This window comes from Fistularia commersonii, chromosome 28, assembly GCF_037954325.1.
Source record: "Fistularia commersonii isolate RoL2024-O1a breed Wild chromosome 28, RoL_Fcom_v1.0, whole genome shotgun sequence".
Taxonomy (NCBI): Eukaryota; Metazoa; Chordata; class Actinopteri; order Syngnathiformes; family Fistulariidae; genus Fistularia; species Fistularia commersonii.
In genome coordinates, this window is record NC_141311.1 from 12488773 (window position 1) to 12554739 (window position 65967).

At 38.1% G+C, this 65967-nt stretch overlaps 2 protein-coding genes across 7 annotated transcripts; both read right to left on the minus strand.

The window, feature by feature from the left end:
* Window positions 1–1340: 1340 nt before the first annotated feature.
* Window positions 1341–19338, minus strand: slc71a1-2 (solute carrier family 71 member 1-2). The gene is made up of 12 exons (XM_086175902.1): window positions 19114–19338; window positions 15877–15972; window positions 14023–14085; window positions 13336–13463; window positions 12601–12715; window positions 11279–11497; window positions 9369–9482; window positions 8351–8422; window positions 7901–8013; window positions 6739–6836; window positions 6297–6454; window positions 1341–4841 (listed from the first exon to the last, which is right to left on the minus strand). Exons 1-12 carry the CDS (start codon window positions 19195–19197, stop codon window positions 4629–4631), a joined length of 1473 nt encoding a protein of 490 aa, XP_086032028.1. The 5' UTR covers window positions 19198–19338; the 3' UTR covers window positions 1341–4628.
* A 2446-nt stretch (window positions 19339–21784) lies between these two features.
* myo9b (myosin IXb) lies at window positions 21785–52950 on the minus strand. Of its 6 annotated transcripts, XM_086175703.1 has the most exons (42): window positions 52936–52950; window positions 52548–52659; window positions 51582–52385; window positions 42768–42862; window positions 42564–42626; window positions 42295–42394; window positions 41818–41918; window positions 40848–40971; window positions 40371–40460; window positions 38950–39066; window positions 38707–38841; window positions 38226–38347; window positions 37695–37836; window positions 37158–37347; window positions 36839–36914; window positions 35214–35306; window positions 35087–35126; window positions 34849–34971; window positions 34295–34375; window positions 34053–34163; window positions 33812–33934; window positions 33457–33606; window positions 33004–33146; window positions 31862–32221; window positions 31164–31245; window positions 30124–30321; window positions 29095–29204; window positions 28860–28939; window positions 28356–28540; window positions 27387–27494; window positions 27063–27233; window positions 26925–26966; window positions 26724–26835; window positions 26562–26635; window positions 26243–26435; window positions 24635–24763; window positions 24376–24481; window positions 24052–24183; window positions 23779–23902; window positions 23212–23312; window positions 23000–23121; window positions 21785–22580 (listed from the first exon to the last, which is right to left on the minus strand). In XM_086175703.1, exons 3-42 carry the CDS (start codon window positions 52329–52331, stop codon window positions 22495–22497), a joined length of 5484 nt encoding a protein of 1827 aa, XP_086031829.1. In that variant the 5' UTR covers window positions 52332–52385; window positions 52548–52659; window positions 52936–52950; the 3' UTR covers window positions 21785–22494. The 6 variants fall into 6 exon arrangements, with proteins under 6 accessions (XP_086031829.1, XP_086031833.1, XP_086031831.1 ...); XM_086175707.1 differs by lacking the exon at window positions 52936–52950 and having other exon boundaries at window positions 22988–23121; window positions 29095–29201; window positions 52548–52844; XM_086175705.1 differs by lacking the exon at window positions 52936–52950 and having other exon boundaries at window positions 29095–29201; window positions 52548–52843.
* Between the last annotated feature and the right edge of the window lie 13017 nt (window positions 52951–65967).

A 65967-nucleotide genomic window follows, 5' to 3' on the forward strand; every position in this document is an offset into this window, starting at 1 on the left:
TTGGAACAACTTCCTGCTGACTTGAACAAATCTGTAGTCTTTTGAATAGCTGCTTAAACTATCCTTACACACATGCCCTTGAATATTTATATACATCTCTGATTCTTTGGTTTTACTCAGTTAATGTCTTCCAAACTTTGCATATTCGAAATATCTTGTCAAAATAAACCCGCACTGACATTACTGAGTAAACTAGACAATTTTTCAACATATATGCATGTGGATAGCACCATGAAAGTCAGGGTTCCAGCTGATAATCAAAGGGCTGACCCACTGTCATCTTAAAACAATGGCCTTCCGGGGTTATTTATGTGCATTCACGGTCCAAGGGGGAAACCATATAGAACAGAGGTACCACATGATATTTTAAACCAATACATTTGTTGAACGTGTGGATGAAAAAAACATCCCAGAGTGAAGAAAATATGATCTACTTGAGAAACACTTGTACCTATGGAATGCATTTATGTCTCTGACACATGGATGAATGGTCTTTTATCTTTGTCCGATCAGTATTATTTTCCCCTGTTGTGTGTGTTGTTTTAACAAATTACACAAACAAGTACTCAGAGGCCCAGGGAAAGTGGTAAGGTTCAGCGACAAACTCAAGTTCACACAGTCCTGTTTGACTGACAGAACAATTAGGTTCACACATGATTCATCCCTGGCCTCTTCCTTGATGTCAGCACTGTGTGCTTCTCCATCACAGGAAAAGATGGTGCTATGTATCAGAGCTGACTGGAGCATTTACCAGCGGGCCCACTTCCCCTTCCTTGTGCGTCTGCAGGGGCTTGAGGTTGTATCTCCAAAGAAAGATTTCTTCCTGCTGCCACTACCAGAGTTTGCACAGACAATACATTGGCTTCTATGGCAGGGTTTGATGGATGCACTGCCTCTCTGGGGTTAATGGACACACTTTTTTAGTACCAATGTTGTAGACTGGCCTCTCACTGATCCCAGTTTCAGAACATGTATGCGGTACACTCTATGGGCCTCAATCAGGTGCATTAGAGTAAATGTGCTACAGCAGCAATTCTGCATTACAATACATTCCAGCCGCTCTCCAACCAGTTACATAACCCCCTTTCATCCCCAACCCAAGCACAAATAAATAACAGGGAAACTAGAGGGGTTTTTGCACACATACTTATGCTTTGGAAGTGATCTGAGCCGCAACCTAGCCAAAGTGCTCAGTAAAGTTGCTCTGTTAAAACATGCCTGATCCTTTCCCTGTCAGAGTGCTGCTAATCCTGACAAGGCTGTGTGCCCCTAATACCTAGAAAGCTGGAACCTGCCGTTTGTTAAGGAGTACCATAGGAACAAGCACAGGACACTGCAACTTCCAAGTCTTCCTCTTCTTTTATTGCTGTTTTTTTTTTGCATAGATGTCTCATTGTGTCAAGCAAAGTAACAAAAGTATTCTACAAAACCTGTCATTTTGTTTGCCACTGGTTTAAAAAGCCCATAACAAATGACTCCATTGTGCTGATCAGTCCATCATAACTAGATCCACCTCAGTGCCCAGCGATGTTAGAGAGCTTGCCAGAAACAATGGGCATGGATTATGGTTAAGAGTCTTATTATTATCTCTTCTATCCCAGGTTAACACCACATAACACCTGCTGCTCCACATGGACATTTTGCCTACATCATCATAATGCAGCAAGAGGAAACAGCAGTGTTAACTCCTAAAGCATGTTCAGTTTATACTTTAAATGCATCCCGCTACCCAGAAAGTGCTTGACATGTCCAGTTTATCTTGAGCGCAAAGGCGATGTGAAAGCATTTGAAGTCTATAATATCCACAAAGTAATAATTCAGGGCTTTGGGACAATAATTCAAAATTAAGAATTTAGAATTTCTCTCATTTAAATAAGTGAACAGAAATAAATTTAAAAGGCTTTCCCCATTTGAGATGTACACACACACAAGCCCAGTCTGTGCATTCATATTAGTGAAGAAGAAACAATGAAATCAGGCACTAAAATGACAGAATGGTAACTAAGTGTTGCTGGGGCATAATTTGATTTAGCAGTTGTTAGTCAAAAATGTTCATTCAGACCTTGACCACCCACTCAACTTTGGCAGTAAACAACAAAAAATGTAGAGACCAATCCTGACAGAGGCAAACATTTCATTGTACAATAAACCTTTAATAAATAGTTTGCCATTAGTTTCCCATATTTACATAATAACCACCATTTACTTATGTTGCCATATTCATTTCTTGGCTAATTTTTAGGCACACAGAGAAGGTTCAGGCCACAAACCACATCTTACTAAAACAGGAGTGGCTAGCAGGTACGTCTTGAGAAATGTATAGTTGCACCAAATATATTTAGAGGTGGGCATTTTCATGAGCAACACATCAACATTTGCTGTATGTTTTGGTAGTGATGTACAGTCATCTGCTAAGAGGCTGCACATGGGGCTGGTGCAGAATCTTACCAATATACAGTATGGGGCATCTCAATGTATGGGTTTACCTATGTTTTGGTCCAATAAATGATAAAATAAGTAAAACGATATTTAGAGACTGTCCTCTGACAGTCTCTTCCATGTTATATCCCTTATGAATGAGCTCAGTGAAATAATTGAAGGTTTAGAGTGGTCAACATCAACATGGCCAGTTATGTTTAGAGATTTCACTGACTTAATACCTGACAAGTTTGGAAAATTATGCATGAAAAAAAAAAAAAAAAAAATCAAACTAACCCATTGTGAAATGCTTGTTATATGAGAACCGTGACTGGAAATCGATGGACACTTGATAATTTAACAACTACGATGTTCACAATGTTGAAAAGATTCCTAAAAATGATTTAAGTCTTTTAAAGCTATATAAAATCGCTTGAACTTAAACCTCAAAAAATTAAGACAAGAGAATGTGACAAAATAATTTCACTCAAGTACACATACACAGTACAAACAAAAAATTGGCACAAGTATCTGTTGTACATTTATGTTAGAGATAGATGTCAACCTGTATGAGACACACCATTAGCTAATGATCCTTATCAGGTGGAAATTTGGTTATTTAAATGCACTTGAGACATTTAACAATGCAACCTTTCAAAATCATGGGGGAAAGGGGGCTTTAATTTAACAGCTGCCAGTACTGAATGTGATCAAGGGAACACAGGGTCACTGATACAAAGCACCGAAATCAGCCATCAAGGTCCTTCCTTTAGGTGGCAATGCAGGCTGCCTCTGTGGAGAATCTGCATTCTGAACTAGAAGCCAGGTCCATGACAGGGTTTCACATCTGAATTTTTTCCTGCCAATTATTAGAATCTAGACTCAACGTGTTGCAACTGTGAAAGAATTAGCATGGCAGCATCAATCTGTGAATAGGTTTCCAGTTACTGCGGTAGAATCTTTGCCCAAAGAGCCACATCACACTCTATATTCAGTTTTATACTGCAGCATGAGTGACATTCTGTTTCATCTAATGATATTAATTCATGCTAACAGCAACTCTAGTGTCAAGTGATCCAGAGGCTTTTAAAATAAAAACATGGTTTTCTAAGCCTAAACCCTGATGATGATGAATGCAAGGAAACCTGCAACAGGAAGGGCATGAAAAAAATGGAATAAAAACTATGTAACAGCTCCGATGGGAGCAATAGCCTAAGATTACAGAGCCTTCTCAGACCTTGGTCTTCATACAGGTTACGTAATGTCAGTATATATATATAACTATATATATTTATCTTAAGTCACTTCAAGGCAAGATTTGTTTCTTGAATAAAAACTTGAAGCACAACTAGCTTTCAAACTGACGAAGAAAAAGATACAACCCAAACTGTACTACTGGTCAGGAGAATGGCATGTAAACATAGAAAAACAGTTTCAGATAATAAAGTGGTCTCTCTTGCACACTTCTTTCATAAAAAGTGTGTGACTTAGAGTGGTCTAATGAAGCATTCAGACCAATGTCCAATTTTTACTTTGCTTCAATCTGATCCGGTTAACCCTTCTTCACCTATATTAGGCAGCACATCTCCAAGACTGGCTTGCAGAGACTCCTCCCATAGGGCTAAAGTTGCTGTGCATTCAGAGGAAGAACTGTGTTCCCTTCTCAGATGTGTTACAGAGCTGTTGTCTCAATGCAGAGCATTGGAACAGGAGTTAGCTTGTAGAAACAATGTTGGGCAAGTGTTCAACTGTTTGCTACACTCTTGTTGGACAAACCAACAGTTGTTACTTGACTGGCTACAGAGAAATATGAAGAATCACACAGCGATTTTAGTAACAATTGAGATACAACCCACTCACACTCTGAACCAAATCACTTCTAGTTCCACTGCACCGGGGGGGTGTGGGGGTGGGTGGGGGGGGGGGGGCAGTTATTGTATGTAATTAACACACACCACGGATCAGTCCAACACAGCCAATGTTGCAGCCTAAAAGCAGTCCTCGCTAAACCCTGGTTTCAAGAGAAAGGGGCTGGTTTGAAAAAAGTGCCCATGTTTGAAGTTTTTGATGTAGACACAACCACCTCTTCATGGCTTACAAGTCTGATGTGTGCCAGAGGTGCAGGTGTGTTCATGTGGTCAAATGTATGTGTCCGTCTGTGTGCAGGAATTCTATGTTGGAGCGTGGGTGTCTGCCCCCCTAAGCTGATGTTATACACTGCTGTCCTCCAACAGTGGCTCCTTGCCCTCAGCCCCGCTGCCTTGAGGGCTGTGAGAGTGACTCTGTGCTCCGTTGCTGTGCTTTTTATAGGCGCCAGGCCTCATGCCGGGTCCTGTGTGCTCAGGAATGAACAGGGCAACCAGCAGGGACAGTAGCACTGAACATGCACCAAACAGGAAGGGAGGTCCTGGAATGATGGCACTCTATAGAGGACAGAACAAAAAAAACAAAACAAAAGAGTGCGTCACATATGGAACAATAGCTGGCTAAAAAGATAAAACATTCAAGACCTTCATTAGAAAATAGTCAGTTATTTCTATATCTTCTGAGGTATGGAAAATATTGTGCCCGTTACACAATACATATGTTCAATGTGTCCCCACTGTAATGTATAGTTCAATTCCATGTTAACATATAAAAAGAGAGTTAGGCGCAGGGGGTTATAGCGGTCGTCCTTGGTAATTTCCGTAATTTTTAATTACCATAATTTCCTGGTTCGATTCCCAGTCCCTCTTAGCCTGCCAAAGTGTTGTTGAGCTAAACACTGAATCCCAAACTGCTCCCCTGGCGCTGTTCCTTAGCTGCCTGCTGCTCATGGTACACCCATGATGAGTTAAATGCAGTGGTCAATTTTTGCTTATGTTATGCTCTATGTATAGCTGTATGTGACAATACAGGCATTTCTTCTTCTAATAGAAAAGTGAAATTTTATGGGAATTTTTTTTAAAACAGCTGACTTTAAGACAATGGTTCTTTAATATTTTTCACTCATGGCAAAAGGCAGGTATTCTTCAAAAAGTTGAATTTACTCCTCACATGTTGACACATTTCAAGGAATCAACATTCCAAGGAATGCGCAAAACAAAAACCAAGATATCCAATAAATGTTAACATCTTCTAAATATTCTCAGGTACCTTATTTTTCAGATTATAACAGACTATACAGATTACAAGCTGCAGGCAGTGAAAAAATGCATCTGAAAACGGTAATCGAGCAGCATAAAGAAGCTGGAAGTGAAGAAGAAACTAGTGAGGGACTGGCAAAAAGCGGAGGATACTCTAAGTGCAATGAAGAAAACGAAAAAAAAAGGCTAATCGCAGGCTAAAAGCTAGATGGCAACAGCTATAGGAACAAATTCACAAATGTGTGTTTGAACAATGTGCTGCCGGGAGAGGCTTGTCAATGGTGCAGTTACGTCTCCATGCCCAGGTAGTTACCAAGGCGATGACTATAAATGACTTTATGGGAGGACCTTCTTGGTGCTACCGCTTCATGCAACGCAACAGCCTCTCTATCAGAGCACGGACAACCATTTCCCAAAACAACCACACAGAAGAGGAAGCAGTGCACTGTCTACCACGCGGGTTGGCTGAGTTGCTCAGAAGGGAAACAGAGGATGAAAAATTCAATGGATTTAGTGATTTGAAGTGAGATCGAGCATTTGGTACATTTGTTATGCTATGTTGTTCATGCAATAGTCCTCTGAATAGCTGCTAATATGTTACATTAACAAAACTTATAGTTTAAAGAGGATACTTGAAAAATCTATGACGGATAGAGTTTTTTCCCTCTATATTGATTTGAAGCTTAAGTTATGGTAAATATAGTGAGTTAATATAGCTTGGCATAAATGGCTTCAATAGTTGTTGACTCTCACCTCATCGGTGGGGTTGGCCATGTTGAGTTTGGCACCTTTCTCAGAGCCGTCTGTGTCAGTCAACTCCACGTGGAACAAATAGAACACAAAACCATAGAGCGCAGGGCCCAAACCGTTACAGAGCCCTCGAATGCCTGTGATCATCCCCTGGACCACACCTGCAAAAATCCCGACATGCCAAATGGGTCACATCTGATACTGTATTAAGTTACTATCAGTATATTTGATAAGTCCGTACTTACAAAGCAACATTTTTAAAACCTAAACCGGTTTCAAATTAGACAACTTCACCCATGAAGTTTGGGTTTTAATATGTGAAGCTTCTGTGTATTTGTTTTTAAAATTCCAAAAGAGTATTTAAAGAGTATTTTATGTCCAGAGGACATTTGTATGCAAATGTATGAAGTGTATTGTGTCAATAGATAGTTAGGAACCAACTAACCTTGTTGATCTGGGTCTGCGTTCCGTGACACAATGGCGCTTATGGCAGGAAAAGTGATGCTGGACATGGCTGCAACTGCTCCAGCAGCCCACATCATCCTTAAAAAAATAAATATTTTTTTAGTTAAAAACTTACCAGGAAAGCAAGTATAAAATTAAGTATTATTCATCAATCTTTCCACAATTTTGCCCAAAACAGTATGTAAAGAAAAGAAAACAGCTAATGAACACTATCTTCAACAATTGATAGACAACATTGGGAAGATTTCTTCACTCCTGAGCTTTTCAATGATTCAAGACTTGATTTCAACACAAAAAGCTCTTTTATTAAAATAATATTATGTAAAACCTTAAAAGTTACAAATATTGTAATGACTGTACTTATACTGTCACACTATATTAGTTTAATAAATCTTATTTGCAATACCTTATGGTTCCTCCTCCATTGGATCACTATGCTATTGGGATTACACAGTAAGGACTATGGCTCCCTCTGCTAGGCAAAAGCAGTACTACAACATCATTGGACAAAAACATGGGGTTTAACTAATGCTAGGTTTTCTTGTCTAACAGATAAAATAAAATAATTTTAATAAATGCCAATTCACCTACAGCTATGGCTTGAAAAACTTAATGACTTGATAGCATCTGAGAACTATTGAAATTACAGAATCTACAGGAAGTGAATCCTGCCTGAGCACCGCGATTTTATTACTTGAATAGTTTAGAAGGTAAGTGCAACTTTATTTTTTTCATCTAACCTCAGTGAGGTCTTTAAAAAGTGCTATGCATACCATGTTACTAATACTTATGCATGAAAAAAGGGTTAAGACAGCCCTCTGGATAGAATGTTAAATTGGAATAAAACATTGTTCTTTATATGCTCTTTAAAATGGTGAAATAAATATACAAGAAGCTGAAATATATAAGCCATAATGATACTATTTTGATCTTGATCCCATGCTATTTGTCTTTTCTTTTTCAATATTCACTACTGCCAAACCAAATGATGAACTTCCCCTATCAAAGTCTGCTATTCAGTTGAGAAGTTTGGGATAACTAAAATAACCATGCCATAATGCTTTTGACAACACTTTTAACAACAAATGTATTCTGATGAAAATAGGGAATATCAAATAAAGAAAAATGTGAGTATTACTAACCAGGGCTGAGAACCGAAGCCGTACCAGGCCAGCTGGAGAATCTGGAAACCGAGGCCAAGCAGGATTGTGTTCTTATTTCCAATAGAGCGCATCAAGATCCCCAGCACAACAGTCTGGACAAACACAGGACATAGGTCATGCAAGGGAAGAGCTGAGTTAATCATTTACCCCTTCATCAAGTTCCAGCTTTTTAAAACGTGACAGGTTACTGTTTTTTGGGAAAATGTAATAAAAGCATGTAGTAGTTGAGGCTTTTTTTAAATTTTCTAATTGGACAAGAGTCAGTTCTAACAAAAATTGTCTAATGGCCTTATAAATCACTGATGATATAAATTTACTGGATGGCTGATTTACTGGACAATTGATAAAGGTCACAAAACCACAATTAAAAACATGTAAAACTCGAAAAAGGGTGGATGTTTTGATAAGTAATGTTTTTTTCCCAATTACCTGAGCTAATATTGAGAGGATCCCCACTACAGCAATAAAGGCTGCCACTGTCTCAGATGAGAATCCTATAACCTGAGGCAGAGAAAGAATTAAGGCATCAGAAGTTAAGACAGACAAACACAATTAAAGCAAGACAATAAAACTGAGGAATGGACCTTCTGTAACTATATCCTGTTTACTCCTGCCTCTCGGAACAAAAGAAAGCACTTCACTGTTGAAAATAGTTTATCTTTTCAGCTATATTCAGGTGACACATTAGCCCATTATCTTATTCAGTATGGGCAGTGACTTCAGCTGTGCAGAAGTGTATGAACTTCATCAAAATAAAAGAAAAGATGGATAAAGCAAGGGAAAAAACACGTGGTGAATAATCGTATAGTAAGTCTCATGAAGTTTAAGAAAGTTGTGGATTGGATGAGAGTGTTGCCTGGCTGGTTTAACCTGATGTGATTGCACAAACAAAGCAACTACTGAGTAAAGGTATTTAGAAAAGGGATACCTCAATTGTTGTCATTTCATCTTGAAGCAGCACGCTGCTTCCTGATGCATTACAACCGTGACAATGCCAAAGTTGTGCATTTCTGTTTTAAAATGCAGTGATATGCTGTTCTGCCATTTTGCAGAGACATAATTAATTCTAATTCACATACCAAACAAGAGCTCAGAAAACATGCTGATCAAATAATGAAACTGAGTCAAAGTGTGTAGTCTGCAAATTTCAAACAATTGTAATGAAACAGGACTCTGGGCTTTTCCACTGGCAGTTCAAATAGACCAGACAACTTGCTGACATGAATTACAATTTATATCTTATTTAATATTAACATCCAATACAAAATAAATCCCAGAAAAAACACCCCACCCATTTTACACTTCACAAAAAAAGCATGTAAAGTAATTCAGAAAATTCAGTGTTAATTTTTGGATGCGAAGACAATTGTGTCATTAAATGGCCTATAGGATATTCATGTTAAGTCACTTTGCTATAAGCAAATTTTGCCTTTGCAAGCATGCTTACCTGTCTGAGATACAGGAAGAAGCTAGAGTACTGGCCAGCCTCGGGGAGGTAAGAGAGAAACACGGTGATGCAGATAAGGAGCACTGTCGAGTCCTGACCCACTTTACGCAGCGACTGGCAAAGAAAATTTGAGAAAATGTTAATTACTTGTTGCATACCTTAACCACATTGGTTTATCTGTTGATAAGATGATCACGTCCTGAGTATATTTGCCAAAATTGCAGTAATTTAGCTGCTATTCTGATGGGATTACATGTATAAAAGCTTTTATATGTAATATGTTTACAACAATTTACATGTTTTTATATGGTACACATAATAAGAAGATTTATGGACGTAGTGAGAGAGGATATGAAGGTAGTTGGTGTGAGAAAGGAAGATACAGAGAATAGGGTTAGATGGAGAAAGTTGACTCGCTGTGGCGACCCCTGACGGGAAAAGCCAAAAGAAGAAGATATGGTACACATGCCAACAGTATAAAGTTGATACACAACTTTGATCATCACAAATAAATGAATTATTTCTTGTTATTATGAAGCTTTATCTGGCATAGATTAACAGTGACCTGACAGGAGTGAAGAGCCGGCCTTCAAAAAGATGGGCACCTTTCTACCTTTCACCTTCACCTTTCTAAGGTTAAGAATTTTCTTGGGTGGTCAAAAGTTCAATTTTTTTTTTTTTTTTTATCAAAGCTTTGAGTACCAAAAGCAATCATAATTAATCAGAAACTTATTCAATATTTTCTATTCAATATGCTGCCTATGGAGAAAATTTTAGGTGTATACACCTGGCTCAGGGGCTTAGAGCGGAGTACTATTTCCAGGCTCCTCCTAGCCTGTCAGTGTTGTTGTTGTGCCCTAACTGTTACCAAGGCACTGCTAAGTGGCTGCCTACTGCCCATGGCTCATCAATGATTGGTTAAATTTCACTGATGTTGTGCTGTAGGTATAACTGAATGTGACCCTTCATGTGAATGAAGGGCTTTCTTCTTCTTAAAAACAATAATTGGGATAGGGGTCTTTATTGAGGAACACACCATGGAAATGTCCCAAGGCAAAAAAGAATCTCTGTTCATGTTGATTCTTTTACTGTTAGGGCTGTAACATAATTGATTCTCCAAATACATGGTTCATGAATCATAAATAATTTATATATATGAGTTGTATTTATGCACTGGTAAATTTGATTTTAAGATAAAAGGTAAACCAATAAAAATATGCTGCCAAAGTCATTTGTTACAACAGAAAATCAGTTATCAAATTCTGATTTGTGATGTTTTTCAACGAACTAATGTTCTGAAATTAACATCCGCACCTTTACAGATAAATGGGATCACAGGTCCCATTGGCCCCTTGTGCAGTTAGAGTTTGAACTGCTCACATCTGTGTGTGTGTGTGTGTGTGTGTGTGTGTGTGTGTGTGTGTGTGTGTGGGCAGAGTCCAAAATGCACACCAAATAGTGAGGTCACACCTAACAGGTAAATAATTTGGAATACTAGCTTAGCACCGTAATTTCCACAATGTTTATGCCTTTAAAATTGACAGGACGTGACCGCAGTAGTAAATTTCTTGTTTCGTCCCTCCTTGTATCTTGTAGAAATTCCATTAAGCAAAAATCACATCACTTTTGATGTGATTCCAATTTAATTTGGAGACAGTTTAAAAGAAACAAGCCTTTAAAAATTCTAGTGCAATGAATTTTAAAATCAATTAAATATTCTATCATAAATCAGTTATACAGTGAAGAAGGAACATCAAAAAGGTCTAGTTTTCAATAACAGACATTTTGCTGATTTTCATGAACAAACAGTACAAGAAACTGATGTTAAGTTGGATACTCAGCACAAAGTATAACAGGGTGGGTGTACACCACTGAAATTCGTTTGAAAAGTGAAAAGTTTTTTTACTGACAGCGAAGGGATCTGCCTGTTCCCAGGATATGGGCGCTCCCCATGATGCTGGCCTCATCTTCTCTGGCAGCGACTCAGGTACAGCCAGTAAAATAAAGCAAATGTCAAGAAGGGCAATGGCTGTGGCCAGGATTACCACTAAGGTGTCACTGTAGGCCACAGAAAGATAGGCTCCAATGGCTGGACTGGTGACGAGACTGGCTGCAAAGGTAGCAGATACCTGAAAGGTAAAGAAAAACTCAGATGATCGAAACCAGAAGTTAAGTTTTTCTGCAGTCTTCAGTTAGGCGTTAGTAGCTAAGAAAGTCTTCTAAAACTCAGTTCATCTCTCTTACTTTACACTACTCAGACTGAGGAAAATAATGAAGCCATTGAACTATTCTTAGAACACTTTTACTAAGAAACCTCATGTGATTAAAAATGAGGCAAACACATAATTTGCCAAATTCACACAGGGTAAGTGAAACTTGACTCAAAATTGACCATTTTACAACATGATGCCAAAATAAACGCAGGTCAGAGTTTTACAGACTTAGTTTCTGACATGTAAACTATAGAATATTAGGCGGTTAGACTACTCCTTTGAGAAAGTAATATGATGATCATCCAGGCTTTGATTTGTCCTTGGCTTGACTGCAATAGTCTGTACTTGGCATCAGCTGGTAAACCACTGATCAATTACAGCTGATGTAAAATTGCTGCTGCCATGCTTTAGGTTCTTTGCATGGAAAGACTAGTGTCCAATCCATTTTCAAGGAGTGTTAAGATTAATTTGAAACTTTAGTAGCCATGAATGTTATCAGCCTTCAGTTATTTCAGATTTTCCCTATCTGCCCGACTACCACTTCAGATTATACACAAGGCCCTACTAATGATTCTAAAAGCACCACTTGACATAGAAGGTGACCGGCTGTGTACTTTTGTGGCGTGAGCTCCACTCTAGTTGAATCTGACCTTGATTGTTGCTTATGCATTGTCACTTGTGACTGTTGCATTATTTTATGTTTTCAATATTGAGATTTTATTTTTATTTTTAATTTTCTTTTTAATGTGACTGATTTTGAAAAGTAGCTTTTGGACATGTGCCATTCTTATTTCTCTTAATACAGTTGTCTCAAATGGTTGTAAATTACGTTGCATTTTGATAAAATAAAGAAAAAAGTTGACAAATGTGTTTGTAAGTGTTCTCTCTGGCTTTGGCTTTTCAACTTTCAACAAGTATGGAAGAACAGAGACATTTCCATCCACCTTAACTTCTTTCTTCCTCAAATTAGATCATTACTGCAGTTGTGTTTCATACATATAGTTCAGCAATCTCCTTACCAAGCCATATGCTGTGCTCCTCTCATGCTCCTGTGTGATGTCTGCCACGTAGGCAAATATTACAGAAAAAGTGACCGCAAAGACACCAGACATAGAGATGACAGCAAAGTACCACCTGAAACAAAAATCAGGAATGTCTGATTATAAAAATATCTAAGTCACATTGGCCTTCAAAAATGTTATGGTTTTACCTCGACAAACATAAAAAGCATGGATTAAAAAAATGTCATAATGCACACTACAATTCTTGGCTTGAAGCAAAGTGATGCTTCTACACTGGATGAGTGAAGTTACTAATTACTTGAAAAATGATGCAAAGCACATGATCGCTGTGACCTCTTCACATGATGCTGTTGCACAGATCATTCAGGTCAAGGGAATTACTCATGGTGAAAACTAGGTTGGACAAATGTAGTTTGTGTGTCACTTATGAGATATAGATAAGGGAAGATCAAGAGCAAATCATTCAGTATTTTCACAGCTTGAAGAAATATCTTCCTCTTTAATACAACAATTTTCTGAGAGCAATCGACAACTGCTAGCTCTCATGTTTTTAAGGGAGATGATAACATAATACAGCAATCACTTTTCAAGACAATCCAACATAAAGCAAGCTGTGTTGCACACAATAAATGTGATGAATCATGAATTCAAGGGGTATGGTGTTTTAAACAGGACAGGTCAAGTCTATGAAAAAAGTTAATATATGTGGCATTTTTTTCAGTTTGCACAAACCATGGGCTGATCTTCATCAATGGAATGGGTGCACATGTGAAGAAGACTGTTAGCAGCAAGAACGACTTGCGTCCCCAAACGTCCGACAATGCTCCGATCAGTGGAGCACTAAGAAACGATAATAGACCCTGGGTGGGACAAAGAGAAAGATGAGTGATGAGCCAACACACCTTGAAACCTTAATTGGAAAACAAGCATCAAAAGCTACCAAACTTTGAAGTAATTCTCTGAAGACAGTAATATGGCACTCATCAAATCTCAAATAATCAAGGATTACTTTTTATGTTTTAAATAAAAACAATGATAGTATGATAGTCATATGTGAAGCATCTATTATCACATAGCAGACTTAATGATTCATTTAAAATAATTTTCAGTGAGATTAAAATATCCAAGGTAAAATCTAAAATAATTACCAGCTTATCCTCTCTGATAAGCTTTATACACAATCTGACATTAATAAAACCTGTCAAAGTGCACTTGATGTAGAAGGTATACCAGTAATTGAGTCGCCAGCAGGCCAGCCTGCCATGGTTTCTGGATGCCAGGTGTTACATATAAAGCTAAGAAAGTGTAGTTGTGGCTGTTTATTTTCCATCACTATGCATTTATCGAAATTATGCTGTTATCATGAAAGCTAGAACACTTAATGTAGTTAGTCTGTTTGTGTGAATCTTGGTCTTTTACCTTGACACCATGAATCAGCCCATTCATCAGGAATGTGTGCTGGGGGAATGTCTGATGTAAGACCTGGTGAACAAGTGCAGATAAGGCCACATGAAACCACACTACTCATATCACATATCTAGCAGTAACCTACAGATGTTTACAATGTCATGTTTTTTATTTGAGCTGGAGAGAAAAACAATGGAGAATCAAAGGGTTAATTGCAGTAGGATGACCTGTATAAATGTGTCCTTTTCACAACAAAAACAATTATTGATAAATGAGCAATATTCATGTCAAATACTGTGATCTTGACTTCTGGTGTGACAGATTTTCTTACAACAGAGTAATCTGTCTCAATAAATATAGGTTTATCCAGTGCAAAAGTCATGGGTAGGTTTCCAGGCATGGCGAAAGGGTATAGAAACAGGTGGGGCAAATATCTAAAATATTGTCGTATTATGCATAGGATGAAATGTATACTTTTTTCATTATTGAAATAAACTGGACCTAAAGGGCAAGTTTTTAAAACTATGAACACCCTGGGAGAAAATCTGAAGACTGTTGCCATAGATGTCAAATGTTGCAAAACTTCACAAAGAGGTTTTATAGTACGCATCACAAAATACATCCTGATGTGTTTTGTCTTGACCAGACAAATAATCTACAGCATATCTTGCAAAGTCATTTAATGAATGTTACTTTCTCATTACACAGAATTTACCTTAAGTTTGAAATCTCAAGAGACTAATTATAAGTGACCACATGGTGTCACATATTGCAAAAGCTCTGTACCAACTGCAGTCCGGCAAGACTCAGTCTGCTGTCCCAATGACATCTTCTTGTTATATAAAAATGCACTAATATTGCACTGTCTACAAAAGGGATGTTTAAAGCAATTTATTGAAAGAAAAAAACAAAAAAATGTTAAAAAAAAAAAAAAAGCATCATTTTACATAATAAAGACACGGGACAGATAAAAAAAACATCAGGAAGCACAGGGTTTGCACCAGAGATATAATCTATGATCCCACTCTTTTCAGGTAGTTAAAAATGCATAAGTTGTTCCATTCAAAGTCTAAATGTTCGTGTGCAGCAGATACAGCTCATTGGTGTCACTGACACTTTATGGTAACCTGAAACCTTAAATAAGGGTAGTGGAGATTTGCTGAGACTTAACAACAGGCTTTGGTTATTGTCCAAGGTTGCATCTCATGGCAAACCCAAGAATGCACTCTCTTCCTCTGGGAGTCAGTTAATACACAAACTGACTGAGGGATATTTCCGAGCAGTGAGCAGACCCTCACATGTTCAACCTCTAGTCCAAAATGCAAATACAGCTACTGCCTAAGCGTCATTAGGTAAACAAAGAAACTATAATTAATACTTTATTATGCACAACTACCTCTTCATATTACACATTACTGAAGAGCATGTGTGACCTTTTAAAATAATATTGCTCATGTTTCGGTAAAAATCAGCAATCAACAATAAAAATTAACTATAGGTACTTCACAAAAAGCATTTTTTAACGGTGGCGATTATTACGCCAAGTTGTATCCAGTGTTTTTGCTTGACAAGCTTTTTCAACCGATATTTGTCTCACACAATATTACTGTTTAATGCTCTTTTTATATTTCTCACACCATTAGTACCTTGTAAAACACCTGCTTACATACACACAACACAAAACTGTATCATTTCCCTAGCTCTTGTGATGAGGCATTCAAATATTCATAAAGAGTAATGTGTCTAAAGGGATTCCTTGGACTTCATTATTTGGTTTGACATCCATAGGAGAAAATTAATGAATATAATATGAATACATTAAAGTAATGTCAGTTTACATAATAGAATATGTGCATCTGGGCTTACCGTGAGCATTGGGGTAGTAAGCAGACCCCATGCAAAAAACTCCAGGAAGATGACCACAACAGCATGGTAAACACTGGGCTCACCAATTCCCTGAGGCTGGATAGAGATAAACACAGAAAGAAATGTGTTTATCAGCTGGATAGGAGACAATGATGATCTCTATGTGCTTCAGTGAATATTTATTACAACATATGAAAATGATGAAGCCTGAAGATGTGGAGTTGGCTTGACATCTGAATAGCATTTGTTAAATAATACTGAACCCTGTCTTGTTATATTAGAAAACCAAAAGTGGTATAAAAGATAGTCAAGTATGTGAATTTCATCATTTAATTCTTGACTCTTTCTAGACAGTAGAAAAATGCTAAATGAGCAAAAATATAAAAATATGAGAAATGAGTTCTGCTTAGCATCAGTCATTAAATAAAATCACATTTTTAATGTAAAACTCGTAAAACCTCTTTACAGAGAAACAACTATAAGGTACACATCCGACAACTGTTAATGAAGCAATCAAAGTCATATTTACATGTAGCTTTGTAGTTTTTTTTTTAAATTATACCACAGACAATTTGAATCATTCAAATGGTTTTAACAGACATTAGAAAAGTAATCAGTTACTCCAAACACAGAGAAATAAATAAAGTGTGGGTAAGTTCTTAACACCACAACATTACTTTGAGCAAAACACCTTAGGTTAAATTTACAAAAATGTAAACAAAATGTCAAAAACAATTAAGCAGTGGTATTACAGGAGTAATTTGAAAGCATGTCCTGTGGTTCTATGAATCCACTCATAGTAGTGTAGTTCCAACAGTAAGGTACCAGACAGACAATGAAGTCAAGTTCTTTGACATTCCAGCTGTCATCTGGTGAGGGGGGGTGTACACCGGCATGTGTGCGCATTTGAGACAGAGAGACAGACACACACACACACACACACAAGCACACATTTTTCACAATTTTCTTCCAATTAACCTACTGCCAGACTATGGGAGGAAACTGGTGAACCCGGAGGAAACGTATGCAGACACAGGGAGAACATGCAAACTCCACACAGAAGGGTCCCCTTATCGGAATCGTACCAGGGTCCTTCATGCTAACCACTGTGCCGCCGATGTTGTGCTCTATGTATAACTGAATGTGACAATAAAGGTATTTCTTCTTATTTTGACAAGAATAAATAAATAAATTGAAAAGTGTACACAAAATGTGAACCAAGGACCATACTGATTCCCAAAGTGTGCCAGAAGATATTCTGTGGTATATTTCGTAAATGATATTTGAATAGTTCTATTTATTGTTTTATCTATTTTCTACTAGGTCACAACTTGCAGACATATAGCTATGACCATGACAACAATTATACATCCCACATTTTCTCATTAATTAATAAAATATATTCCCATAAGAATGTTTAGAGTGTCACTTAATTGCAGCACAGTAAATCTGTCTGTATAGGGAAGTGTGTGTGAAGAGTGAGAGATCTTTGGCAGGAAACACACTAAAGTGTGATCATTTTGGATACTTAAATGGGCAATGACCAGTTTTAAAGCACTGCTTTACTAGCTGAGGTTTCTTCACCTTGTGTAAAACAAAATAATAACAGAAAACTGGCTAACAGGTAAATATGACTGCTTTGGGCATGATAGGCAACTACATTTGATCACAACAACTGCTTTCCAGCGTAAACGATGAACAATGTTGATTTGTGTTACCATTCATTCATTCATTATCTCATTATCTACCGCTTATCCTGCACGTAGGGATGGGGGGATGCTGGAGCCTATCCCAGCTGTCATTGGAAGAGAGGCAGGGCACATTCTGGACTGGTTGCCAGTTGATCACAGGACTTTGTGCTATGGTTTAGGTAATTTTCAAAATGGAAAAACTCCTGAGCTCATCAGCTCCTGAGGCGTTACTTATTATTCTAAGCAGGAGTACTGAAACAGCCAGGTCAATTCTTACCTCAAATTGATTGCCAATGATGATCAAAGAAAGTGTACGATATCCCAGGTGTGTTAAATATTATATAAGATATATAAGTCTGTAAGATAGCAAAATATCACTGTAGGAAAACATCTACAGCCTTGTGGACCTTCAACAGAATTTCCAGTGTGAAAGGCTGTCCAACTGGTTTCATGATTGCACTCATGGCAATGTATTGATAACAGATCTGTCATACACACCCTTAGCCAACAGTAAAGTTTTGAAGTCACTGAGCACTTGAGTTACAAGAACAAAAACAACACATGGCAATAATTTCAAGATTATTATTTCAGCTTTGTTGCAAATGCAAGTGCACCGTATATTGCTCTTATTTGACACAAACATAAACACGACTAGGTAAACACTGGCATCAACCTTTTCAGATGATAATATGCTACAAAGCGCTGGGGTGAAATTTCACGACGGATTTTCTTGTATCGAAAATTGACTCAACTGTTTGTTTTCAGCGAACGATTCACGAGCAAGTATATACTACAGCGTATGTGTCGTTCTCACCTACATACAGGCCAAATATTCGACAAAGTTAGAGCATATCGGTAAACTTTATGGCACTACCCTCCATTTCATAAATGAGCTAGAAAGTAAAACACAAACATATCTGGAATGCATCGCCTGCTTCTACAGCTGTGTAAAATGTCTCCAAAGTAAACACAAAGCGTTATGCAAGTGTTTTAGTGATAACTTGGATATTGCCACTTGGCCTGTTACACCAGTATTTACGTAGATCGAAAAGGAGTTTGTAGATAAGTAACATTTTCATCTATGAATTCACGGTAAATAAACGTAACGCTATGCTATAGAGCTAACGTTGACTGATGAAGACCGTATCACCTAGCGTTCATTTGTAGCAGGAGTAGGACAACGACAGATAAATCGGTAGATTTGTCATAATTTGGTAAGAACACAAAGGTCGTGACGTGATTAAAACAAGTGCTCGATTTTCGAGATGGATTAAAACCTAGCTAACTTTGACATTAGCGTGTTACCTGAGCTGACGTGTAAACGACTGGTTACACTAGGCCGCTACCAGTAGCCCGTGCTAGTTCCTACCTTGCTGTGTTTGTCCACTCTAACGGTTAACATTTTCTGCCCGGGAACAGTACAAAACACAAACACATTTTGAAGTAACATACATATTAAAGAAGTCCCATAAGTAACTGTGAAAATAAGATTTAGTGTAGTTCTACTGAGCGAGGTTGACGATGATAAATTAAATATTTAACTCACACTTCCTCCATCTTTTATTATAATTTTCTTTGCTAGAAGAATGCTGCGGTTCAGCCGCTTCTTCTTCTTTTTATCTCCCGTCATTGTTAAATGATGTCCATTCTTAGTGTCAGAGGGCCATCGTTGCGCCTATCAAAAGTAATTTAATCTACTGATTTCGACAACAAATCTCATTACACCTTGCCAGTCGGCTAACAGTAAGCTAACCAAATGATCGTTTCTCATCTCCACCTCACTTCAATCCGTTCTTCCTGAACCACGATTTCCCCGCCTCTCGCAAGCAGTAACTCGCTATGATTCGTCGGTTTAGCAACAGGCATACACGGATCTAATGCTTGATTGGTGCATCGACTCGTTTGTGTTCCGCTTCCTCAAAGTGTGATTTGTGAACACACATCGCGGGTTTGACGTGACAAAGAGGAAATCCTGTGTGGGCACATACGATATGAAGGAACTAAACCTTCCTCAGCCTTAGAAAAGGAAAATGATATTTACTTGCATTGATGTAGTCACAAATATTTTTCATTATCAGTACTTTTACACTTTCACAATATTTCATTGGGAAGTTCAGTGACTCTACATTTCACACACTGTGACTGATTCACTTGACATTAGTCAACTGCAGTAAGCCATGGTCAAAGAAGCTTGACTGGTTGGTGATTAAATGACAAGAAAAAATGTTTTGCCAACAACATTGGAGCAGATTATCCAGTTGGAATTCTTGTCAAAATAATCTGTCAATTTCTTCCCGTGAAGGTGTATCACCCCTCACCGAGAGGCTTCTTCAGTTCTGAAGAACTGTCACCATGACCCGGAAGACTGAGAACCTCCAACGACATCCTGTTGGAACTTAAACCCAATTCTGATGAAACTGAAAATTAACTTGATTGTGAAATTTGAAAGTAATTTTCAGGACAGACTTTTATGGTATTTGTAAGCTGCGTCTACCCGGATTCAGTCATTTGGGGCACGGTACTCTTTGTATGTATCTCTTCTAGCAGCTGGACTGTTTCAGTTTCAAGCTGAAATTCACATCCAAGCAGCTTTTTGAGCTCTAACTGACTTTGGGAGCTCACTGTATTTTAGTGTGAGAGATGTGGGCTGAGTGGTGTACATAATGTTTATGTGTGTTGTTGACACCTCCAGATGAGTCGTCAGGTACAGATAGGTCTAAATATAAATCGGTGCTAGTCTATCCTTGGACTGATCTAAGGTCTGAGTCATACGTATGTGGCTTCAAGATCCTGTGGAACGCAGGCTGTTTAGTGTTGATCTTTTATTTCACATAGATGATTAATTTCACAGCTTTTTTAAACTAAATGTGCCCCCTGGCCAAAATGCAGACATAGCCATCTTGAAAGTAGTGACTCTTGTCCTTAAATGAGCTGCAGAGTCCTGACCAGATCAGTTTGAACTGAAGAAGCTTCTCGCATGAGAGGCAAAATGTCCCTTTGCTACTTGACAAGCATATACATGATGTAATCGGCTAAAAGTTGTAACTTTTACGAGAGCTGATTATGAATGAGTTCGCCAAAGACCAAGCTGCGTTTGACTTGTGTCATCTTCTACGTTGCCCATTGTTATACCTGATGTTGTTGTCTGTTGTCTACTTATCTATTTATTCGTGGATCTTTTTTTCTTGCTATATCCTGTTTTCAGCCTTTCTACTCATACTAATATTTATATTTCTTTCTTTTTTTGGACACAACTGTTACACTGCTGTGACAAAGGAATTTTCCTTATGGGGATCAATAAAGTTTATCTTCTCTTTTCTTTTTGGCTGCTCTCTTCAGGAGACACCGCAGTAAGTTATGTGTCCTTTTAACCCTGTATCCTCTTCCAACTTTTTTATTGAGTACATTTTAACGTCTTACTTTTGTTCAAGTCAGTTATGTAACATGTAATTTTCTTCAAGCAAAATTAGTTTTCGTACATAAATTGTCAGTGACAAAGAGCTAGTATTGCATAGTCAATGTAACTTTCACTGTGGATTAATACCTATTTGGCCTTACATAAATATTTATCTATCTTCTGTAATATAGTTCAATACAACTTCCCCTTTTTTAACAACGTAATTAACTGTTAAGAGGTATAAACAAATATTACACTAAGTTGCATGTCAAACATTTTCACTGTGAGGTCTCAAAAGAAGATACCTTTTCCTTTCAGTCATCTTCAAATGGTAGACCCTGTTTCAATTTTTAGTTGTAATGCTGAAATTCAAACAAAATATTTTAATTAAATACAGCAAATCCACTGAGAAATTTTTTCTTTGTTATAACAAAAATAGCAAGCATTTTAAAATGCAAAAGTGTGCAGAGGTGAATCAAAGATCCAGTGAAATATTCCAGAAGAAATATCCATAAAGAATGTAGCTGTGCAGAAATAATTCTTCAAAATTAATCTCAATTATTTAACTAACTAATTCAAATTCTATCTCCCATATGCGACATTTAAAAGCAAGATTCTTTCTGTAAAAAGCAAAATTTCTGGGTAAAATCAGCAACATTGGGTTCTGAAAGGTATTTTGTGTATAGTATTAAAAGAGACCTAATAAGGTTGGTTTATTTTTAAGTCTAAGGACAAAGTCTGAGCATGTGGATCCTGATGTGAATCATTAAATTAGCTCATTAGAATGCATGCATGATAAGACACAGACATGAGACCAACATGTATTGGAAGAATGTAATTAGTGAATCTTTACAATACCAAAGCAATGAAGAAAAAACAAAAAACAGTAGCCAGATCAAATTGCAAGACATGACTGCTTACAAAACAGGGACACGGCACTTGGTCTGTCAGGAAACTAAAAAAAAAAAAAATGACAGAATGAGATCTTATATATTAACCCAAAATGTAATGGCCATCTGTACAATTGAGAGTCTATGTACAATACTGGGACTTTTCTGTACAATTATACATCTTTCCCCCCACAAATTGCATTTTTTCCCATCTGCATCAAAGGTTCAGCTTGGGATAGTGTTTTATTAGAAAAGATGACTTTTATTCTCAGTTTCTCATAATGTTATCCTAATGAGATAGAACTGAGTGTACTGCTTCACATAAGTATTTTACAAAGTACCTTGAAAAAAATTGTCAAAGTACAGATAAAATATTAAAATCAAAAAGATTGCTGATAGAAAATAAATGTTAGGCCTTACATTAATGCTTTTCATCAAGTCTATTCTAAAAACTCTTGACAGAACAGTCACTATGATCTCCCATTAAATACACATTTCGGCATTTTTCTGTAGCAGCATTATAAAAATACGAATGTTTGAAAAAGTGCACTGTTCTGTCTGCATAACACAATTCTTACATTGACACATGCATGTGAGCATTTTTGTTTATTTGATATACATAGGTGCATTTATGCACACATTAATCATCATCCTCATCAATGTAAGGAATATCCAGGTGATCAAAGCTCCCCTTGGTGGTGCGGTGAGAGACCTGGGTCTTCTTAGCTGAAAAGGAGGAGAAACTACCATCACTTGTATGTTGAGACTGGGTTTCATTTAATGAGTCTTTCTGCTCATTGTCTGTCTGAGCCATCAAAATTCGGACCCTCTGTGCCAAGTCAGAAGGTTTACGTGGGAAGTTGGGTTTCCCAGTCTCCTGTGGCATGGTTACCTTGGCTGATATTAGAGATATTGGAAGAGTCAACATACCTGGTTATAAGCTTGTAGGAAATACATAGCAAATGTCGTGTGTTGATTTGGCACCATCAATTGATTTATATAAGCAAAAGGAGGCTGATCTGAGTAGAACTCAAAATGAGTGTCACTTCTTAAAGCTGAACTTCATATTAGATGAAAATGTTTAAACTAAAAAAATACAGTTGCTTAAACTGAGGAAGGTTAAAGTACCATACCTCCTTACTGACCTTCCGAGTCAAGGCTCCTCATACGGTCAAGGCTATCTGTGCTCATCGATGACGATGAGTCCAGGTTGTCATTGTCCGAATTCTCCTGTTCCAAATCTGGCAACCTGCAGGCCAAATCCACCCTGGACATAACGCAAAAGGAATCATTCAATTAAAATTATGGAAGAAATATTGTGGTTACTACCACCAAGTTGGATAATCTGTTAACTCACTTTTCTTGCTTGATAGATCTGATCCTCTCAATGAGCGTTCTCTCTGTTTCATCAGAATCAGTATGTTTTGGAACATCAAGTTCTGAGGGCTTTTCAACCACCTGTACACAGATCACAAAAGCAATTTGAAACAAGGTTATCTATATTCTAAATTAGAAGCATGTCTTTATCTACTTTATATATATTATTCATGAATATTTACATATAGACCTGTAAACAACTATAAAAGCCATCAGCAAAAAAGGCAGGTTTAATTATTTTAAAGTGAAGTCAACCTGTCAGGTCCCCAATATTTTTTCACTGGACAAAGGCATATATGATTGTACATAAAGATCCACTCAAAGTTAAAGATTAAGGGCTAGAAGAGCTGTCACCATCTCAATAAACACCATTGCTTGGACAGTAACATTTACACACTTCTCTCTTCATTACTATAATTTGCCCCCTCCACATGGTTTGCAGTATCTTCATGCATTATTCATTCTTTAAAAAATAAAACCAAACTGCTGGCAGACTCTGCTTGTGACAGGTTTGTTTTTCTTCACCATTCTTCTTGAGGATTTTTACCGTGTTTTGTCTCCTCAGTTTGAGCTGATTAACAGCCAAAGCTTCTGCATATTCCAGCTCCTGGATATTCTGCATCTTCTCTGTATAGCGCCTAAATTGTTCAGATATCAGGATCTCCACACATCTGTACACAACAAGGACAGTGTTTAATATGTCCACATGAAACAAAATGTCTATATTCTTGTTGCAGACAAAAATAAGCATGTTGTGGCAGGTATAACTTTAAAATTTGATACACCATATGTCCCATAATAACAATAAGGACTGACTCACTGTGTGGTCTTTGATACATCCTTCATTCCGAGGAAGGGGTCATCGGCATGAGGGGAGCGCATAATGCAGGGGGCAAATACAATTGCAAGAGAGCTTGGGGACATTTTGTTGTGATTTTCCTCCTTTGCAACTCTGGAGGAACACAGCGGAAGTCTACAGGTGACATACAGCCTCACACAAAATTTATCAGATGGGTGGAAGTGGGTGATTATTTGCACACCTACTGTGCAGCAAGCTAATTGTTTTATCTTGGCAATAACAACAAAACTTGTTAAAAAGTTTTATACAGTGAAGGGAAACAAGTAAAACAATCAATCCTCTTACCTGACAAGATGAAATACAAGCCGTTCCAGAGTGTTGTAATTTGCAGGGGGGAGTTCATCAACCTTTTGGTAGACAGCCCTTATTTTTTCAGCTCTCTCTGGAAGCTCTGAATAATCAAAACAGTTTGTTACATTGCAAGAATGAATGTTGTTAGGATGTCATACACTTCTCACATTGTATAATGTAATCTACTAATTGTGCCCTCCTATTTTGTCTTTAGAATTTTCCATTTAAAATAAGACACCACATATTTTCTTACCAACAGCATGAAGAAAGTCACTGTAGAGAGAAAAAGTCATGAGGGGGTCAGGCAGCTCTCTAAGCCAACGTTTTACAAGACCTGTGATGGTGTGGATGGGGTAGTTCTCCAAACATGCTGACTCAGGGTCTAATAAAAAGAAATAGAGTACACCAAAAACAAGTCGAATATTTTCCATCTGATAGTGCCAAAAAAGTTTTAGAAATTACCTAAATATCATGGGTTTCCAATATAGATCAACGGGATAATTTGATATGCAGCATTAGGAACATTCTGGACAACTTAATGCACCAATATTGGCAGTATGCAACCTCCCTTAAAGTAAACAAAATGGCTATAGAATTAATTCTGCATACTGCTTGTCTTGCTCAGCACTAATTGGGGAGCTGGAGCTACTTCCGAAAGCAAGACAAGGGGTATAGTTCACCCTGGACCACTGGGCCGTCTGTCATAGGGTCATATTTAGAGATATACAGCCATTTATCCTATAATTTACACAAATGTCAGTTTAGAGTCTGAAATTAATTTTTTCCATATTTTAGGACTTTTGACCCTCTTTACTGTATGATTTTCAACCAGTACGCTACCATGCCACCAAAGACAAATCAGGAATAATAACTATGTTAATGTTGATTGGATTTTTTTCTGTGAGGATGGATTAGTGGTTGCTGGTGGTAGCTACCACATTTTTTGAGACCAATGTGAGAATCCAGATTTCAGTACAAGACAGTGGTGAGACCAGCGATGCTGTATGGCCTAGAAACAGTTACAATAACGAAAAGACAGGAGGCAGAGCTAGAGGTCGCAGAGATGAAGATGCTGAGGTTCTCTTTTGGAGTGACCAGGATGGATAGGATCAGGAATGAGCCCATCAGAAGAACAACACATGTTAGATGTTTTGGAGAGAAGGTCAGAGAAGCCAGATTGAGATGGTTTGGTCATGTACAGAGGAGGGATAGTGACTATATTGGTAGACGGACGCTGGAATTGGAGCTGCCAGGCAAGAGGTTTCGAGGAAGACCAAAGAGAAGATTTATGGATGTAGTGGGAGAGGATATGAAGGTAGTTGGTGTGAGAGAGGAGGATACAGAATGTGGGGTTAGATGGAGAAAGTTGATTTACTGTGGCGACCCCTGATGGGAAAAGCCAAAAGAAGAAGGAGAAGGTTTATTCGCTGTTGCCATCCCTGAAGGGAAAAGACGAAAGGAGAAGACGAAAGGTGAAGAAGAAGAAATGAGAATCTCGACTTCAGCAAATGAAGTTCATGTGTTATTATCTTGTAACTTTTATTACTTCCCTTGTGACAAGAGGGTTGGAGTCAGTAAAATCAAGATTAGATATTACTAGAAATTGCACTGACCTTTTAAGAAAACGCACAAACCCCGCTTTTGCAGGAAACCCTCAACTCAAAAGATGTGGTCAAAATGCAAGAGCCATTAGAGACAAACTAGTATCTCCAAGACTTAAGAAAAACATCTGACAAAATTCAAAACTGCTTGCTGCAAATCATGTTATCAAGAATTAGAGTAGACTGTTTCAAGAAATGTTTTTTTAGGACAGTTTTGATATATCATTAATTTTTAAAGAGACCCTTAAAGAGACCCTTACCTGTCTCCAGAATTTGGTGGAGTTCCCTTGCACGAGATGATGAACCTGACTTGCGGTATATGCCTTCTGTGTAGAGGCCATTCAGTTCCACATGCATCAGCAGCAACTCCACTACCTTGGGTACAGGGTTGGTCTTACTGGTGAGGACACATACTGCCACTCCAAAGTGAAGGGAGCCTGGTATACTGTCATCCTATTTGGCAGAACCACCATAGATACATACGTAAAGGATTGATCGTGTAAAATATTCTGCTGAGGATCAAGTGCTTGCTAACCAAAAATATACACCCGTGGGTGTATTTGGAGAGTCGGGGCTTACCTGCCTTGCACACCGTGTTGAGCAATCCGTTATGACTTTATTCAGGCATTTCTTGTGACATATTAACTTGCAAGCTATAGTGAAAACAGAAGAGTAATGGTAAGGTGGTTTATTTTGTTTAAGGCAATCAGTAACATTTGATGAATATTATTGGGTTCTTACCGCTGCACATGTAGGCTTTCTCCATACCCCAGATGTATGAGCCACACAAATCACATGACTGCATAATGTTCACCTGGTATGTACTGAAAAGGTGATCTAGAGGACTATCAAGCTATAGAGACAAAATGTAGATCAGCAACATTATTGAATAATTGGCCCATGATACTAATAGGTACACAGCAGAGATACGCTACTACTTACACATTTTTCTTTTTTCCTTCTTTTCTTTGACGTCTTAGGAGCCTAAAAAGGCAGAATCATGCATTGTTTAGTAGTGAGTGGCATCTATTTTCCTAAACAAGATACTAACAGATAAGTAGTGATAAAACCCAAACTTACCTTGATGGGTTCTGACTCAACACGCTTCATCTCTCCTCTGATGAAGCCGTCCAGTACGGATTGAAACAGGTTGACCACCAGCGAGATTTCACTTTTTTGTTTAGGACCTGCTAGGGAGTTCACTTTGTTATGGTAGCCTTTCATTAGATCTTTGTAGCCGATTTGGGGCTTCTGTTGATGAGAGGGTTCATGAATATTTTTGATGTATTTCACATAAAAACACAATTGAGGCATGTCAACAAGAATGAAAGATGTCCTGACAATTGTGAGAAGTGACAGCGAAAGGAGAAAAAGAACATGTGGAGAAAGGCTGTGGGCACTGACCTGGACAGAGTACATGCCCTTGATGGTCTCTCTGAACTGCATGGTGGCTGTGAGGAAGATGGCTTCAGTTGGTGACAGTTCTTTTATTCTAGTTTGCAAGTCATTCACCTGTGAAAAAATACAATTATTAATAATTATTTATGCTCACAAAACAAAAAAAAAACCAATGCTTAGGAAGAATGATAACAAGAACGAAAAGACATAAGAACGTAATAAAGGTATGAATAGATCACATCGATCATATTTGGAAACTGTATGGTACTTTTATGAAGAGAATAAGTCCATAATGTGGCATAATATAGAGAAAGTGCAACACAAAAATAAATATTAAATACACATCGTGTTAAAGACCAGTATTGTTTCAGTGTTTTTCAAGTGAGAGTTTAATTTAAATCTAACATAAATTTCCCTTTTTGTAAAACTTATTGCTCTCCCTGTTTCAGATGAGACATATCTTAAACTTTTCTTATTTAAATTACAATAAATAAAGGAGAAACACAAGATTTGGAATAATCTAAATAAACTGAAAACATACTTTTATTCAAAAACTTATCAGGTTTTATCTTTGTTGCTTTCAGTATAAATTTAATTTAATTGGTGGTTGAAGGAAATTCTTTTAATATTTTGGTTGCTTTTTATATTGGTTTTCTTTGCACTGGGCAGAAACATGCCTGATGGTTGTGTCCCAGTCATAACAGCCATTATAATTTATGTTGTTTGAGTATGTGGGTTTAAGATATAAGCTAAGATAAATGTGTTCATTGGGAATATTTATAAACCTTAATGATAATGTAAAAATGGATGTATAAATGTATCATATCTCCCCGCTTTGTTAAAGGTTAATCCAGTTGCTTTGTAACAACACACACAATACTAAATACTACCAGCCAAGAGTGTATCAGTATTTGTTACGGATTTGGATGAAATGTGACTTTGTTTTCTTGTCCATTTCTCAGGCGAGGTCCTCACTTGATTGCCAAGGAATTCATCAAGGTTTCGCAGTTCATTGGGGTCCGTGATCTCACGGTCCAGAGATGCGTTCCAGTGCCCTGCCCGTGTGGCCCGGCTGATTCGAATGGTGGGATTTCGTTTCACTCTCCCACTGTTCTGCTCAGGCATGTGGTAAGGATGTGGAGTGTAGCTTGGCAAGGTTACTGAATGCAAAACAAATGGGAGAATGCATTTAAAGTTTTTACAGAAACAAGGACGTTTAAACCGTATACCTTTTGATCACATACTTCAAATACTTTTTCATTTTATCAAAAGAAGCATATACAGTATAAATACCTGTCAGATTAAGGAAGTGGTACACACATTTTTAGATTGATCATTTAGAGCCCAATTAACTAATAAAAATTAAAGCGTTCCATGCAGCCCCCTTTTTTTTTAACAGTGCTGTTAATTTAAATATCAATGTTAAAAAACAAGCACCATAAAGGTTTCATGAAGCAAACAATTAAAAACTTTAATTACCTGTTGTGTCTGATGGAGGAGGGTCATTATTTGGTGACAGTTTAGGTGATCGCTTCTTCAGGAATCTGAGAAACCAAATCCTGTGGAATTTATATAATGTTTGAATTCCAAAAAGAAAAAAAAAACAGACAAATAATTGCATTACATAGCAAATAATGAACATACATAATAAATGTATCTGGGTTGTAAAAAATTTACTAGAATATTAATTCTTGGTAAAAATTATTACTCGTACTTCTCAGGTGTTGTAAGCTGTGACTGGTTAGATCCCTGTTGCTCAGAGTCGTCACTGGAGGGCCTGACAGGAAGGCTGAACCTCGACCCAGCCATTTCTGGTGGTTTCTGCTAAAGTATTATAACGTTAATATCATTACAAAGCTTCTGAATGAATTCATATAAAATACCACCAAAACAACAGCCAAAGCGGGTGTGCTATCCCAGGTAACACATTCAGTCTTCTTCCTGCCATTCCATTTGAAGCTTGCATAAAGTCTTCCAAAAGCATCCCACAGCTCTCCCACCACCAGACCAAAGGCATGTCTTGAAAATAGTATTGTAGTTATGGTACATCTTTCCTATTTTGGATAACTCAAATCCATGGTTTCTCTGACCATCATCTAACCTCTTAAAATATAGGAAATACAATGATGTTTTGTTTTTTAACACTAGTAACCCCAGAAATGTGTAATAGTTTTTTTCAATTATAGTCTGACATGATTTTTGGAGTAATAACTTTTCCTAAATTCTATTTTTCAAGTAATGTGATTTATATTGCATTTGGTAGTGAAAAACATAATAATAGGTGCATAAAAATGCACTAAATGACACAGAACCCTCTATCAAGTCATGTATCTAGTACAACTAGTAATGGTTTCATTGAATATGAAACAAACAAATGTAAGGCTGCAAAATGAGTTAAACAGAAAGGTAGGGTAAAAATTCAAGTACACAATGTTTATCCTTACCCAATCTTTTAGATAACCAAAATATACAGACATTAAACATTATTCAGAAGGTTATATAGGGAAGCCAGTACTCAACATTCAGCTCATGCACAGGCATCTTATTAGGCTGAAGTGTCAAAGATACCAGAAATTAGCTGTAGAAGAAGAATGCATATTTCCTTTAGTCTTCTGAAACCAACAGCTCATCCATTTTAACAAGTTTTGAAGCATAATAGAGCAACCTTCTGCCTTTTTGCTGCACATACATGCAAAACCTGCATGCAGAGGAAATGTAGTTCGTCAGTCCCTTCAGTCAGTACCTTGACCTGGGATTTGAGGCCCCGGACATCCATACTACTCGCAGAGGACTTCAGGGCAGCCACATTTGGACTCATGGGAGGAAGGGGAAAGCTCCAGTACTCACTTTCCTTGGAACCCGCAAAGTTAATCACCAAACCGCTGCGGGCATAGGCTAACCGCCGTTTGCGTTTGGGCTGCTTGCGAAAACGCACTCTGACCTAATCGGGCCAGGAGAAGTGATGAAGCATAGTCTGAGAGGTATAATGTGTTTGTCTTATGTGTAAGGGGACTCATTTCAAAAATATATCATGATTCAATTTCATATTACGTGCAGTATTACGAGGTTATGTATAGAACTTTTGTAGTCAACAGCCACACAAAACATTCATGACCTTTCAAGCCAATATTTGTTTATTGTAATGTAATGAGAAACTTCAAAAACAAACAAAAAAAAACCCACACATCTGTTTCTCATTACATTATATTAAAATTAAGTACTTTCATTGTGACAATGTACTCATTTACAGCAATATTCTTTCAGCATGCAAGACCAAAATGCTACCCTACTTAATTCACATACTTAGACGTGTTGTTTACCTGTTGTTTTATTTGAATAGAATCAGTCAGGTAACCATGAAATTCAAGAAACCATAGTAAATTAAATCCTGCATCAGTAATGATTAAACAGTTATTCAACATTGAGGAATAGAACCAGTCCTCATAATTTCTACCTCTTAACTTTATTTCCATGGTGACAAAAATAATAGCTACACTTCTGTGATAGAAATTAGTTCTCTGATTCTGTTGAAACCAACAACTGAAGAAGAAAAATCACTTTATGACACCTTTTTCAAAATGATATTTCTTTGTATTGAAATGTTAGTGTTCCAAATTAGTATATGCTGTGATTGACACAGCAAGTAAAAAAATAAAAATTTTTTATCAAGGAGTACCCATTTATCAAATTCTAGCTGAAATTATAGTATATGCACCTAAAATCCGATCATGAGGTGCATGGAAACAGATTAACAGTCTGAGATGAGAAGATGAGAAAACAAACCTCATTTGTGGAAGGTGAGCTGTCAGATCCAGATGAACTAATCCTGGACAATTCATCAACAGACATGGACTTTCCCTTGCGCCTATTTGCAAAGGAAAAAAAGGGTCAAGATTTGGATCACTATAGAAATTACCAGATTGTCGTGACAAATGGTCAGTTGTGATGTGTGGATGATAGAGCATGTGTCATGTCTGATGTATGTAATGTAAAGAATGCTGGCAAGAGTAGAAGGAAAGGTGTAAAAGACCAGTGGGGAGACCAGCAGTGTAGTATAGATTGGAGACATTGAGGAAAAGGCAGGAGGCAGAGGTGGAGGTAGGAGAGATGAAAACGTTGAGGTTTCTTCTAAGTGACGGGGATGGATAGGATAAGGAATCAATCCATCAGAGGGAAAGCATGTTTGACGTTTCAGAGAAGCCAGACTGAAATGGTTTGGCCATATACGGAGTAAGGATAGTGAATATATTGGCAGAAGGATGCTGAGGCTAGAACTGCGAGACAGGGAAGACCAAAGAAGTTTGTGGATCTAGTGAAAGACATGAAATCAGTTACTTTGAGAGAAGGGAATGCAGAGGAAAGGGATTGATGATGATAGATGATGTTAATGCCGCCACTCCTGAAAGGAGAAACCCGAAAAGAACAGTGCAGATTCATTGGGCTGGTAACATTAAGGATTGCGAATAATATAGAACACTTACTGAAATTCATCTTTTCTTGAATTTCTTCGTCGTAGAACTTCGGGACTCGATTCGTCCGTGGGTTCACCTTCACTCACTTTTTCTCTCCATCTCTCAGCCTTTTCCCTAATACCGTCCATATCCCTGTAGCGTTGAAGGGAGCTGCTCTTTGAAGGGCTACTGGACCCATCATCACTCTCCACTTTTGGGTCCAAAGGAAGTGAAAGGGGTCGACCTAGATGGGGAGGAGATCCTCTACCCTCCCGCCTCTCCTTGCTCCTGCTTGTTGGTGCTGACTGGCCATTAACTGGGTCCGTCTGTTTGGCTCTGTTTGGGCTGATATCTACTTTGTGTTGCCTTCTCAGCTCTTTTTTTAACATGCTGTTATGTAGGAATAACTACGTCAGATTATGATCAAGAGTCTGTATCTACCAAAATTATCCAGTGCGCTTACGTTTTTAATTAGCAATGAAAATGTAAATTAATACATTAATACAGTCTAGTTATAGATAAACTTTAAATAAAATGATAAACTGAAATTGCTATGTTTTGTGAGTTTTCCGTTACATTAAATTGCGGAATAGGATACTAAACATATACAGTGTATGAGGTAATCAGAAATGTCCATTCCAAAGTCCACCAGGATGCAGTCACAGTTGTATTACTTTTTCATGTTTTCATTTTTTTTTTTTACCTTCAACATGAATGTCATATTTTTGGCCAGCAAGATTTCTGTAATTTATGGGGTCATTTTTAGGGGGTCAACATACACTTATTATAACTTGATGGGTTCATGGTGGTCAAAACTTTGAGTGACAAGTTGACAGTGAAATATGTCATTAACCAATTTTACTCTGGTGGAGCAGCTTAGTAGCCACAAGATAAAGACTGTGGTTGCACCAACTTAATAACATGTGGGAAATGTATATGTTCGTAATTCATCTCAGATTCTTCCCTGAATGAACAATGGTTAAAAATTAAGTTTTACACTTTTATGTTAGAGATCTAGTTAGCACCTTTGTCATCGTTTAAGTTCAATATCGGGTCAGTTCTTTTATTTTAAAGGGAAAAGGGCAGGAGAAAACTAATTCTTCTTAGATGTAATAATGTTTACTTTGTTTTGTAGGGTGAAATGTATTCAAGAAACAGCGCATTCAGAATACCTTTTTTGTCTTGGTTGGGTAATGTGTGAACTCCTTCCATCTGCACCAGTTTCATTCTGTTTTGCCATTGGCGAGCTCCGCCATGCTAACTGGATAACAGTCGCAGCTCGGTTTCTGTTCTCAAAAAACTCACGCCAGCACCTCTAAAATAAGCGGGAAACTAAATTAGTAAATACTAAATAACTAAATTAGAAATAGCCCTTAATGGCCCAGAGGTTTATGAGACACAAAGGTAACGCCCCCAAAGAGTTTATCCTTCAAGTAAAGTATCTTTTGACCAAAAAACCCAATTAATCTAGAAAAAAAAGACTTTATACATGCTTAAGTCATTAAATAATATATGACAGAGTTTACCACTTTAGAAAGCTGTAGAGGATTTAAACATATGACTAGGAGTTGCCATGAATAAATATTTGGAGTTGCATATTCAGTAGTGGACAGGATTTACAGTACCTGTATGGTCATAGTAGCATCTTTTTTATGCAGGAAATGTAACCTTATCAGGCAGGTGCGAAACCAGCGCTGCAGGATGATGATGTGACGCATCACTTCCTTGTTATGCGTATCTTGAAGGATTTGCCTTTCCTTGTCTTTTAGGAATAACTGAGTCAAAGAAATATAGTAAGATTAAAAAAATGCAGCACATTCATAATGGCTATTGTGCTTTTGGTACATTCATAATTGCTTCTGGGACTTCTTTATGTTCAATCCTACATGATTGACCCTTCTTTCCCAGTTATGCACAGAAATAGCACATTCAATTAATACATTTATGAAGAATTCCACTGAAATATATATTTTAACTTACTTTATTTTGTCCAATCTGGTAAGCTGTCTTATCCAAATTCATTTTCACAAACAAGTCAGTGATGTGCTCTGGAGTCCCAGTGGCTCCTTTTGGAAGCAGCATTCTAAACTTCTCAGCAAATTCCTGAAACAAATGTGTCAAGTGTGCAAATGGCTCTTCCTGTGAGCATATATGGTTTATATTGTTGAAAATTACTTGAATGTTTACTTTTACATTTACAAGAGACACAATAATTCCCCACCTTAAATGTATACTTGGCACTGTAACCAGCCTTCTGGATGTGAACCATCTGTATTATGCCTATATACTTGATTTGCTGGAGCACAAGTTCATCATTTAAGTGTAACTCTTGCTGCAATAAAAAAAAGAAGAGTAAAATAAATATTGTTAAATAAACAAATAATTAAAAAAAAAAAAAAAATCAGCTTGTAATTTTACTTTAGTAATACTATACATTTCGAGACAAAGTAATCAAAACCTTACCTTGTCAGTATTGGAGCGCAAGCAGAAAATAAACGTAGGCTCAGCTTTTCCAATTGTATCTAACAACTTTCTGAGTGATGCCTGTGAGATAAATAACCACGTTGAATTACGGTATGACACCACAATGGAAAGTGAGGTGAATGTAAGAATATGCATTAATGAGATACGTTTTTTTTTCTCAGATTTTTGTTCCCTTGCCACACTTCAATGTTAGTCTGTGAATCATTTCTATCTGATATGTCTCTGTGCAATCCTTTTAGTTTAAAATAAGCTACATGTCACAATACAATACAAAGATTGGGGTGTTTTTTGATTGTTTGGATGAATCCTCATTTCATTTTTTTCTGTAAAAGTTGTTTCTCTAGGCACTCTTGTAATCCTTATTTTCTTGATTTTTACATGTATTTCTAGCATCAAATGACATACTGTAGTAGTTGTTACTGTGGTTGTTTGTCTGTATTTTTCTTAGTATACTGACCTATAAATGATCCATTTGTGAACTAGTAATGAGAGTACCTAATTTAATCAAAATGTTCCTGCCAATAGAAACAAACCTGAAACTGAGCGCACACTGTAGGAGGCTTTATCTTCACGACAGGGTGAATGGTGGCTTTACTGGTTCGGTCATGCAAAGTCAGTCCAACAATATGTTGCAGTGAGCGCAAAGTCATGAGATTCTGAGGGATTCAAAATAAACAAATTAGCCTGCAAAAATCAAATGTATAAATACGTTACTTAAGTAATGCAAAGATAAAGATCTGATTTTTTTTAACACTGCATCAAACATCCTACCTTTGGAATTAGTTGTTTTTGTCTTCCGTTTCTGTTTTTCCTTCAGCAAATGAAACAATAAAGTTTTGTATGTTAATTCTATACACATAACTGCCAAAGTCATTGCATTTAAAGTCAAGACTCTTACTTTCTCTTTTCAAAATCGACAAAGATGTCTTCAAATACATCAAGAGGGTGTTCATCAGACCGATCGAAAGAGAAATCCAGTGTAAGGCTATTGCTGCAGAAATCATCAATGACATATATTAGTAATTTTCAAAACAAATTTAATGAATACACAAACAAATTTGTATATTGACCACTCCTAATAAATATAATCTTATAGAATATATAAAAAAATGTGTGTAACTATAACAGTTATATTTTACATGGCAATCTTTGTATCCTAGGGTAATACAGCCTCAGGGGTGCACAAGCATGTGTCTTTATGAGCACTAGGAAGGCATCTGGCAAAAAACTTGTGCCAACACCAAATATGGAAATCAAATCTCTGACTCATACCAGATTGGTAGAGGCCTTGGTTAAAAATGACCACCGTTGGAGTCAATAACCTCCATTGTACTCATGGAAATTGGGTCGAAGAAAGAGAGGAGAAAGGCGTGTTCAGACCGCAGGGACTTTAAAATTGGGATGATGACAGGAAAAGCTTTAGAGGTGGTTGAAATGATGCAGGTGGATTTACTATGTACAGGAGACCAGATGGTGAGGTGGCAAGGCAAGAAGCTCAAGTGCAGGTTTTAAGTTGTACTATCATGGTATTAATAGGAAGAGAACTAGAGTAGGAATTACTTGTTTGCAGTTGTGATGGACAGGCTAACAGATGAGATTAGACAGGAACCTCCAAAAAACATTTATGCAGATGAGAGCAGGGGGCAGGTGGATGAGGGAAGAGGGAAGTTGGAGAGGAATGAAGGTTACCTGCAGCAAGAGAATAAATGTAAGTAAATGAGAGAAACGCGACAGGGGAAACAGAGGAATGGCGATGCGACAGGGTCAGGGTTCCTTAAGTACTTAGGGAACGGTTGGAAAAAAAAGAGTCAGGGGTAACGTGCGATAGAAGAGTATCAGGCAGAAGGAAAGGAAAGGTATACAAGACAGTGGTGAGACCAGCTATGCTGTATGGCTTTAAGACAGTGGCACTGAAGAAAAGACAGGAAGCAGAGTGGGAGGTAGCTGGGATGAAGATGTTGTGGTTCTCTTTGGGAGTGGTGGGGATCAGGAATGAACTTATCAGAGGAACAGCACATGTTAGATGTTTTGGAGAGAAGGCCAGAGAAGCCAGACAGAGATGGTTTGGCCTTACAAGGGGTAGGGAGAGTGAATATATTGGCAGAAGGATGCTGAGGCTGGAATCGCTTCGAGGAAGACCAAAGAGATTTATGGAGTGAAAGAGGATATCGCATTAGTTGTTGTGAGAGAAGATGCAGCAAATAGGGTTAGATGGAGCAGGTTGATTTGTTGTGGTGATCCCCGAAAAGAGCAGCTAAAAGGGAAAAAAGATCATAAGGTGGTCACATGATTTTCTGACCACCTGTCATGACTTTTATGCAACTATGACTACCAAAGAAAAGAAAATGAGACACTTATAATGGATTATGAGAGCCCATTTTGTGTTTATGTAATGAAAATTGTATGATTGAGTATCAAGAGACCCAACCAAACTCAACAACAGAATCTTACTATACAAGACCAGGCTCAGAAAACATGTTGAGGAGTCATGATATCCCCAAATAAAGAACAGCCTGCAAGTACCTGGACAGTCTGTCCATAGCACTGCTGCGTTGCTTAATCTCTCTGAGGGATTTGCGGGGGCTAGTTGTACCACTTTCTGCAGAAACAATACAATAAATCAGTACAACAATCATCACATTACTGTTTAAGAATAATAAAATCATATGGACTACCATCACCTCCAAGACATTACATGGATAGAAGCTTCATGCAAAAAAACATGCAGCTAAAGTTTATCCCTCCTTTGGAGACATATGCAGATGTAGCACTTTTTTTGTTTTTATCTAAGCTGCTGAATACAGTAGTGAATTAAGATCCCAGAGTAACAAACACTACCCACTTAATGCCGCTCCCTTTCGTCTGGTCCTCATGAACAGCGTGATGATTCGAATCGTAGCTCGCAAGACACCCCATCGAAACCGTGCCTGTGGACTGGATGCAACCAGTTGATGTAGGAACGCTCGATCACTAGTCCTAAGGAGCGATATGACTTCAGGACGCATGTGTTCTGTGTTTTTCTCTAGAAAGTCCTGAAAATGAAAACAAATTAGTAACTGGTATACTCCTTTCAATTGTTCCTGTTAAAGGGGCCAACAGTGAATCTGTGACAAGGCACAATTACTGAATGTATGTACAAATACAATCTTCCTTAGATAAGCGGTTGTAAAAAAAGACTGCTTATCTAAAATGTTAATCATTTCCCAAAACTGTTTTTCCAGTTTTTCCCACAATAGCTTATCTAACAAGGAGAAGCAACATTAGACCATCAATGTTACAATGGTCCGGCTATATCAATAACAAGGTGAATTTATTTATGTTGGGAGTACATTTAGAGGAATTGCAGAGTATGTTTGCAGTGTAAAAACACTCTATTTACCTTGATGCAATATTTGACCTTCCCAGCAAAGTGATGAATGACAAATGAAGGGTCTGTATCTGAGGTGGCTCCAAATAATGGGTTGTCCTTTAGCTGCAGCTTTAACTTGTCCACCAAGGATTCATCTGTGGCCTGTGGTGCACTAGAGATACACAGACAGATAGATGGATAGATAGATGAACTTCAGAATTTTACCTTGATAACATTTTAAATTCAGGACTTTTGCTTCAGATAGGTTGTATTAACTTCATTTCAACATGTACAGTAATTACATAAGGTACGCCATCCACTACTAAAAAGGTACTGCATGCTGATTTAAGTATGTTTTCATAATCAATACTCTCGTGAAAATATATAATGACTTTTGAGTACTGTTATCCAGTTGGTGCTTAATCACCCTTGAGCATGATTTCTTAACGTAATAGCAACATATAGATGCAAAACAATCCCATGAGAGCAGTGTGCACCTGTTTTTCCTTTCTTTTGATTCTTAACATTTATACTGGTCTTCTGGTAACAAAATTTACTTACTTGCTCTCCCTGTCCAGTAGGTCAAAGAGCCCATTTGGTTTTTCACTGATAAGTTCAATGCAGCCGCTGTTTTCTTTGTATTCAATTTTATTCCAGCCAATGCCCTCCGCCACATAATCTTCCTGGAAAAGAGTTCTGCATCAATGTCTGAGAAACACATTTCCAAGGTATAATGCTATCAATATAAAAGTAAAGCATTATAATAAGGGGAAATCGAAACTATACTTTATTCAAGTATAAGTAAAAGGGTTGCAACTTGAAAACATGTCAAGAAGGGAACACGTAAGAAACAAATAAGAGAACATTAAAAAAAAGGAAGAGTTCAATAAGCATATTGCAGTAATACAGAGAAAAGTTCAAAAATATGCCACTACTAAAATATTACACAAAATGTGTTTAGTACTCACAATTATAAGTAAATGGATGAACATTAATTGGAAAAATGAAAAAGTAATTATGATAATAGTAACAACTTTCCTACTTGCTGAAGCTTGAAGATGTGATGGTTAATGTAATAGAGCTGTTTTTCATTGGTGTAGTTGATGCAAAGCTGTTCGAAACCGTTTGTGCCGAGATTCTCAAATCCAAACATATCCAAGACACCAATGGACAAACACTAAAACAAATAGCAATTAAACAAATTAAAGCAGCCACACGCATACATTTTTGGGGGTATATTTGCTGAACCGTATTATTTCAGTTTTAGTTGCACTGGGTGACTTACTGTGACAGAATCCTCCATGTCTCTTCTGTTGAGCAAAGCATGGTTGATGTGTAGAACGATCCAGTCAAAAAGTGAGCCATATAAAGATTTTGCCATGGAGTCCCGTATAGTGATGGCCTTGGTGTACAAACATTTCAAAGGACATAAGATTTTTTTTAGTTGATAAATGCAACCTTAAAGTAAAAGACATTTTAGATAAACATATCTCTAACTGACTCGAAAGACCATTATATTAACAGTTTCATGCAGATTGACAAGGATTGACTTAAATCAAGGCCAGTTGCACATTATATTATTTTTAACAGACTCCTGCAATTTACTGTACCTGTTTGCAAACTAAATCTGGTTACTTGATCAATTTACGTTTTTATGGTTGTTTTATGTTTTTATAGGCTGCTAATTGTCTGTCTTGTTGTTTATAAGTTAACTTAACTCTTAACTATCAAAATAATGAAATCCCAAAATATTATAAGAAATCATTTTGATTCATAGCACGCATACAGTATGTTTGTGCATTCACAACAACATTGACCGATGTCATATATATATATATATATATATATATATATATATATATATATGACATTGACAGACTTACAGGGAATCTACTTCACACATTGATATTGCTGAAGGCCATCTATAAAAGGTCCAACATGAAGCCACACAATTATGGTTAAAAGAAGTTAAGTATATGCTTGCTTTGGAACGAAGATATTGCAAAACTGTGGATGAGGAATTACTATATTTTAAATGTGGATGCTTCAAAAATCTTAAACAAGAAAAAACAAGATCCTTGTTATCTTCTTGCACTCATTCCAAAATATCAATCTATTATTACATTTCCATACATTCCATTATCACATTCTGAATTGCTACTTAGTCGATAAATACTACTTATGATGAACATGACTTAAAGTAGTTTGCTTTTAATTCTGGTTACGAAACATTCCCTCAGTTTTATCCATCTGTACCAGTGACTGGGTCTCACCATGTCTGTTTTGATACTTTGGGTTAATACTGCTCTGCATCATACTTTCTTTTTTTTAATTTTTTTTTTTTACACACTATTGACATTTGTTTAAGGGGAAAACAAGAGCAATTGTTTTCATGAGATTATGAATTAAATCACAGCGGAATGTTAATGAGATTAATTGTGCAGCCCTACTCAATTGCATCTTAACAAGGAGAACTGTTGTCAAACATTTCTGTGGCACAGCCTGATTGACCTGACCAGCACACATATTCCCACAAGTGTTTAAAACAGCCTCTTGTTTCTTATTTGTTGCAGCATTGTTCTCACAATGAGAACAATGATGATGCATTGGTAATAGCAAGTTCATGCTTATTCTAAGGGTGAATCCCTTTAAGTTAAACTAAGTTCAAAACATAAAGAAATTTAAAAAAATATGACAACACCGCACCTCTTGTAGTGTGTATTGTGAAAATACTGTGCCATTAGAGGTGAAGACTTTTCTTTGGGTCAAAGCCTTTACCAGTAACTCCTGTTTTACCTAGAAAAAAAACAAGAAAAATTGTAAGACTAAGAATAAGAATAACTTTATTTATCCCGAAGAAGATTGTTGACAAGAAATAGCGAATGGAGCAATATCTCTTGTTTTGGCAAATTCTTAACTAAAGTGTTACTAAAGCAAGAAGAAGTAAATAGAATTAAAAAAAAAGTAGAAAATTTAGGAAAAAGAGACACTAAGATGAGGAGAAACTCTGGCAGGCAGCTGCCCGAGTCAGCGCCGGAAGTAGATAGTAATGTAAATCTCAACTATAAAAAGGTTAAAACATAATCTTAACAAAAACTTGCCATTTTAGGTGTGATAGGGACACATCTCATCTCATTATATTTCAATAGTTAAAAGTTAACATAATTTACTTCAAAGATGTACCTTGAGCAAGTCAGACAAGGTAGACAGAACTTCAGCAGGTCCCACCTCAAGGTGTTCAGTGTTCTCTGACAATGTGTACGTCACATTGCCCAGGTGCAAAATGGCAGAGAGGATGGAAAATATGCTACACACACACACACACACACACACACACACACACACACACACACACACACACACACACACACACACACACACACACACACACACACACACACACACACACACACACACACACACACACACACACACACACACACACACACACACACACACACATTAGGTGGCAAGCACAATGTAACAAAGATCCTAAAATAACATATGTAGAATCCAATTTTAATCAGGTCCAAACATACCATCTAACCAGAGTTCATTCAGTAGTTGTTTGTGTCAAATGTATGTCTTGACTCTGACATTTTATATTTTACATTATACACAGCCAACTCTTTTGGATCAGATGTGACTTGATAAAAGAACATTTGACTCCAGTGTAACTATGAAATACTTCAAGAGAATCAAGAAGGCTATACGAAACTTCGCAGCTACTTCTGCTAGTGTGGGTGAGGACCTGAGGCTGCCAGGCACTTGCTAACATGCATGCTGCATTTTTCTCCTGCTTGACTTGACAAGCTCTGACTTGTTACAGGTATCTACAGAGAGCAGAAACTTTCCAATAGTTTTCAGTTATGATACCTGGACTTGTCTTCCTCTGTGATTTGTAGCAAGATAAGCTAACAGCACTGTTGACATTGTTGGACTGAAAGTCATGTGGACATTAACAACATCTAGCTCTGTACTTAGTAACATTCTTAACAGTTTTGGTTTCACTGTTTGGCCTTAATTTAGATTCAAGAGCCAACCCAAATCCTTCTGCAACAATTTTTTTGTTTTTACTCAATATGCAAGTATGCAGCCTGTAACTAAAATGATGCAACATTTAAATCAGGGATGTTAATAGAGCCATATGTACTTTTTCTTGGTGGATGTTAGGAAGCCAACCATCTCCATGGCTTGATGAAGCCTCTTGTACTCCTGTCCAAGTTTTTCCTCAACATCTATTAGGAGTTCTCCCTATAAAATCAAACAAAGGTATTAAAAGGATACAACAAGAAAGTTATAGACAGGTAAGGGAATTACAGCAGCTGATTATGCTCATACTGTGAAAACATGAAATAAGCTATTTATTAGATAGCTACAAAGTCACCTCTAGCTGTAACACTTTAACAGAAGAAAATCAAGCTGTGTCTGAATCAGTAGGAAATTCTTGTGTGCAAGGTCTCAGGCTTGACAGTTTGGATGGACCCATGTAGATCCCTGTTAAGATATTTCATGGCTGGATTCTCACAAACCATGTTTGTTCCATTATAAAAACAAGAAAAAAGCATTTGTGGCCCATAACCTTCATTGCTCCTTTCCAGTTGCGCAAAAGGGTATCGATCAAAGGTACCTGGTTGAGGTAGTGATAATCCTCTGGTCTTAATAGATGAAAATCCTCCTTCTCTTCTTTGGAAGCTCCACCCAGCAGATAGTAGAACACATGGTAGCTCCTAGAGGTCAAAGGTCATGGTTTTTCATTACAGTCAATCACAGCAAGCATAGTCTAAACTGTTTTACTTCTCTAAGATTCACTGTACAGAGAGCTGTACTGTTGTTGGAATTCAAGGAAACACTTTCAAAGGCTTTCTGATATTTCAAGAAGCCAAATGAGTCTGTTACCTCTCACTCTTGTCTCTTTGAACCACTCGGCACTTTTCAAGTAAGTATTTCTCAATGATTGCCCTGTAGAGACAAAAAAGGAAGGGTTTATATAGTCCCTATTGGACAGTTAACTGTGTAAACATTTAGATAACAAGGTGAATATTCTGTTCAAAAATCCCAAACAGCTGCAAAAAATCTCTATACAAAACTGAGGATGATTACCCTCTGATGACACCACTCTCCAGATAGTTGAGCTGGATGAACTTTCCAAAACGACTTGAGTTGTTATTCTGTGTGGTCTTTGCATTTCCAAATGCCTGTTAAAAACACAGAAACCTTCCTATTCATTAATGTACATTGCTACTTTTGTAAGGTCGACTTTCGCTGACTACTACACACAAATCAAAATACCGAAGACATATACAGAGCAAAATGTCAATAACATAAAACATTTCAAATTCTGGATGGCATCTGTCTTTAACTTTCAGTGTAGTTACAGCAAGGTGAAACTTTCAGTAGGATCATATCAATGCCAATGCATCTGTTTTTACCCTAGAAATCTATCAGTAAAACAGTTTATGGTAATAAGCTTAGATTTAAAAATTGCTGACTGATTTTTTGGCCACCCTTGAGGGATGTGTCCACATCTTGCTCTTATTTATAATCTTGTTTCTTATTGAATATTTTATTCCCCTGATTCGATCTACATGGCAACTGAAAGAAAGTATGATGAAAATATTCATAGATACTAGAACTACTGTTATAAATATTTCTGTTTGTTTTAAAGTGAAAAATGTTCAGAGTTGTTTTGATAACTGACATGGGCTGCAATGTGATGTTTTGGAGGTTTCAATATTGCGTTGCCTTCAAAGTACATAGATAAAAACAGCACCACAGTAAATGAAATAATGATAATAACTAGCAGAAGTGGAAAAAATAACACTACATGAATTTAATTGTACCATACTTTAAAAAAGCCAGTAGTTCCTCAGCACAATAAGCACAAAACAAAAGTACTATTACTAAACAAGTACCCTTGGTTTATTGTGGTGGAAGTATTGAGCTACATTTGCTGCTGAATTATTTTACGAAGGAATGCCACCTCCTCATTGTCTATGCCAATGAAAAGCTGATTGTGCTGAATCTGGTCAGGCCATCACGATGATGACAACAATCCCAACTGCTATTTTTTAAGCTGCTGAGAAGATGCTGAGAAGTAGTAAACATTGCTAGTTCCTGAAAGGTGAAGCCTCATTTACATCGTAGTTCTGTGTAAAAAAAAAGTGTAAAAGTGTAAAAGTGGGGGAATCACTACACCATCTCTGTTATAGAATCTCCATAGAAACAAGATTTTAGTCAAATGAAATTTTTGGAGGCTGGCCAACTAGTGTATAACTGGAGTGAGCAGATGTTATTAGTCTGGTCATCCAAGATGTCTTACAGTAAAAAGAAAGGAACCCGCAGACATGCTATCACTGCAAAATCTGTACTCTGTATGCAGCCAGAGTTACAAATATGCATGGATAGGATAAATTACCTAATAGATTGAAGTTTGACCATCAGTATGAATTTGATAAATAAATTTTGTACCACAGAATTCAGCCCAATCCATTATGTTGCCATAGGGATTCATATCGCAATCCCCATCATTACTGGTATCTTCACAATCTTTGAAGACTTTAATTTGAAAACAGTTTTCTGTGCTCAAAGATCATTAAAACAGGCTTATAAATTACTTTCATTGTACCTTTAATTGGTGCTGGGACTGTGAAACAAACTTAGGTTGGAAAAAGTTTCATAAATAGAAAATTCAGCAAATTTTTAAGATACATAAATGGCCCTGCTGGCCACCAAATCTTTTCCTGATGGACTGCAAGGTAAGGGTTTGCAATCTCCAACATTATATCTACATGTCATCAAACTCAAGACAGAGGTAGAAAAGGCAAAACAAAGGGCGTAAGATGACTTGTATGCTCGGTTGGACCGTAAGGAGGGAGAGAATGATCTATACAGATTGGCAAAACAGAGAGATAAAGATAGAAAGGATATACAACAGGTCCGGCTGATTAAGGATAGAGAGGGAAATATATTGTCAGATGCTAAAAGAGTGATGGGAAGATGGAAGGAGTACTTTGAAGAGCTGATGAGTGTGGAAAATGAAAGAGAGGCAAAGGCAGAAGAGGTGACTATTGTAGACCACAGAGTTTATTCTACTAGATTATTCAACAGGATCTTAGAGAATGAGAAGATGCCTGAAGAATGGAGACGATGTGTGATGTGCCCATTTTTAATAAGGGGGTTGTGCAAAATTGCGGCAACTGCAGAGGGATAAAGTTGATGAGCCGTACAATTAAGTTATGGGAAAGAGCAGTGGAAACTAGACTGAGAGCAGAAGTCAGCAGAAGGTAGGACAGAGAATAGGGTTAGATGGAAAAGGTTAATTCGCTGTGGCGACCCCTGGAGAGAAAAGCCGAAAGGAGAAGACAAAGTCACCAAATAACAAAAAAAACAGTTATGTTGCGTATGAAACTGTTCAATAAATCATCATGCTCAAAATAGTATCTAATGTTTATAATCCACTCAGTTACAAGGTAGATCTAAATAAGCTCCCTCTTCCGAATTTCACCCATTCCTCTTTGAAGGAAAAAAAAATCTAAATTGGAACTATTCTTAGGGTCATGCTAACAAGAAAAATCTATGACAGAAAATGTGAATACAGCACTGAAGCCATGCTTACAATACAATATTGATACCTTGGAATGTTCATTTTCAGTGCAGATTCTCACTGTATTCATAGACATGCATGGCTTTAGTTTTCAACCAATTGAAATCAACAATTGGCAAATATTGCATTTGCAGTAAAATGAAGTCAAAACTCAGAGCGACAGTTTGAGGTGGTATGCAGTGGGAAAGAGGTTTCGCCATTTTATCGCACATTTTAGATACTATTAAGAAACATAAATACAATAGAGGGTTATAGAAAGGCTATTGAGACTTTGGGAAACATGTGGCTACTCCTTTGAATGGACCAAAACTTATGAAGAATCAAGGCATAACTGTAGGTAAACACCGGAAAACATTAAGTTAACCAAAACTTAATTATGCAAGTTGAAAGTTTCCAAAGTGATTTTTCATTTTACTTTGAAAAAGCCAAACAAAGCAATAAAAAAAAAATATATATAAAAAAAATCAATCATATTGAACATAACCAAGTATCTATTTGATTCCTGTCCGTGAATATTCTTTTTCTATGAATATACAGTTCTTTAGATACCTAAAATATAAACAAAATGGCTTTGAATTTGCATTAGGTTTAGAAACTAGTTAAGAGTCTATCGTAACTGTGGTGAAATAGAGGGTGACAATCATCGTTCATCAACTTCAATAGCAAAACAAGAAAAAAAAAAGTAAACTTAGGTTACTGCGTTAGACCACCTGTAAGATATAAATGATTACTGAGCAAGGTGGGGTATTCCTCGAAAAAACAAGTTCACCAGTTGTATTCATCAATTCAAGAAAAAGAATGACAGCCTCATTGAGTTGACCATAATTCAATGTCAATACAATTTTTATATAAAAATATCCTCTATCTATCCATCTTCCCCCCCTTATCTGAAGTTGGGTAGTGGGGGCAGCAGCCAGAGCAGTGAGACCCAGACTCTCCCTCTCCCCCGCCATTTCGTCAAGCTCTTCTGGGGCAACCCCAAGGCATTCCCTGGCAAGCCTGGAAACATAGTCTCTATAGCGTGTCCTGGGTCTTCCCTGTGGCCTCCTCCCAGATGGACATGCCCGGAATACCTCACCCGGGAGGCGTCCAGGAGGCATCCTGACCAGATGCCCGAGCCACCTCATCTGACTCCCCTCTGTGCAGAGGAGCAGTGGCTCTAGTCTGAGCTTCTCCCGGATAACCGAACTTCTCACCCTATCTCAAAGGGAGAGTCTGGCCATCCGGTGGAGGAAACTCATTTCAGTCGCTTGTATCCACGATCTAATTCTTTTGGTCACTACCAACAGCTCGTGACCATAGGTGAGGGTGGGAACGTAGATCGACCGGTAAATTGAGAGCTTTGCCTTTTGGCTCAGCTCCCTCTTCACCACGACAGACCAGTACAGAGTCCGCATTGCTGCAGACGCCGCACCAATCCACCCGTCCATCACGCGCTCCTTATGCCTTTCTCTGAACAAGACCCTGAGATACTTGAACTCATACTTGATACTTGAACTCATCCACTTGGGGCAGGACCTCTTCACCGACCCAGAGGGGGCATTCGACCTGTTCCGGTTGAACACTATGGTCTCGGATTTGGAGGTACTGATCCTCATCCCGGCTGCTTGAGAGCTGGAGATCATGGCCTGATGAAGCCAAAAAAAAAGCAGACTCGATCCTGCGGCCACCAAACCAGATCCCCTTGATGCCCTGGCTGCGCCTAGAAATTCTGTCCATAAAAGTTATGAACAGAATCAGTGACAATGGGCCATGTTCCATGCTTCCACTGTCATTGTCGGATGCTTCCATTGTCATTGTCATTCCATTGTCAGAGCTGCGGCCATTAGGCGGTCGGTGCCTGTTGGGGCGGCAACCCGCGAACCTGCTGGTGGACTCCAGTGGTGAGGGATGCCATCAAACTGAAGAAGGAGTCCTATCAGGCCTTTCTGGCCTGTTGGGCTCCGGAGGCAGCTGACAGGTACTGGGAAGGCCGAACGGCATGCGGCTTTGGTGGGTGCCAAGGTAAAAACTCGCGTGTGGGAGGAGTTTGGGAGACCATGGAGAATGACTAACGTTGGCGTCAAGGATATTCTGGTCTACCATCCAGTGGCTCAGGAGGGAGAAACAGTGCTCTGTCAACACTGTGTACGGGTGGGAGTGGGGCACTGCTGACCTCAACTCGAGACATTGTAGATTGGTGGCAGGAATACTTCTGAGACCTCCTTGACCCTGTTGAAACACCTTCCAATGAAAAAGCAGAGCCAGGGGACCGTGGAATGGACACACCTATTCCAGGGCCCAAGTTGCTGAAGCAGTCACAAAGCTCTTAAATTGCAGCCCTGGTCTGCCCTGGGTTCCTCAAAGCTCTGGATGCTGTAGGGCTGTCCTGGCTGACATGTCTGATGCATTGCGTGGATGTCAGGGACAGTGCTGCTGGACTGGCAGACCAGGGTGGTGATCCCCCTTTTTAAAGATAGGGATCACCTTGGAGGGTGTGCTCCGACTACAGAAGGTTCACACTCCTCAGCCTCCCGTGTGAAGTCTGTTCAGCGGTGCAGCAGAATAGGGTCCACTGGGTCGTTGAACCTCGGATCCAGCAGGAACAGTGTGTTCGTCCTAGCTGTAGAACAGTGGATCAGTTCTATACCCTTGACAAGGTCCTCGAGGGGGCATGGGAGTATGCCCAACCAGTTACATGCGTTTTGTGGATCTGGAGAAGGCAATCAACATTTTCTTGTGGGCAATCCTGTGGGGGTGCTCCGGGAGTACGGGGTACCAAACCCCCTCATATGGGCTGTTCGGTCCCTGTGATCGGTGTCAGAGCTTGGGCCGCATTGCTGGTTCTGAGTTGGACCTGTTGCCGGTGAGAGCTGGACTCCACCAGGGCTGCCCTTTACCATATCCTTTAAGTTGATACAATTTTGCAAAATGCAAATAAAATGTGGTCCTTGTGCAGAATGGATCATTTCAGTTATCCTTTATGAATCCTTTTGCATGAATTTTAACTAATCACCAATCTGAACTTTAAGCTGATATTTTCTTGTTGCAAATATGTACTTGATGATGATCTACATATATAGATAAAAACACACATACATCCTTTACCATATCCTTTAAGTTGATACAATTTTGCAAAATGCAAATAAAATGTGGTCCTTGTGCAGAATGGACCATTTCAGTTATCCTTTATGAATCCTTTTGCATGAATTTTAACTAATCACCAATCTGAACTTTAAGCTGATATTTTCTTGTTGCAAATATTTACTTGATGATGATCTACATATATAGATAAAAACACACATACATTCCCACAAATATATTGTTAATTCTACAAAGTTTTGAGGTATTTCTGTATGTTTGATATTCATCTGACATAAATAGTTAATTTGTTCTTCAATTTTTATTATATTTCTTACAAATATTCTGCAGCCTTTGTTGATGTCTCTGCAATGTTTTGCTTAATTCTAATGTTTTTTTTTTTCAATAAAAGGAATTATCCACCTGACATACACAAATAAATAAACAAACAAACAAATAAAATACTTAAGGGGAATGGTAAACTTCAACAGAGCATGACCCAGTGATCAAGATCAGGCAGCAGAAAATGAATTTAAAAATCATAAAAATCATATCTCGGATATATATTTCTGCATCTTCAAGTGCCAGGGGGGTCATGTATTGTATATGGAAAGCCATAGAATATACTACAACATTAAGTAAGCAAAATTACAACTCTTGACCTGAAAACAAATTCCATTCACAGGGGGAAACAAAATGTATGCATCTACGTAAATAGAGTGAGTGAGTGTGAGTGTGTGTGAGAGAGAGAGAGAGAGAGAGAGAGAGAGAGAGAGAGAGAGAGAGAGAGAGAGAGAGAGAGAGAGAGAGAGAGAGAGAGAGAGAGAGAGAGAGAGAGAGAGAGAGAGAGAGAGAGAGAGAGAGAGAGAGGTGATATCCTTTGTATGGATTTGTAAAACCTTGCTGAGCCTGTTCTGACATGTTGTTTCTCTTCTCTCCCTCCACTGCTACTTCACAGACAACGCCCTGCACATTCCCCTTGTGGAGCTCAACAATCACATTTCAAATGACAAAAATCCACTAACAACCTCTTATGAAAGCCCATTCACCTGTGAATGATTTGAACTCTCCCAATTTTAAGATTGACTGGCACACATCCTTATGTCCTCGCTTCCAACTTTAAAATATTTCTCCACATTTTCAAGGCAGTTTGTAGCATCAAGGGAAGGAGGGAAGGAGACCCTATGAATAAGTATTAATGAGTAGTCGTTGACAGATAAAACACAAAGATGTATCATTGTAAAATGCATGAAATCCCTGGGAGGCAAATGATGTTACGAATAATGATGGTGCTTGCCCTCTTTCGAGTAAGTGCTTGTGGCCACTTATCTTGCTCAAAAAGTGTAATCACATAGACAAAGCCACACTCTCTCCATAAGCCAAATATCCCTGAATTTGAACTTTGGTAGGAGAGGAAAATAAATAAAAAAAAACAAAAACAAACACATTACTCAAAAGAAGGACTGAGTGAAATATTACCTAAGATGTTGCTTATTGTAGTTTGAGAAACTTGTCGGACTTGTTCAAAAAGATGGTGACTTCATTTTGGTCAGTTTGTCATAAAAATATTTGAATATGAGTTGGTTTGTGTGTTAATAGTTTGGTGGGCTGGGACTGTCTGAAAGGTCAGTTATTCTGTGAATTAAACACTATGCACTGAGCTCATAGTGAGACTTCAACACAGCAAAAGTGTGTACAATTTCATTTGAATGAATATCTTGCTTTGCACTCGATCACATGTTGCAAAGTTTTAATATAAACTGAAAAAGAAAACAATGTATTAGAGGACCAACAAGCCAATTGTTACACACTGCTGAGGCTATAAAAGATCCTTTATATTAGAAATGTGAAAGTGAAACCAAAGCAGCTCCCAGCACACATACATTACATTATTGTTAGTGCTTCTTTTTAGGAAATCTTTTTAGGAGTATAGCAAAACAAACTAATGTAAGAACCAAAAGTGTGGTACTTTACCCAAGGCCATAATGTTTATTATACCATCTTTTCATAAACAAAATTTCCATGAATTTATATTAGTGTTTTATGCACTCATTGGTTATACTAATATAAGCCAGTTGGTGCAAAGACTGCTGACAAATTTGCACATTTCCTGTATAAAGAGGAAATGTTATTCATTTATCATTTTCCTTTTCTGAACAAACCTGATTGAAAGAGAATGAGACAGCAGCAGATAATTAAATTTTGGCTTAGAAACATGATTTAAAACATCAAAGTAATGAAAAAACAGCACAATATTCAAAAACAGCTGGAAATGAGCAACTACTGTCACGATATCACTGTTGATTTAGATTAGCAGACCTCACAAAAAAGGGATTTTGTCACCGATTTATTACTTTAGCTGAGAATGAATGTTTCAAATGCTTAACCCTTGTGTTGTCTTGCGGGTCAAAAGTGACCCACTACCATGTTTAGCTATAGAAAAAACACCTTAACATATTTTTTTCCTACTTGAAATTTTATGACTGTTCCTAAAGAGACCCCATAATTAGAAAAAGTGATACTTCTTTTTAGTTTATGTTTCCATGTGGGCTGTACACCACAAGGGTGCAAAGATTGTCTTATGGGTCCAATTTTGACCCGTAAGAAAAGATATTTTGAACGTCTTCGGAGCCTACAGTGTGTTAATTTTGCATGCTTTGTTTCATTCATTCATTCCTTCATTTTAATCCCTGCGTGAGAGCATTTTGGGAGAGGGAGGATTTTAATGAGAATATTTCTGAAAAGCAGTGGAAAAAATAAGAATTAAGACATAACTGGATATGTTCAGTATGAAATCCAACTGTTTTATGAGTGATTCAAAGTCCAGGAGGGCTTATCAATAATAATTGGATTTTTAAAAGCAGGTAGATGCAGGCTTCATGAATTTAATAAAACCAACTTTATGAAATAGGAAAAACAGTTGAATATTGATCACTTTAAGCATAAATATTTGATTAATACGTGCTAAAGTGCTGACGTGAACTTAAAAACAGTTGTATTTGCGAAATCAAAAAATTATACATTTGCTGACAGGATGGCAAGCTCTAAAGACTGCTTAGACACATTCTAACACTTACCATTTCTGTAAATTGACAGCAAATCATTATGTCTACTTGTGGAAAACCTGTAACCAGTGTTTACTGAGTGTCGTTCAGATTTTTCCCATCCAGACCACAACACCAGAGGTGTCTGTATTAGGTTTCATGTATACACTTATGTGGTGACTTCAAGCTTAAACCATGGTTACCTACCTCTAGCACTGGACTGGCTCCCAGGATGGTCCTCTCCAGACCAGTTGAGTATGTTTTCTGGCTGAGTGCAGTCAGGCAGTGGATGAGAAAACTGCTACTTTCAGTTTTCCCAGAGCAACTTTCACCCGATATCAAAATACACTGGCTAACTTGCTTGTTGAGCATGGCTCGATAGGCTAGGTCAGCGACGGCGAATATATGAGGGCTTAATTTGCCGAGTGGCTGGTTCTCATACATCTTGATGTACTTGGGGTTGTAATAGACAGGAAGGAACTTATTGGGGTTGATGGCAATAAGGATATTGCTGATGTAAGTATAGATTTTGTGCTTGTAGAAGCGTTCCCGTAAAGCATCCAAAATACTGTCTCCTGTCACTGTGGGCAGATTACAAAGATCGTCATACTCCTCAACGCTGTTTTCTGCTTGGTCGCTGCCATTCTTGGCTGACTGCAGAATAAAGTAGTACCCCTGGCTCTTGGGGTGCCAACCCTGGAAATGACTGGGCCACAGTCGAACTCGATCCAAAAGGAACTCCTCGGCCTTCAGGATCTTCTCCCCTCCGTCTTTCTTTGTGATCTCCAGCAGGTTGTACTCCTGGTTGGGATCCAGGTCTAGAGTGGTGACGGCATTGTAGATAACCAACCTTGCCGTGTCCCCAGAATTGACCTGCAGGGGACAGTAAGTGTCCGTGTCCTGGGACATCCTGTGGTAAATTTGCACAACAAGCGCCTCTCCATCTGAAGAACTCATCCTGATACACGGGGGCAGGCGTCAGCATAACTCGGAAACCTCTGCCAGGATCCACTGCAGGGAATGACACCAAACAAAAAGAGGAAATCATTTCAGCCGATATCTATCAGATGGGAAATAAACTACTACACAGATTTCTCCCCCACAACAAATTCATTAAATCACAAGTGACAAATGTCATACAGAATTAAGTTTCAGAAAATAAAATAAACTTACCTTTAGATGTCCAACTTTTATTTCATTTTTGAAAATCGAACAGCGTCGAGTGGGAGCTAACCGATCCAGTCGCACAAAGTGTGGAGAAAAACGCCTTCCACACCTGTATTTCCTCAAAAAAAAAAAAAAAAAACGATGGAAGAATTCAAGTGAACCAGGAAGCTCCGGTTTTCAACCACTGATCGGGGTTGTAAAAGACGTTGGGCATTTATTTAAGAAATTAAATTTCTGTCAGCCATTGCGAATGACGGTCTCTGTTCTACTACAAACTTCTGGCGAATGTTACTTCCTAGATTTCAAGACGCGCACGCACGCACGCACGCACGCGCAAACCGACGTGGTGGACAGACATCGACATAATTTTCCTTCAACAGAAAGCAAAAGTTACCTTGAAATTCAGTCTCCCGTTTGGAAGAGGAATCTTCCATAATGCATCGGAACCAAAAGCGATAGAGACCTTTTCAATAAATGTAATTTGTTTACTTGGTTTAGCTCCACGATTTGAGCGCAGACCAGTGGCGATTTGGAGCATTACACCCCTTTGATTGCTGTCATTTTTCTAACAAAAGCCATTTTCACACAAGTAAGTTTATAGACAAAAAAATACATGCCTCAGTGATCTAAATTTTAGTTGGAGCTAAGGCTGTATTGAGCAAAATATTTGATGCTATAAAATTGAAATTCCATGTCAGAAATTAGGACTCAATTTTAAGATCATTTGTGAAACGCTTCCTGAATTTAAAATAATATCTTGCTTTTTTATAGAAATATGAAGATCTGGGAATATGGGGTACTGAACCCCATTATCTGGGCAGTTTGGTCCCTGTATGACCGGTGTCGGCGCTTGGTCCGCATTGCCGCTCTAAATCATATTCGTTTCCGGTGAGAGTTGGACGCCGCCGGGACTGCACTTTGTCGACTCTGTTCATGGCTCATATGGACAAAATTTCCTGCTGCAGTCAGGGCGTCGAAGGGATCCGGTTTGGTGGCCGCAGGATCAAATCTCTACTTTTGCAGATGATGTGGTTCTGTTGGCTTCATGAGGCCATGAGCTCCAGCTCTCACTGGAACGGTTCGCAGCCGAATGTGAAGCAGCCGGGATGAGGATTAGCACCTCCACAGCCCATGACCATATTGCTCAACTGGTGGAGTTCCCACTCTGGATCAGGGAAGTGGAGGAGTCCAGGTATCTTGGGGTCTTGATCACAATGCAGACTTTGCACTGGTCTGTCGGGGTGAAGAAGAAACTAAGCGGGAAGGCAAAGCTCTCAATTTACCGGTCGATCTACATTCCTACCCTCACCTATGGTCACGAGCTGTGGGTACTGAGCAAATTAACAAGACGGCGGATACAAATGGCCGAAATGAGTTTCCTCTGCAGGCCGGCCGTACTCTCCCTTAGAAGTAGGTAAGGAGTTTGGTCATCCGTTAGGAGCTCGGAGTAGAGCCGCTGCTCCTTCACATAGAGAGGAGTCAAATGAGGTGGCTCATCCAGGCTTGTCCATCTGGGAGGAGACCGCAAGGAAGACCTAGGACACGCTGGAAAGACTATGTTTCCAGGGTGGCCTGGGAATGCCTTAGGGTCCACCTGGAGCAGCTGGACCATGTGGTGAGGGAGTGGGAGGTCTGGGCCTCACTGCTCTGGTGAGATGGATGGGTCATTTTTAAGGCATAATATTGGATTCAATTTAAAGAACTGACATACAGAATTTGAATAAAACCGAAGGGAAATGACAGAAGAGCTTTTTTAAAATACTATTTTGTATATTACTTATATAGCTCTTCCATACCTTGTGGTTTCAAAGCACTAGATTACCACAAGCTAACAATTACGGCAGCACAGATTCAATAAAAGGTGCATCTTGCCTAAAGACACTTTGGCATGCAAATAGGAGTCAGAAATTGAACTGCAAACCCTCCAATCGGAAGGGTAGGCGTTTTGATATATTAAAAACAGATATACACTGCTCAAAAAAATAAAGGGAACACTTAAAAAAACACATCCTAGATCTAAATGAATGAAATATTCTTATGAAATACTTTGCTCTTTACACAGTTGAATGTGCTGACAACAAAATCACACAAAAATGATCAATGGAAATCAAATGTATTAACCCATGGAGGTCTGGATTAGGAATCGCACTCAAAATTAAAGTGTAAAAACACACCCCAGGCTGATCCAACTTTGATGTAATGTCCTTAAAACAAGTCAAAATGAATCTGTGTTGCTTCCTGAGTGGACACTATGATTTCACAGAAGTGTGATTGACTTGGAGTTACATCGTGTTGTTCAAGTGTTCCCTTTATTTTTTTGAGCAGTATATATTTCAAATTGACTTAAGACTTACAATATCAGTAAGAAAAAATGTGTTTTGCTCAGACTAGGATGGAAGACAGAGAGGCAAAAAAATAACCAAAAAAAATAAACAAGCAAAATCGTTTTTCCATTATTTAGTTTTTTTGTTCGACAGACGTGTTGAACATTTTGGAAAAACAACTGAAGCCTTCTTTGACTTCTGTTTTTATTGTTTGTTTTAACATAATGATTTGAATGCTGGCATTTGCAAACAGCATTGATCTTTTTCTTACAGCTATATCAAAAAATCCTGATTTTGCAGGTTATTTGATAAAACTTGAGAGTGAGTGGGTACATTTCCAGGGCAGAGGAAATATAAAACATCCGTCACACAAGGGCCTTGATATCAGTCACAACTTCCACTACATGCATTTTGCTGTTTCCCCATTAGTGTTTGTTTTGATTTGATGACTTCAAACCCGATATGCAGCACTTTCAGCTTGGTGAACTGTCCCTTAACAGATGGGCAGTGAAGCTTGTATCACAAGAGGGCTGTCTTGACTTGTTTTTCTCTTGTTTATAAAGCACTCCAGAGTACTTTCTGGCCCCTGATGCACCTAGTCCATTTATCCTTGAAACCCAAGACCATAGTAATTGTCAGTTCTAATCTAACCCACTGATTGAGCAAATATCCACTCTACTTTTATGAAACAGAAAGCTCTTCCCATGTTACTTTTTAATCGATAGTATATATCTATGAGTCAGCAGACTTATCTGTTATTGTCTTTTTACAGTTACATTTTTTGACTGCAAAGCTTTCACTCCACACTAACAAACATGAGGGATGAAAAGCCTATTCTCTGAATGATAATAAGCCACAACCAACCCGCCCACTTTATCGAGGGTTATGGTTCAAGTTTCCCAGAGCATGAATATGTAGGGTTTTGGGTGAAGTAAGGTTCAGTCAGGAGTGATGAGCAGGGCATGGCAGGGTGTCAAGGATGCATTAACCCATACTAATGGGCTAGCTGGCTCTGAAAAGCCTGACTTTCCATTGTGTGAGTCTTAGATTGGAGTTTTTCAGGATAAACTGTTTTTAATCGCTCTGTTGTGAAGCAAGCCTCCAAAGCCTTAAAGTCGAATTATATGCAACTTGGTCTGCATTGTTGAGATTTATAACCTTTCAGAATATCGGCAACTCTATCGGCTGCCATGAGGCAAAGGTTGAAAATTCCCTTGTCGTATAGAAAAACGATTTGTTTCCATCCTTTGCATCCTTTTCTTTATGTAAGTGACTAACGTAAAATGCACTCAAGCTGAATATTGTTAATGCTGCAGGCATTAACAAAATGTACTATAGATGGTGCTATTGCATAAATATAATCTGAAAGTAGTAAACACATCTGAGAATTGCAAAGATGACTGATGAAAATCTATGGGACATCAAAATTATATTCTATGTTTAATTCAACTTTTATTTAGGATATGATAGGTTTCATTCATTATTTTAAACACACATTCATATAAAATTGGAGGGCCTCACCATTTGCTCCCAGAAATGATGAATTGCATAAAGATAATCACCAGGCTGTTATGGACCAGGAGTACCACCTATTGACATTGAAGTTTTTATCTTAAATGTGATTCCACCTCTATGGATGAAATAATTATTTTCGTCCATAGAAGAGAGGCTCAACTATCTATGATGTGAGATCTAGCTCCCTGTGAAAACAAAGTGAATCATTTGACGTCCTGATTCTTGTTTCTCTGTGGTGTCAGTAAAAACTCAGTTGGCAACAAAACACAATCCACAAGTGAGTAGGTGATCTTGAGATTATCAGGGGGTGAAGGGACTCCCACTTGTGTATTTAATGAGGTCTAATACATAAGCATGACAACTCTCTTTCCCTCTGTGGTACAATGTGTCTGAAACACATATCAGTAAAAGCAAGTGGTTCAGATGAAGAATCTAAAATCATCTTTAAATATTATGTATTTCCTATTCTGTAAATACTTATAAAGAATAAACCAGTAATATGGATTATCAATCAATTCCGATGAAATTCTTAGACAGTAGGGAGGATATGTTTCATTGTTTTATGTGAGATGGTCTATTTTCAAACTTAGTATTTTCCAGTTTCCTCTCACGCCACACTGGGAATATATCAGTGATAAGAATACTAGAAATACTTTGTAAGCTTTGTGTACTTTCTGAATTTTCTATATCTGATCTCCCTCAAGTGAAAAAGCTGTAGATCACAGTGGTGGTCTGATCTCTTCCTTTATTTTTCATCAGTAGATTGCCTTTAAATTCAATACAGACATTTGCCATATTGAATTTTTGGTGCCAAAATGTCAATTCTTTATCTGAAAAAGCAGAAAAATGATCTGTCCTGTATCTGTAAAGATAAGAGATCTTCCCATTAGTCCTTACATGGCAGTGAGACAATTTGTAACAATGCTTTCAGGTGCCAAGCAATTCCCCATTTCTGTACATATCGCATTGATACAGACTTTGGGTCAATTGAAACCAGAGCAAATGAGAATTGCCACATTAGAATTTAATCAGTATAAAAATCACCTACTTTGCATAAAAAAATCCCCCCAAAATTGCTAGAATAACACAAAAATTAGAAGAGAGAATCTAAGCGCAATTATAAGACAAGTTATGTTTTTGTACTTGGTAAAAGCACTCAAAAAAAAAAAAAAAAAAAAAAAGCACTGTATTATTAATTAAATAATTTCGTATTTGGTTGAGGGAAAAAAATCAGGATATCTTCTCTTGAGATTTTGAGAGTCCTGCTCTTTTCCCGATTGAGAATGCCAACCTCTAGAACAGCTGCAAAAAAAAAAAAAAAAAAAATGGATGATCTTTTATCCAACTGGAAGGTTACCAGATAGTCCAGAATTCTGTAAAGGCCAATCAGCGAAAAAACAATAAATGCCTGATCTGTCCTGTAAGGACTGTTCTGTTTAAAAGGCCCCCCTGGTTTTATTTAATGTTTTTCTAAAATTTATTCAAAAAATATCTTGCAATCGATGTTCAAAGTGTCAGTTTTCACTATATTCATAACTTTTAGTAAATGAGTAAACAAGAGCTTTGAAATTATATCTTATTTTAAAATAATTTATACAACCCAAAAAATTCTATATGTCACAAATCATTTTCAAATTTCCAAAATTTCCAAAACTTTATCCGCCAAAACTTTATCCACTTCTGTTTCCAAAGAAACAGAAGTCATTTTTTTCAGTTTTAATTGGTGCTTCCTAGAGAGATAAAGAAATAGGCCTCTTGGGGGCCCTGGGTCAAAAGTGTCCAATTCCACACAGTGAGGCAAAAAAGTATTTAGTCAGCCACCAATTGTGCAAGTTCTCCCACTTAAAAAGATGAGAGAACTGTGATTTTCATCACAGGCAGGTACACTTCAACTATGAGAGACAGAATGAGAAAAAAATATCCAGAAAATCCCATTGTCTGATTTTTAAAGAATTTATTTGCAAATAATGGTGCAAAATAAGTACTTGGGCAAGAACAAAAGTTCATCTCAATACTTTGTTATATACCCTTTGTGGCAAGGACACAGGTCAAATGCTTTCTGTAAGTCTTCACAAGTATTCATACACTGTTGCTCGTATTTTGGCCCATTCGTCCATGCAGATCTTCTCTAGAGCAGTGATGTTTTGGTGCTGTCGCTGGGCAACATGGATTTTAAAGTCCCTCCAAAGATTGTCTACGGGGTTGAGATCTGGAGTCTGGCTTGGCCACTCCAGGATCTTGAAATGCTTGTTATGAAGCCACTCCTTCGTTGCCCAGGTGGTGCGTTTAGGATCATAGTCATGCTGAAAGACCCAGCCATCAGCCATGTTTCATCTTCAATCTCCTTGCTGATGAAAGGAGGTTTTCACTCAAAATCTCATGATACATGGCTCTAGTCATTCTTTCCTTTACACGGACCAGCCTTCCTGGTCCCTTAGCAGAAAAACAGCCCCAAAGCATGATGATTCCACTGCCATGCTTCACAGTTGGTATGGTGTTATTTGGATGCAACTCAGCATTGTTTCTCCTCCAAACATGAGTTTTTCCCTAAAAGTTCTATTTTGGCTTCATCTGACTATAGGACATTGTCCCTATTCTCTTCTAGATTATCCAAATGGTCTCTAGCAAACTTCAGACGGGCCTGGACATGTATTGGCTTAAGCAGGAGGACACGTCTGGCGGCGAAGTGTGTTACTGATGTAGCCTTTGTTACTTTGGTCCCAGCTCTCTGCAGGTCATTCATGAGTTCCCCCTTTGTGGTTTTGGGGATTTTTGCTCTCCGTTCTTGTGATAATTTTTACCTCACAGGATGGGATTTTGCGTGGAGCCCCAGATTGAGGGACATTGTCAGTGGTCTTGCATGTCTTCTATTTTCTAATAATTGCTCCCACAGTTGATTTCTTCACACCAAGCTGCTGACCTACTGCAGATTCAGTCTTGCCAGCCTGGTGCAGGTCTACAATTTTGTTTCTTGTGTCCTTTGACAGCTCTTTGGTCTTGGCCATTGTGGAGTTTGGAGTGTGATTGTTTGAGGTTGTGGACAGGTATCTTTTATTCTGATAACCAGTTAAAACAGGTGCCTTTAATACAGGTAATGTGTGGAGGACTAAGGCACTTCTTACAAAAGAAGTTACAGGCCTGTGAGAGGCAGAACTCTTGCTTGTTAGTGTGTGACCAAATACTTATTTTCCACCATAATTTGCAAATTAATTCTTTAAAAATCAGACCATGTGATTTTCTGGATTTTTTTTCCACATTCTGTCTCTCATAATTGAAGTGTACCTATGATGAAAATTACAGGCCTCTATCATCTTTTTAAACTGTATGTACATATATTCTTAAAGTAAGATTATTAAATAAAATCTAAAAAAAAATACACCATATAAAAAGATGATTGTTACTATATTTTAAACAATTGTAAAGTGAAAATATGGCATCATCGAAGAGAAAAAAATGTCATGCATCCATAGGTGGTAACAGTTGTAATGTGGCTAGACAAAAAAGTACGGAAACAGGTTAGTTCCCTGGTTCTATTCCAACAGTTGGCCTTTCTGTGTGTCGTACTCCCACTGTCGGTGTGGGTTTCTTCCGGGTTCTCTGGTTTCCTTCCACAGTCCAAAAACTTGCAGAAGGCTCATTGAAGACTTTTAACTGCCCAGACGTGTGATTGAGAGCGAATGGTTGTATGTCTCTCTATGTGTGTGACCCAATGACAGCTGGAATAGCCTTTGCCCCCCCTGTGACTCTGAATGTGGGATAAATGGTCTAGACAATGAATGAGTGAAAATGGGTATGTTAATGAATTGCAATTGGGAAGAAATTGATAGAAAACTTTAAATATTAAAATAATTAAATTAATTAAAATATTGAATAATATAAAAATAAATGAAATTCAAGTTGAATAGCTAAAACCTACTAAGCAATGAGAGATACAACACTGGAAAGGAATACAGCCTGTTTTTCACCAATGTTTGGATATGACAGTACACCTTCAACAATGATTCATTAAAAAATAAAAGATACAGCACTAAATAAGATAGTACCACTTAAGAAAATAAAAGATGCCCCTGTCTTGACCCAAGTTTGAATGGTGTGTCAGCACAGTGGCTAAAACACATTTTCGCAGTCAGCTTTTCTTGTTGTTTTTTTAGCCAAGGTCTTGAAATACTGCCAGTCTGTCTTGAATCAGGGGTTTACAAAGCAGTATCATCAGAATTTTCTTTGAACTTTAAGTAAGATGAGGAAATCTACGTCTGGTGCAAATAAAAAAAACTGCAAAAGATATGCATTAATTATAATTAGATATTACTCATATCATTAGTAATTGACATAAACTATCATGAAGTATCTATTACGTCCCGGGTGTTTCTGGTAAAAGGTGTTCAGTCACGGTCGTGATGAATAAAGTTTGAATTTGCCCTGGTCCCTGCTATCTTTTTTAATTGTTGAATTGTGCCCTCAGATATTTTTATTTGAATTTATTTTATTTATGATGGGCAAATTGAATTGTGCATAAATGGCCTGGGAGGATAGTGTTGAAAGCTGAGCTATTATCACCAAACCGGGCTCTGGTGTATGAGTTCAGATGCTGGAAAATGTGGTGAAGGTTGAGGTTGATGGCACAGCGTGATTTGCTCTGTAGGCAATCTGTAAGAGGTCCAGGAGAGTGATCGGTTTGAGGGAGGACAGGATGAGTCTCTCTCTTTTCACGGCCACAGATATCAGAGCAACATGTTTGTAGTCTTCAGACATGTTATCCTGTCCTTCTTTGAGACTGGTATGATAATAGAAGTTTTGGCGGGGTGAAGGGTGGTGAGTGAGGTAGTTGTTGGAAGTGTCAAAGGGAATGAGAATAAGGAGTGGGGCACAGAGCTCACTGTGGCTGTTAGAGTTGAGGGAGGGAGAGGGGAGTGGAGACAGGGAAGCAGCAGCTAGTCTCTCAAACCTGGTGTAGAAGGTGTTCAGACTGTCAGCTGGTCCGGGGGAGGGAGGTACAGCAGAGGTTTTTCCTTAGTGATTTGTGATGGTCCTGAGAGTTCTCCAGACAGCAGCAGGATTGTTAGTGACTGAATCATGCTCCAGTCTGGCTCTGTAGAACTTCTTGACAGATTTAATGACTTTCTTGAGGTTCTGTCTGGCCAGCCTGAACATGTCCATGTCAGCCACTGTACGCCTGCCCTTTCTGGCGTCTGAGCTCACTGAGCTTCTTGGAAAACCAGGGTTTTTACTATATCTTGTTATAGTTTTGATTTGGAGGCAGACCTCCTTACTGAAACTGGTGAAGGGCCTCTTAGTGACTCCCAGACTGAGTGTTTTGTCATTGGGATGCACGAGTCTTTTTCTCAGGATGTTGTGGGGTTTGAAATGTACCTGCATATGGTGTTTGTTGAAAACCCTTCAAAATTTTTCTGAAACACCAGCAACATAAGGTATGGCAATGTTCTTCTGTTTGTTTTTGTCTTCCTCCTGTTGTATGTTCTTCTGGCTGGTGGTTTCCGATTTGGCAAAGGCTCATTTAGGCTAGCTGAAGGATTTCAGGGCTTACCTGATATGTTGGACTTGCTGCCTTCGGTGGTTGATGGGATGCTCTTGGCCCCGTGGTGCAAAGTTATGATTACCCCTAGTTTGTGCTCAAAGGGGTGGTGCTAGTTGAAGAGTAAATACTGGTCGGTCTGTGTTGGTTTCCTGCAAATCTTGATGTCCAGGCTGTTGGATGCAAAGGTTGAAGATTGTCATCAGTGACATACCACATTGTGTTGATCATGTTGAAGTGAGTGGTTACTGCTTCCACCTTATTCTTCTTGATCTTGACCCATGTGTCATCCACGTACCTGAACCAAAGGCTTGTTGGTTTGAGGTTAGAGGTTATTGTATGGGCGAAAATAATCTTGCAGGAATTGGAACAAGGGAAACAAAGCATGAGAAGGTGATCATAGTAATTTGGGTTGATGAATGATTGTAACAAGTAATGAAAAGGCCATGAAGGTGACAAAGGACGTGCTTAGGGCAAGGTTACAGATGAAGGACATGGGCAAACTGAGACCTTTTCTTTCATTGATTTTGACCAGTGACAACTATGCAACATAGAACAAAAATTCTTCTTTACTGGGTCTGAGGCTGAGAAGAAGGAGGTAAATAAGGAAGTCCAACAAGCCATAAGAACAGCCAAGCTGAGTTATAAGAACAAGGTGGAGCGAACCTTGAAACAAGGGGACCTCTGCTCAGCTTGGTAAGGGAACAAAAATATGGCCTTAGTGGACACTGCTTCCCCCGGTCGTTCACCCATTCAAATCCCATGGAGTAACCCGACATCACTCCCCTACGACCTCAACCCCGTCTTCACCCGCTCTGGCAACAGATCGCAGATAGACCTTAGTCTCCACATCAAATTGGACTGCCCCGCCCTTGTCTTCGACTCCGAGTAAGCGGTGAAAGCCCTCAGGAGAACTAGGGCCTCCACAGTCTGAATTGTCTTGATTGTCTCTGTCAGTACCCCATTCAGTGTACGTGGTTATATGGCCAGTCCCTCTTTTGCTCATGGCTCGATTGTCTTGTTCCTATGTGTCAAAGTCAGGTCTGTGGTAGTTTTGTGGCTTTTTTGACTGTTTTCCTGTGTGAGTGAGTTTCCTTTGTACTTTTACCATCAGTCAGCTCCTTCAATATGAGTCACTTCTGTTGCATTTTATTGTTTAGTTGAAAATTTGCCTGAGTTGAGCAATTTGCCTCTCATTGTACCAAGTCAGGATATTATTCCTTTGCTATCAGCAGAAATGTCACACAATAAAAGTTACTGGTGAGACTTATTAAAACACAATTACTACATAGACAACGTTTAATGTTGGGCTTGCCCCTTATGATTTTCACAGTCGCAAACTTTAATAATACTTGCAGCTATCACGTTAAATAGTAAGTTCATTTTTGCTGTCAAAATTAACCATCGGTGAGGAGAACACGTTTTTCTAAGCTTTTCCTTTGTTCTCATTTTTCTCTGGCAACTTGATTCATGAGTGCTTGTTAGAAATGACTGACCTTCAAAATGTTCTCGCTGGACAACAATCAGAAAATCGCATCATCCTGTGAATTTGAGAGTGTTTTAAGTTCTCAACTGTCATTGAAGTTTGAAGGGACTTCATCTTTTCCAAGATGCAGCTGCATTTTTACTTGACTTTGTCTTTATCTCAAACAAAGGAGACTCTGAATTGATCATATTTTGTCCAATTTACTTATCAGGACTACCAATATTACTAGGAAGAAAACCTTATTAACAAGCGTGTATTATGAGTAGGCAGGAACAGTATTATTTCAGTTTCTTTCTCGTCATACATCGCATTATATTTATCATGCCAGTGTTACAAACAAGCACACACAAAAGTGACCAATGATAAAGAAATAAATTAGAAGGGACTTTCATTTGCCATCTGTGGGAATTTGAATCATTTCTGTGTGCACATATTCCACTTTGTATGTACCGGAACACACATGATTACTTTGATTTATGGAGAAGAGCTACGTGTGTTAATATTTGATGTAGTCTCATTTTCAGAGGGTTACTGTTGCAAGACATATCTGACTGAAAAGAATCTTGTTGGTCTTGATTTTAGACAAATGATAGACTTTCATGAACTAAGCTGAGTTATGTGTTCATGGAGTCTTGTTTGATCGAACATCTCTTTTTGCCTGTCATCCAGTGATTTATCGATTAATTGATAACGATCTATCAAATTTAGAGCATCAATAAATGATCTGACAAGAAAATTTAAACTCAGAGCATTTATTCTTCAAAAATCAATGCTATAGAGCTTTGATCCAAACAGCATGATGTCAGACCTCATCCCAGCAGTCTCATTAATCTCAGTTGTATTCCAAAGAGAATCGGGAAACGCAAAAATCAAATCTACACACAAGAGGGGCCATATACATTTGAGACTAAAGATCAAGTAGAAAGAGTGCAGAACAAAGAAAATACAGACAGAAAAAAATCCAAAAGTCCATCACAGTTAAAAAACAGTTTCCCACAGCTGATGTGAACCAAAGGAGCTTCAAACTGAAGACAGGTGAAACAAGCCATACTCTGACAAATAATCAATACAAAGGCACAGAACACAGATCAGGGAGCAGCAGATACCTGACAGAGCACTGGAGCAGAAATTCCCCAAAAAACAAGAAAATAATCGATGTCAACAAAGATTCATACATGTCAAGAATAACTGAAAAACTCAAAAACACTGTGCCAAACTTAATTAAGAGGGTGACTATTCAGGACCTGTCTATTCCCATCAAAGTATTCCCATTGAGTATAGTGCTACTCTATTATTTTCTGTTGTGCCCCCCAATGTTCTCCGCTGCAAAAACAGTATAATTTGTCGATTAAATTGTTACATGTACACCTCTGCACAACATTGTATCCTTATGAACATTAAAGAAGAGAAAAAAGAAATATAGATGAACTTGCAGCAAAGAATAACTTAAATTTATTAACATAACAGTGCTCGCTGGTATGTCAACATAATAGGGGTGTTATGTCTTCATAGGGGTGACGCCTTCATTTACCTGTATTTGGCTTTATTCTGTCCGTGCCTACATTTTTAGACACAATAAACACACAGGTCTTTCCTCATTTCCCACCGTAGTCACAGTGAAACCAAGTGCGACATACATCTAATCTTTCGGTTGACTTTCATTTGTCTCATTATCTCTACCTCTCATCGCCTTTCTTATCATCCCTGTTAAATACTTTTCCACGGTGTCTTTTTAGGGTTTGTTCACTGCACATTTCCTACTCTGTGCTGTGTGCGCGCATGCTTGGTGCAAAAAACCTTAACGGACAACCCACACCATAGAGCTAATAGTGCCATAAACATGTTCTCCGGGGTTACCACACATTTGAGAAGCAATGCGCTGGTTGGGTCTTTCTTTTCATTTTAGGTACTCACTGGGAGAAAATGTTGATCAAAGCAACACCATTTTAAGAAATACGGTATTTTCATTGTATTGGCTGAATCAGCCGCCAGTGTACGATAACAGCTGAATGTGATGCTTCTTTTGCATTTTTCTCAAATTATTAACTGCAGAACGCTATGCAAACAGATACAATGAGTACCTTGTAATTATACAATAAAGGTAGACATATAAGCTGCAGCATGTAAGCATATATAAAATATGATTTAGTACAGTGTAGCATCTATGCCAGATTACATCTTTGATGCTTATAGAATTGAAAAGTAAGTGCAAGTGCTATTATCCCAGAGTTCAACAAGATTTGATCCATACCTCCTGATTATTGCAAAAAATTGTGAGATGTATCCCAAAACTGACCTCTGTAAAGACACATTACACAGCAAATTTATCTCCCCAAAACAAGAACAATTAATTACTCAGCAATTGACTGCACTTGACAGGGGTATTGCACAATAACAACAACCCTATTGTCCATGGATGTTTGTATAACAACATGAACCTTAACACTGTTTGCTGTATGTTGATGTGTAATGTCTTAAGGCCCTGGGGAAGACAAAACATTGAATCTCGTTATCTCGCCCGGATAGACCTGAGCATCAAGTGATATGATGAGTGAGAGAGATAGCTGG

Bases quoted from the DNA above. Each gene is read 5' to 3' on its own strand.
- slc71a1-2 (XM_086175902.1), bottom strand. From the start codon at position 19,197: ATGACGGGAGATAAAAAGAAGAAGAAGCGGCTGAACCGCAGCATTCTT. The intron at 12,716-13,335 runs GTTTGTGCAAAC...TTTTTGTTTCAG, and splicing joins TTGATGAAGATCAGCCCATG to GTGGTACTTTGCTGTCATCT. The intron at 8,423-9,368 runs GTAAGCATGCTT...TCTCTGCCTCAG, and splicing joins TCTTCCTGTATCTCAGACAG to GTTATAGGATTCTCATCTGA.
- myo9b (XM_086175703.1), bottom strand. From the start codon at position 52,331: ATGAGTTCTTCAGATGGAGAGGCGCTTGTTGTGCAAATTTACCACAGG. The intron at 37,348-37,694 runs GTAAATAGAGTG...TTTCATTTTCAG, and splicing joins AGGTCAAATATTGCATCAAG to GACTTTCTAGAGAAAAACAC. The intron at 35,127-35,213 runs GTAAGAGTCTTG...CATTTGCTGAAG, and splicing joins GTCGATTTTGAAAAGAGAAA to GAAAAACAGAAACGGAAGAC.